The sequence below is a fragment of the Calonectris borealis genome, chromosome 3, assembly GCF_964195595.1.
Source record: "Calonectris borealis chromosome 3, bCalBor7.hap1.2, whole genome shotgun sequence".
Classification (NCBI taxonomy): domain Eukaryota; kingdom Metazoa; phylum Chordata; class Aves; order Procellariiformes; family Procellariidae; genus Calonectris; species Calonectris borealis.
The window spans coordinates 4,213,099-4,281,703 of record NC_134314.1 but is presented as its reverse complement, the minus strand read 5'-3'; the positions used below and the strand labels follow the sequence as shown (position 1 = coordinate 4,281,703).

Sequence of the window (68,605 nt, the reverse complement as noted above, 5' to 3'; positions counted from 1 at the left end):
ATGGCTGAGCACGGAAAGACCCACCAAAAGGAAACGGTGGTGGTCTTCCAGCCCTCCTCTTCTTGATAGCCCATTGCCAAAAGGTCCCAGGGTCTAATCCTGCTGGGCACCAGAAACTTCAGGCAGAAGAAGGCTTTCCCCTCTTTTCTACCTGAGAGGCACACTGGAAAATCTGCCACGGATTTGTTGAGGCAGAGATTGCTTTCTCCTCGAATCTGGCAATATTACAGAGGTCCAGGAGGCTGTGCTGTAAGACAGCAGGGATGAATTTATCATCTCCTCTAACGAAGGATTGCACAACCTATATATCTGCCCCTGAACTTGTGGCCAAGCTCTGCCTACGGGCATCGCAGAACATGGAAGGTGCATTTACACCACCGTGTCAGAGACACACTTTGGGGTCCCCTGAGGCACCCAAAAACTGCCTTTCCTCTCTTTTGTCCCTCTGTGCCTCAGCCTGGTGACACCATCCTGCTCAAGCACAGATGATAAGCAGCATTGTCCAACCCCTCAAATTAATTGAGGAAAGCTGGCATAGACTTGCAGGTCCTTTCTGGGGAGGAATCAATGCCTGAGAGTACAAGCAGTATCATAGCGTTGGTAAACAAGAAGCCATGGGAAGATGGAAAGTGAAAGAAGCCGTGGGAAAAAGGGAGATAAGAGGTGGCAGTTAACGGTTCTGAGGGCGTGACAAAGATAAGGAAATTAGAGGAAGAGTGTCGAGATGACCTTTGCTTAGGGGATGTACTAGGGAATTCTTTGAAGTGTATACGTGGCATAATGTGAGGTATAAAAAGGCCCTTGTGCTGTATAATAAAGGATTTTTTCGTCTTCGTCTTCGTGCCCACTCAGACGGAGTCCGTGTCCTTACTCGCCACACTTTCCAAGCGTATGGTATTGGGAGCATCCAAGCACATGACAGCCCTTACGCCTAGTCCTTGAAATATGGAAGGTAGCAACTGTTGCTCCAGTGTCTCCTTGAAAAGGTAGACCAACAGCAGCAGAACGTACAGAAGAATAAATGCAAACTCCTGCCCATGTCTGACAACTTCACCCAGCATCGGTTCAGGCTGACCAGGGCTCATACCAAAGAGGAAGGTCCCTGGAAAACCAGCATGAAAATGAAAAAGATTTAAAACATCACGTCATTGGGGTGGTTCTAGTAATGATTTCCATAAATAGATGTGGCTTAAAATGGGTTGCATACAGTGCAGGTAATTAGTACTGAAATTTTTTTAGTGCAAAAGTTAAAAAAAACAAACCTTTTCCTTTTTTGTATTTTACTCATAACTATTAGGTTTCTGGTTTACTTTCTCACTTTTTTCCCTACCATTCCCTCTTGCAGATCTTTTTAATGTTCTTAATCAAAATAAAGAGAACTCTCCAAATTTTCCCTTTCAACAGTAGAAATGATGTAATATTAATGACAGCTCATTAATCCTCTTTCTGAATTTCCAAAGAAGCACTAACTTCCCATTTAATGCAGTTCTTTTTAACCTAATTCCAGCTAATGATGATTTTTCTTTTTATGGTGACATATTTTTCACATTTGTAAGGAATTAATATGAAACCTCTGAAAATAGATGGAGGCAGTGTTTCACCACTAGAGAGTTGTGAGCATTTAAGGAGAAATTCCTGCTGGGATTTATTTGGTAAATGAAATAACTGGCTAGTTCATTAATAACTCTCAGATACACGACTACCCTCATCAAAACCTGAAGCGCTTTGCTGCAGAAGGCAAAATTAATAGAGCTAGAAATCGTTGTATATCCCTCAAATGACTGGATGGCATTATATTAAAATCTACTTTTGTCTTCTCTTTTCTTTTCAAGCTACAAGAGCAAAGGCAAGCTTAGGCCCAACACCTTTCCATAATTTAGCCATAAAGCTGCCCCTGGCACAAGCTTGGCTCTTGCGCTCTCCCTGCAATTTCCAGATGCGGTCTAAAAGCTGGCAGAGACCAGGGACCGTTCCCAGCAGACAATTTAGGTGAAGCCAATCCATGCTGGAGGCTGAGTTTAATAGTACGGACGTGGCTAGACTCTGCCTTTTGGCCTGGAGATAAACCTGGTGCTCTCTAGGAGAGATATGACCATCAAGTAGCAAATACTTCCGTGCTCAGAGAGCAGTTAAATTGAGTAACAACCACTGGTGCTGCTCGTGCTAACCATGAAGCCTACTTGAACCGGGCGACTTCAAGATAGCTTCAGGTTTATGATTTTCTTCCATGCCACAGGGACCAAAAGTTGTGAGTGAGGGGCATGCCTTTGCAAGATACCTGCTCTGTGGACATCTGAGGGGACATCTGCTGGGTAAATCCCACCAGACCCCCTAGGTACCCTTTCCCCGAGGGATCCCATCACACAGCATCAGCTTCCAAACGAGCTGTACAGGATGACCATCGAGGAGCACGGCAGCCTGTTTTTATCATGCTGGAGAGTGACTACCACCAAGTCTCAGCCGGCAAGCACAGGATATACGGCACAGAGACCTCGAGCGAGCTGCTGTGGCCGAACACGTTGCACAAACGGAGGTGGCCCAAGGCGGTTTGCATGCAGCTCAGCAGTGCTGCAATATTTTGAAAGCAATACCTCGGTTCCTCATAGGAGGACGGTAATGGAGAGGATTCATTGGACCTCCCCAATACTCCCCAAAGCTGCAGGGATTGTCTGATTGGCCACCAGAAGACTGTGAAGAGCAGACATCCTTCACAACCCTCCAGAAACAGCATAAAGCCAAGCTCTGCTCCTTCATCTTAATGCATCTGGGTGGCTGACACTGATCCAAGGACTGTTCCAACCTAGAGCCTCCTCTTACCTGGTAATGACCAAAATCTTCTCATTATTCAGCCTCTCTTAAAAGGTTCTGTCCTTCTTAAACGGGCTGGAGACTTTGTATCTTTCATGTATAGTTGCTTTTCACTGTTATAGCCTTACCTGTGCAGTGAATCCAGTCTATCAAGAGTCAGTTCTAGAGATTTCAAATATTGATAAGGGAGAAGAGTTTTTGTTGGCGGGAAGAGAGCTGAGAGGGAACACAAACACTCAGAAATTTATCCTGGAAATCATGTAATTCTTGAGGTGAAGGAAAAGCAACAGCCTCTAAACAAGAATAGGGAGAAGCTGGGTTTTAACTTAACTGTGAAGGAACTTTTTCTACTTTTTTTTTATTAGAAAAGCTTGAGAACGCACTTTGGGGCTTTTTTTAATAAATATCACAAAAATTGTCTTATTTTTCTTTCTAAACTAACAGTTTTAACTTCTATAAGGCAAATTGAATTTATTGCAATGTATTGCAAAGTATCCACCAATCTAGGATAAATATCTGGTTAATTAATATAGTAAGGGGATTTAAAATTGTGTTTTTCTGCACAGAAGTTTCATCCTGTGCCACAATCTATGTATGCTCCAGAGAACCCTTAGGACAATAGGCATTATTATAAAGAAAGTGTGTAATAACTCTCCTAGATAACGCTTGGTCTTGAAGAACATTTCTGTATGGCACTTCTCAGCCCACTATGACTGTGGAGGGACAACCTTCTTATTAATGTCTTGGTGTCATCTCTCTCTAGTGACGGGAGTTCCCAGTCCACCTTCTGCCATGAAAATCCTTTCCTTTCTCTTTGCTCTCTTGGTGATATTTCACGGAGCTGCAGGTAAGGTGTAAATGGAGATGAGGGGCTATATAGAAAGAGATACTGGTGTCATAAAGGTCTCCTCTCCCCTTTGGGAAGTGGCCAAGCTGCTTCCTACAAAGAAACTTCACACATATCAAAACTTGCTGATTACAGTTGATACGTGAAATTAGCAGGCAAACACTTCAACCAGCATTTCAGTGCCTTTCCTACTTCTCTGAAAATCCAGTTTGAGTTGAAAGCAGTAGGGGCAACCCCAAAATTACCATTCAGCACCAGCATTTTCCCCATTAAAGCTTGCAGACTCTTGTACGTAAATCACTTTGTCTCTGGCTCACCCTGCAACAAACCACTTACAATGAAATATTCTTCAGCCACACAGAAGAAAAGGAATCTGGTCCCATGCTCTCCAAATATCCTTTGCTTCAGGACCTCGTCCTTGGGGTGGGGAGGCAGAAGGTCACGAGTTAATATTGAAATGCTTAGTGGTAGCTTCAGCTCGGTGGAGAAACCTGTGCAACCGTAAGTGTTGGTGTTAGGCTGTGCCTGTTGGGGGGATGCAAGGGGGCCTGGAACCCAAACCCCACCTTATTATCCAGAAAAAGGGACTGTGTTTAAACACCATCCCTGAAAATGGCACAATTACAGTGCAGGGCACTGTGTGCACAAACAAGTGCCAGCGGAGGTTTGGGGTTGATCTCTGTGGGAATAGGATGGAAAGTGCCCTCTGGGGAGTAAGGATGGGAAAAGACTGTGATGAATTGCAGAAGACCAGGACCATGGGAGAAGTGTCATATATACTTGCCTGATCTTATTCTTACCTGGGCCTCTACTTATGGCAGTTCTCATAGGCAGGACATTGGGCAAAGTGTTCCTTTGGTCTGGACCAGAATGGTTGTTTCACGTCCTCATGTAACATACAGATACACACGGTGGACATTTGGGCTGTTTTCAGTAGGACCTATCTTCTGGGTATGGCAAAGCAAGGAATTTATCTGTAAGAAAGTGCTTCTGAGAGCTGAGACTGCTCACAACCATCTCTGCAATGTCCCACAGAGAGATAGTTTGGGACCAAAAGTGTTTTATTCAGCCTTCCCAGCACTCCTTTATTGCTGCCTGGGATTTTCTGGGTACTGCTGTGTGTGCATGCACCACAAAACTCACGTGCTGTGAATCTAATACACCCGGGATGCACTGGATCTACTGCACATGTGTAATATTCATGGTCTCTTTGCTGAAACAAGCTCCCTGTTTTCGGGCTATGCTGAACTTAGTGCGGTTGCATGGATGAGCTGTGAAACTGGAATTAATTGGTTCATGTGCAGTCAGTCAGGTGCATCCAGAACGCATCAGCCTGCCAGGCTACATCTCTATTAATCAACCAAACAGGGCCAGGCAACGTGCTGCCTAATTAGTAGTCTGCTCCCTAGCGTAATTTTGACCCCTGACAACTAGCACTTTCACAGATAAAACCTGTTCTGGGAATAGCACAGGCTGGTGGCCATTCCCAAAAGGCAGTTTGAACGTGGAGATCCTATTTTAATGGGGAAGAAAGTTTAGCCATGTAGATAAGAGCAATGCCACACTGCTTGGCCTCAGACCCAGAGGGCAACGCCTGGCGTGCTGCGTTTACCAGCATGGAAGTGGTCGTTCTGCACGCATTGTTGAGTTTATCTGTGTACAAGGGCCATCTATATGGACTGCCAGACACCAGGACCTGTTCTGAGATATGGATGAGATTTATAGGGAGGGAAATAGGCCAAATCTATGGAAATCCAGGCGCACAGAAATACTCATCTTTCTGCCCCTAGAAGTGGCAGCCTCCCAGCTGAGCTAGTGCATCTCTCCTTAATTGTGACCTACAAGACTTTAAGAGCTGGTAAGTGTCCATTTACTGTTTTCTATCAGGTCTCTGGTGTCCATCCCTGAAATCTGAGTTCCTAAGGGAGTCTTGGGCTTGGAGACACAGTTCTTATATCTGAAGAAGGGATTAGAGCATTTGCTTGATTGTTCTGCCCATAGACCTCCTCCTCTGAGGGTTGCATTAGGACTGCCATGACCGGTGTGGCATGGTGGCAGCGCACAGGAATTTAGCAAAATGCAAAACCCTGATAGAAACAACTATCTTCTGCTTTTTTTTTTTTTTTTAATGATACAGGCTTTGCAAAAACTCCAAGACGTTTTATGCGATGTGGATATCGTGGGACTTTCTGCTTCCCTGGGACATGCCCTCATGGCAACGCTTATCTGGGGATGTGTCGTTTGGGGCATTCTTGCTGTAGATGGTAAGTTTAGGATTTAACCGGGGCAAAGATGACTTTCCAAATTTTCAGTTAAGTCCTGTGTAGTGGGATTTTCCCCATCAACATAGGCCTGAAAACCCTGAAATATTCTTTCCTTTCTGTAGGTTGTAGTGTGGCTAATTGCACAGGATCTCCAGGGATCTGGGGATGATCGCTTCTCATATTGTTGGATTCAGGGAACCATTGTACCGGTCATCAAGGATTTGTCATTCTTTTTTCAATAAATGCAAGATCTGGGGAGGTTGTATGGCAGCCGTGTGTGGTGTTGTCATTCTTTTCTCTAGAAGTCTTATTTGCCTTTAGAAATTTGAACAAGAATTCTGAAATCAGGTTAAGCCTACCAGGAATGCTTAGTTTTCCAAAATATTTTCCCCTCTTGGGTTGCTGATTGAATGAGCGCTGGCATGTTCTCCACCCATGCCTGCTAGGAATCCTCTGCTGTGACCAAAACTAGGGTCAGTCACCGTTTCTGTAGGGAGCATGAAAATCTTCTCCAGTGTGATGCTTCATAGCACCTCTGCTCTGAAAACTAGATGGGAACATCTCCTAGTCCAGAGTTTTAAGACCTGGGAACAGCATCCTGCTCGGTGTGGATTGACATCCATCATAGAGATGATGAATGTGGAGCAGGATGTGGAGTTGTGAGCTCAGTCTTACCTCAAAACTAAGCAGGAGACACTGAGGAGAACGAAAGGAGGCAGGTGACCCTATTTTAAGATTTGAAGCTTGGTTTTACCCTTGGTTATTTTGGCTGGTATAAATTTGGAGTAAATCTGCAAAATTCATATCAGCTGCAGTAGCAGATTTGCTACTCCTGATTTGTCATAGGTCTAACATTGCTTGAGACCTACAACATTGCTTGAGACAATTAGACAACATGTATGAAAGGCTACTTCAATCACTCCTTTTGCAAGAGGTTTCTCCTGTCCTGCCCTGAACCCTAACAGAAAACTCAGAAGGTGCAGGTTGCTCAGTGAGCTCCTGTCTCTGCAGCTGCTCTTGCATGGTCAGGAGCATCCTCGTGCAGAGAAGACAGCCTTTGGACTAGCACTTGGTGGCTGCTGGCAGTAGATAGTTTTCTGCCCTGAGACCAGCTGGCCGGGCAGAACTTATGCACGTACAGCCAAACTCAGCCTCCAAAGCAGAGCAACCTCAACCAGTTCACAACCATCCTGTGCTCACGCTGTCTCCTGCCCAACTATTGCCAGGGTCTGAGCCCAGACCAACGAGCGCTGTGCCAGAATAACCCTGGGGCTTAGCACAGACCAAGAACCTTTCTGAAATATCAATCTGGATGTAGCCACCCTTTCCCACAAGCAGAGGGAATTTAATAACAAACATGGCCAGGCTGGGCTAGCTGCTTTTAGGGCACATCTTTGAGGGTAAGGGGAATACACGTATCTCTGAAATACAGTGGGAACTGACCTCAGCTCTCCCATGGCCTGTGTGAAGGGCAGCACTCATGGATGCTCAGCAAAGGTAGGAGCACTTCTGGTTGGCTTTTAAGGGAAACAACCAACCCAAGTGCCTACATGCGAAGGACTGACTCAAGGCTCTGAGCTTGCCATTTGTGGCAAAACATCTGACCTCCCTTCAGAGCAGATGTTTCTGCAAATGACTCTGCCATCAAAACCACAGCCTTGTGAAGGGCAGGAAACTGGGCCAACGGCCACCTCGCAGGGATTCCCCTGGATGGAGACCTGAGGAAGTTGCCAAGTGGAACCAAACCAGCAATTTACAGTTCATGTCCTAAGAAGTTTTGCACAATCCACAGTAGGTGAGTGTTTCTTTCACAAACTGGAATGGCACAAGATGTTTTGCTCAAGGACTGAGGACTTTGCAGAGAGGGTTCGGCCCTTGTTATTTTAGATTCAGCTCTGGAGACGATCCAGCGTCTGTAGCCAGCATCATGCAGAATACTGTATCAAGATGCTTTTAGCTCACCACCACAAATAGCTGCCCTTGTATTTATCGCTGGGGAATGGCTTCGAGAGCCAGCTTAGAGTGAAACACAGGCTGAAACCTCACCCCCTAGGACCCATGCTGCACATCTCCTCCCTGCTTCTTACCCCAATCCCATCTCCCCAGCACTCTGCGCGTGTTTGAATTCATCTCACAGCTCTTCCCAGGAGGTAGAGATGCTGCTGAGGATGGAATAGAAAATACCAGACAGCAGCAGAACTGGTACAGTGGGACTGTCCATGGCCAGATGCAAGGGTATGCAGCACCTAAAGCTCATTTCAGGTACACATCAAGCCCTCAGTGGAATGGCTGGTCTTGCAAAATCACAGTTTGTGCCACTAGGACTCTGCTACATCCCCCAATGGTACTGCTGTCACTCTTTTAGCACAGCCCCTCTCGCTCTGCGCAGGTCTGAGAGAGGACATTGTTTCATGGCACAAAGGCATGAAGAATAGGAGATCTGCTCCCCCCAGCGCCCCAGCAGACCACTTTGCACATGAAGCTTCGCTGGAGAAGACAGATGCTCCCATCACCTCCCTGGAGGCACAGCAGTGCTAGCAGCACTGTCTGGGTCTCTATTTTCCATAGTTTTTTTGCTCAGTCACAGCTGCTCGGTGTGGACTGACATCCATCATAGAGATGATGAATGTGGAGCAGGACGTGGAGTTGTGAGCTCAGTCTTACCTCAAGATGAGCACAGACAAGTGTTCAGGGAGGAGTTGGGTGTGTACGGGGCAGGACCAGTCCACATAAACAGCTTGGATGCAACAATCCAGGAGCAAGACTGAGATGGCTGGCCTCAGGAACAGGCTGGTTTAGTGTTGGTTTGCACGAGTCTGAAATATCATGGGAGGTGACCAACTTTCAGTGTCCTTCTTGTAATCACAGTACACAGAAATAATGTTTCCTTAGAAGTGGGCTGTGGAATTAGCAGTTTTCTTGTTTCAGGAGGGACTGGCGAATAGATGGGAAGTCTATACAGAGAAGCCACTGTCATCTGGGGTGGTTTCATCTGCACTTAACATTAGATGACAAAGATACAGACATCTGTGTCAGAGCTGGTCATGCTAAGTGCCCTTTATAGACCATGGCAGAGAAACAGGAGTTTTTTAAGTGGGATTCGCCAGGTCTGTTTCCATGAGGATGACGTGACTTGTCCTCCATCTGCTGTGGAAGGAGCAGGAGGTGAAGAGCTCAGCCCAACTGCTTCATCATTGCAAAAATCCGCATGTGGCCAGCTGAGTCCTGTCCCTGGTATGTGTTGACAAGTGCTCTTGTTTCAGCTGTGTCACCTCAGTCCCCTTGCACACAACAGCAGGCATTTTCAAGCTGCTCTGCTAAGCAGGATGGTACTTTGGAAGAGCAATGACCAGTGGCCTCCTCCTGGACCCTCCACAGTTCCCAACCTTGTGTCACCAGTGAGTCCTCGCAAGAGGACATCTGTCTCCCGGCAAAGTCCTGGACCAGCCTGCTGGGTCCGTGGCTCCTCTGCTTCTTCCAAACACGCCGCGGCTGTCTTCCACCATTTCTGCAGTGGTTGAATCACACAGGCGCTTGGCATCTTGACAAGGTGGGAGAAGGAAAGGCCCAGCTGCCAACCTCCACTGCTGAAATCCCCAGCCCCTGGTAGCTGGGAAGATCATGAATACTCTTCCAAACATTGGAAGAGGCAACCCAAAACTCGGGCATGCAGGACAGCACCCTCTTGCCAGGCAAGGACTGTCACTCGTCCTGGTGGCATGCTGATCCTACAGCTACAGCCAGAAAAAGGGAAAAGACCTTGGTCCAAATATTTTTTATGTCTGCTGAGCTGTCGTGGCATCAGAGCAAGAGGAGGAGATGGGCTGGGAGCAGCTGCATCTGGCGGTCAGGCTCCTTACAGAATTTTGTTAGGGTGGCAATTAACTACATCTCTGTGTTGTTGCTTTTCAACACATGCACGAGCTTAGTTTTGGGGTGGAGGAGGAAATGAGGAGCTGTCCTGAGTGCCCTGCTCCTGACCACCATGGCAGAGTAGCCTTGGCTGCCGAGAGATCCCCCCAGAGTCAGACCTGCAAATACTTTGTGCAATTTCCCTCGCTGGGGAGAGAAATTGAGGCAGGAAAGAGTGATGAAATAGGATGAGGCATTAGGATAAAAGATATATTCATGTAATTGCTCAGCAAATATACATTAAGCATGAGTATGTTTTTTATATCTATACACACATCCATACATATGCTTGATGAATCTGCAGCAAGGCTGAAAAAGTATTTGAAGGTGGCACCATCAATACATTGAGAATCAATAAAGGGTTACATACAGCAAACTCTTTACACAGCAAACTCTTAACACAGCAAACTCTTAACACAACAAAGTCACAATTGAAGCTTGTCATTCACGGGATTGCCAGTTGGACGGAGATGTCATCCCATGTGGCGTCTTCCTAGTTATTTTCAAGTGAAGCATAGAGAGCACGCTTCACTTCGGGGGAGGAATACAGAGCTCCTTTGTGTTGCGACAGCAGATTGCTTGCCAAGGTCTAACGAACAGGGACGCAGTGTGTCCCAAGACGTGTCCAGCAAACCACAGCTCCCAACGCCCCTTACGCAAGGCGGGATGACACAAGACCCCGGGCTGGAGGCCTGGGAATCCTTCACAGAGGTGTCAGAAGAGCAAAGCGATTCCTCTTATTCTCTGATGGGGCGGGGAGAAGCAGAAAAAGGAGCTTTGGAGCTGGATGTTTTGAAGTGTCAGCAACCCCAGGGGACACTTTGCCACGTGGAGAGACCAGTTGGCTGGGACCAACCTGCTGCTGCTGCTGCCGGGAGCCGAGAGGCTGCGGGAGGCTCCTACCCCCGGGCTGTCGAGCGCGTCCTCCCACCGGTGACTGGTCACATCTCCCAGACGGGCTGTCCCCTCTCCTCCATCCCGTCCCTGTGCAGGTGCTACACAACACGCAGGCAGGGACTCTCCCGTTTATGTCTGCCTCCTTTCTCTTCTTCCCAGAGCTGTGACCCTGCCGGCGACTCCCAGCCATGCGGATCCTGCCTCTCCTCTGTGCTCTCCTCCTCCTGATGCTCCAGGGAGCAGCAGGTAAGAAACGTGTGGGGAAACGTGGAAGGTTTGTCCTTTGTCAATATTTTGTAGGGAGGATTTGCCAGCTGAGATGATGAGTCACGTGTGACTTCTCCTGGTTGCTGTGGCATCCCCCCTTGGGGTCCCTCACACCCCAGACCTTTAAGAAAAGGCTCCTGCTGCAGCTTCTGCAGCTGGGAGAAGAGCTGGGACCTTGTAACAAAGCTCTTGCGCTCCACGGATGAGGATTTGCCACCTTCTCCGTACCTCCTGGCCCTTGCCTTTCTGAGTCAGCATTGCTGGGCACAACAGCCCCGCTGGAGAGGAGGAGGAGGAGGGAGGAAGGCTTCCACCCTTGGATTCTTCCCTTGTGCCAGGAAGGAGCCAGCAGACATGTGGAAAGCCTCTCCTGGAGGCTGCCGAGGGACGGTAGTGAGTGTCTCCCATCCAAGCACCATAAACATCACCTTGATTTCTGCTGCAGACACCTGGCCAGGCATTTGTGGCAGGGGGCAGTCAGGGGTGGGCTAACACTGGCCACGCAGGGACCAGGGGCTGTGCTCATCATCTTGGCAGGGCCCTGCTGAAGGTCTCCTCTTTCTGCACTCTGCAGGGCTGTCCCTTGCTCGAGGATCACCCCAGGACTGTGAGCGCCGCAGGGGCTTCTGCTCTCATGGGTCGTGCCCTCCGGGGATCGGTCGCATTGGCATTTGCTCTGAGCAAGACTTCTGCTGCCGGAGGTAGGTTCAGGGCTGCCTGAAGAGCTGAGGTCGCTGCCTCTTGGGGTTAGAGGTGAGGCTGTTGGAGAAAGAGGGGAGAATATGCAGCCCAAGGGCACAGGGACATCCCTGCGCCCTCACTGCTGCCCTGGTTGGGACAGGCTCTGCCAGACCTTTCCTCCTGCAGGCGATGGTATCCCTGATGGGCTCCTACATCCCCAATGCCAATCTCCGAGCAGCTCTCTGAGACCAGCCCATGCCCTAGCAGCGTGGTCCGGATGATGCTGTGCGGAGGCACCAAGCACCGCTGGGAGCGGCGGCAACCCCAGACAGCCGGACCATGGTCCCACGGGAATCCCTTACCCCAACGTCTCCAATACAAGCTGGTGGTTTGCATTCCCACTGCCGCGGGTTGTGCGTGTGTGTCCTCAGGGAGCGACGTGCGGGCATGCATCTCTTTTCTCTGCGTGCAAGGAAGGGCAGAGAAGTCGGGGTGGATTCCCGATAGGCATGGACCCACAAACACACCCCCCCACCACCCTCACCTACCCTCTCTCCAGGTCGGCCCCAAGCCACAGCAGCATCTCCCCCAGTGTGGGGGGGAACCCACAGGGACCCCAACACCAGCCTTCTCTCTCAGCAAGGGCATCCCTGCACCTCACATCCAGGATCAGGAATGGGGGGGTTGCTATGAACCCCCTAACTTCGGTGGGTGCCTGCTGGTTGTCCACTGGGCCCAAAGCTGGGTCAGAGGAGTCCCCGTGGGGCTGTTTCACAAGTCGCTCTGGTGGCCTTGGGTCCATCCCCAGCTGTGGGGCCTGGGTGCATGGCACCAGGGGGGTGTTGTGGGGTCCAGGGGTAGTTGGGGGGGTGGGGGAAGTCATTCTGCCCCTAAGGAAATAGGGACTGATGGCTGTGCCAGGGGGCCACTCAGGAGATTGGGATTGAGTTGGGGGTCAGTGCTGTGTGGGGGGCTTCAAGATGTGGGGCTGGGTTGGGGGGGGGTATTAGGAGCCCTGGGCCAGGCTGTGGGTCAGAATTGTGGGGGAGCCTTGGGGCAGATTTGATGATGCTCAGCTCAGGGGGGCCATGGGGAGGGCCCTTGCACTGCCGTGGGGCAGTCACCATGGGGGGTGGCAGGGCAGGGGTCATGTCACTACCCCCAGACAGGGAGTGGGGCAGACCAGGGGGCTGGGAGCAGCCTCAGCCTGGGGCATTGGGCACCCCCATGGGCACGGGCCAAGGCCACGTAGGGACATGAGTCGTGGGTGAAGGATGAGGTCTGGATCAGCAGGGCCAAGCTGCAGTTCTGGTGGGGTCCAGCACAAGATCCCCACCTCAAAGCAGCTCCCCTGGGTAGGGGTTGGCCCCAGCCATGGCCTCCCTGCAGTGTGGGCTGGAAACCCTCTCCACATCATAACCAGCAGCCCTTGGCTGTGCTGACCCTGGACTGGTCCTGAGCCTGGTACCAAACCTCCAGGAGTGGGGATGCTCCCAGGACTCTTACACCCACAAAGATACCACCGCGGACACCCAATCTTCCTTCTATGGATTGCTGCTCGGGGAAGATCCCCATCATGCATCTCTCTGGTAGATGGCACCAGACCCTTGGTCTCTGATGTGTGCCACTTCAAGACCTTTCTCCAGGATCCAACTCCCAGAACCATGGTCTCTCTAGGCAATGGACCAGCACTTTTGGTACTCTCTCATACCCAGTACTCCGGCTTGAAGTTTGCTAGAGGACTGCACAACCATGTAGACACACCATAGACAGATTGTTTGTACCAAAATAGTTAGAAATAAAGTTTACTAGTAATATAGGACATACTGTGGTCATCAGATGTAGGGCGTGGCCAGAGAAGCATATTGACCAGCAGCCTCCTCACATGAGCTTGGCCCCTTTCATCCCTTGCTTCTCTCTGCCTCCATGACCCACCTTGATCTTTACCTTTCTGAAGCATCACATAATTCCTATAAACCCACAAACTCTCTTGATCAAGTCCACACCTCCAGGGCCTACTTCACCTTCATTCAATAGTATCCCTTAGTTTGCATAGCTTTACACAGAGACTTTCTTCTATTGAACCACATTTCTGGGTTTTGTACCAGGAACAACAATTTTAGGAGTAGTAAATTCAGACAGAATGAGGTGAGCTGTGCTCTCACCTAATCACTTTTCCTCTATTCACTGTCTGTTTATCTGAGTAGCCATCAGAAAGGTAGCCTTACGCTTGTCGCTTCTTGGCATGTCAAATGCAAATCACCTTGGCAAGGATGAAGCTGTTCATTTAATGTTAAAGGGAGAGAAAAGTAAAATATTTTGTATGATCCTGCATGTCGCACACTACCTGCTTACCAAGTAAACTGAGAGGAAAGGAAGAGACAAATATTTTATCCTTTTATGAGACTGGTTGCTACTGGTGTCTACACCAACCAGCCTGCTTTGTCCAGCCCAGGCAGTTCATGCAGAGTCACTGCAGCCTGTGTGCAGCGGGGTGTCACAAGATGCGTTGCATGAGGATAACGGTGAAAATTGCAACACCCCCAGGAGGCACCTCAGCCTCTCCCATTGCCTCAGAGAGGGATAGGGTGCAACCCCATCATCCCCACACAGATGGGTTGCTTTCTGATTGGCCAGGGGGAGATGTGTCAGCAGGAATAAGCGCATGTCCCACCCACCAGCAATGGTATAAAACCAGGGTGGTTTGGGCAAAACAGTACTCCTTGGATCCAAGGGCAGCTGGACGCGAGCGATTCCTGTTGGGTTTGTTATTGCCTGAACACCAAGACCTTCATCAGGTAGGTAATTGCCGGGTCTTTTTCTGGAAAACTGCCCATTCAGCTTCTCTGTTCAAGTCCCATCACCCTAGAGCCGTCTAAATGATAATGTGTTGGCAGTATCCATGCATATAATTAGGCCATCATAGGAGTCTTAAGAGCCTAGAACACGTGGAAGATGGAACTAAGGGTTCCTAACTACAGGAGGGACTGGAAAGGTGCCTTGATGCTGGTGAAGGGACCCAAGATCTTCCGTTCTGGGAGAATGGGGACTTTCCTCAGCAAAGTAGAGAGATACTTTTCCCACAGCAGTATGGAGATTTCCCATGCTTCCAGGCTTTCAGTTCACTCAAAAGGTTGATTTGTGTTTCTATTTCTGGCCACCAAGACACTTCCCTGTCCTCTTGCTCCTCCCTGGGTCGATGCTGCGCTGGGTAGGGGCAGTAATTGTGGGGCTGGGGAGTGTCTTTGCTGGGAAGCCCAGGAAGGATCTTGAGTTGAGGATGGGCACTTCCTCAAGTCGAGCTGGGAGGATTTTCCTGAGCCCAGGGAAGCAGAGGTGATTGGGCAGGGTGTTTTGGGCAGCCAACTTTGGACTGGCTGAGGTGATGGAGAGCACGAGCTAACCCTTCATATAACATGGCATCTCCAGGCACGTGCATTTCCCTAAATTCCAGAGCCTGGATCCTTTCTTTCCCGTAGCATGACTATGGGCATGGCATTGAGTGTTGACACAAACATCTTCTGATATACAAACCTTCTCTGCTCTGGCCCTTGGTTCAGGAGAGGCAGAATGAGAGAGGAAAGTCACAAGCAGTAATTCTAATCTGCTTGAAATCATGTCATGTTTCATTCCTTGACTGGGGACAACCCTCGAGACAGATCATTTCAGGCCATAGGAATTTAGCACCTTCAGAGAACCCTAGAGATATGGGTCTTTCCAGCAATCAGGGAATATATATGTATTTTGTTAATGAGAGAAGTGTTACATACATGAAGCATGAGGCAGTAAAAGTTAATTAGTTCCGTAACTTTCAAAGGCAAATTTATATCTGCATTTTCCAAATTTCTCTGGAAGTTGTTTTGATTGAATTGGCAACAGTTGGCCCTGAGCTCTGCAGTCTGTGCTTTGGGGAAGGTCTATGGAAGACACAGTTAATGGAAAAGCATCAGCTTAGGTAATCAATTCCCAAGAGATGGAGTCATCATGAAATGCTCCCAAGATATGCAGGGTGGTACAGACCTAAGAATTGTTCTTAAGAGAAAGGTAGAGAAAACATCATCTGCTTTACGTGGAGGTAGCCCCTCTGCAGTTTGGTGTACCACAGTGCCCAGACTTCTACACCACCTGGGGTCCTCCATGTCCTTATCGCCTTGGTGTCCCTCTCTGCAGCGCCGTGAAGACCTGAGACAGGCGTCAGCCATGAAGATCTTGTACCTGCTCTTCCCCTTCTTCCTCCTGTTAATCCAGGGTGCTGCAGGTGAGAGGGAAAGAGGGGAGACGGGTGACATGTGAGCCTCCATCAGTGGGATTTTCCATGTCCCGCAAAGTGACCACATTAGTTGGAGTGATGCAAAGGTTAGGGGGAATAGAGGAAAAGGTGTTTTCTGAGTGCCCTTCCAAGAGGACATGGACTGGGGGTGGAGAGAGCCTCTGGAAATAGAAGCCTGGCTTCTTCTGTGAGTCAGGAAGGGGTTTAGTTTCAGGCTCCAACCCTGCACCCAGCTGTTCCTCTTTGGGTGCCTCTGGATGATCTTTTTCACAGTGCAGGGGTAGGAGAGAGCACCAGGGGGTTGTTGGCTTCGTGGGTTGACTGGGGCACAAAGCTGCCCCTTCTCATCTAGTGGTGTCTCAGCTGAGTGTCCCAAAACCTCCTTACCCCAATCCATGACCCCTGCAGGGGCTGGGCAAGGGTTTTCCATCAGAGGTCACTCAAAGGCAGGACGCAGCCATGACAGGGACGTGGGATGCGAGGAGTGCCCTGCTTGCCAGCTCTGCAGTGGTGGGCACGCAGCTGGGGAGAAAGCATGGCTCTTCCTCGACCTCCTGCTAGTCCTTCCCACTCTCTGTTCTTGTGTGCACCCACTGTGGAGTGAGAGTCCTTCCAGGTGAGACATGTTGCTGTTGGAGATGCGGCTATGGTGAGGTTGAAGACGAGCCCATATATTGGCCTGAAATGCATGGGGAGTGCCAGCCTTTCTGCAACCACACGCTGCTATACCAGATTATCACTTTAATTGCTTTCTGTGTAGCATTCCCCATGGGAAAAGGAAGCTCGTTCGTATGCGCACGAAGAGGGGGATACTGCACTTTTGGGCGTTGTCGCTACCCCGCAATATCTGCTGGAAGATGTTCACGATTCCGCTCATGCTGCAGAAGGTAAGGTCTAGATTCCTGGCTGAGGAAAGAATTTCCTCCTTTGTCCACAGAAATAGCTGTTAAAAATGCCTTTGTAGCCAATGCCTGTAAATACTCTCCTGCATTTATGCTTTGTGGGGGAGGCCCAAGAAGGAAGGGAAAAGCCCTTGTAGATTGGGAGCTGCCTGGTGTGGGGCTGAAGGAGGCCAAGGTCAGCCAGCACCTCCCCACGCTCCTTCAGCCCCATGAGACTCATTCAGGCTTTGCAGAGGGCTCTCCCAAGCTCTCAAAGAGTGAAGCATTCACTGTCCTCGGACAGCATGGAGGACATGATCCTGGTTTTGCTGCATCTGCATAGACGTGGAGTCAGGGCTGCCAACACTGGGATAACAGGGGTCCAAACTGCAGTGAGGACTGAAGCTCACCTCCGTTGAGCCTGCTTCTCTTGCACCATAGACTTGCTTGTCATCGCAGGGGAGGTGGGAGAGTGTGGGAGGAAGCGAAAAGTAAGTCACAACAGGTGACGTGCTTGTCTGCTTTCTTCGTACAGTGTCTGGGGTTGAGACCCTGAACCTTCCAAGCAGGATGTCCCCCTCGCTTCTGGCTCCTGGAACCATCTGCTGATGTCCTCTCCCCTCCCTGCCTCTGCCGTCCCCAGGTGGTGCGACAGCGGGAGTGGAAGCGCTGCTCCTGCTGGGTGCCCGGGTGCTCGTGGGCTGGAGACATCCCGTCACGGACCTGGTGTCGTTTGGGCAGGGGCTGCTTTTCCCGGCTTGAATAAAGACGAGCAGTTTGGCATTGCAGCGGGTGGGACGTGTGGCCGTTTCCTTGTGACGGAGGGTGTGCGGCGCCTGCTCGCTCTGGGGGTGGCGGTGGGTTGGTGGCAGGAGAAATGCCTGCGGATGCTGGGGGTCATCACTGTGATCCCTGGGGATGCTCTTGCCCGGCAGTGGTGTGGGGACACCGATCCCAGCAGTCCCTGCCAGGCCAGGGTGTTTGCTGTGGGTGTGATGGAGCTGCTCTGCGGATGCTCCCTCCTGGGGAGCGGGAGCCTTGTTCTGGTTTTCATAGGCCTGGACTTCTTTCTTTTGCCAGGACTCTACTTCCATGTCAGTCTCTTTTTGTGGTGGGTAACGTTCCTTTCTTGTGATGAGCGCTCAGCCCAAGTGAGGATGAATTCAAGGGAGGCACCGTCCTGTTGCTTGGTGGGAAAGGTGTCTCCTTGGATGCTGTGCAGGAAATGTCTGTGTCCAAATGGACCAGGACATTGCTCCAACTGGAAGGGTCAGACTGCCCACTTTTGTTTGAGCATTTATCTGTGGACACACTGGAAATTCACTCTCAATCTCATTATCGGCTGGGCAAATACGTGACTAGTTGGAGTCCAGGAAAGGCCTCTGCACTCTCTGCAGATGGTGGCTGGGCTGCCAGCAGTGTTGGTGGGAGGTGCTGGAGGATGCTGGGTCACTGCAGCCCCAGCAGCAGCTCCAAGGCTGGGCAGTGCAGTAATGTCAACCCAGGGGTGTCCCCATGTCCCTGGGCTGCATATTCTCCCCTTTCTCCAACAGACAAGGGAAATTTTCCAATGGAAAGCAGAGTGATGTTTGTGGCACTTGCATGGGATGCTCACTACTGTCCCTCAGCAGCCTCCGGGAGAGGCTCTCCAGCATGTCTGCTGGGTTGTTCCTGGCACAAGGGAGGACTCCGAGGGTGGAAGCAGGATCTGCCTTTCTCCCTCCTCCTCCTTTCCCGCTATGACCAGCGCTGCCGACTCAGAAAGGCAAGTCAGAGCGGGAGGTATGGAGATGGTGACAAAACCTCATCCCTGGAGCGCGAGAGCTTTATTACAAGGTCCCAGCTCTGGTCCCAGCTGCAGAACCTGGTAGGAGTCTTTTCTTAAAGATACGGCTGTAAAGGACCCCAGGGAGGATGCCACAGCAACCAGGAGAAGTCACACGTGACTCATGACCTCAATGGAGGAAAAATAAGTATCTGTACCAAAAGGTTTGGCTTCTGTCTTCTTTCATCTGCATTATGTCTATAAGAAAACCTCATTAACTACTGGGCAGCTTCACTGTAGTATCAGATATGTCGTGGTTTAACCTGGCAGGCGGCCAAATACCACGCAGCCGCTCGCTCACTCCCCCCACCCCCCCAGCGGGACGGGGAGAGAATCGAAGGGTAAGAGTGAGAAAAACTCGTGGGTTGAGATAAAGACAGTTTAATAGAACAGAAAAGGGAAAATAATAATAATAATGATAGAATATACAAAATGAGTGATGCACAATGCATTGCTCACCACCCGCGCTGACCGATAACCAAGTAGCGATCGGTACTTCCTGGAATACGCCTACCGTTCATATACTGAGCATGACGTCACATGGTATGGAATACCCCATTGGCCAGCTGGACTGGCTGTCCTGATTATGTTCCCTCCCATCTCGTGTACCTAGCTCAGTCAGTAGGCACGGGAGCTGTCCTTGGACTAGGAGGGCACTTAGCAACAACTGAAAACATCAGTGTGTTATCAACATTCTCCTCATACTAAATCCAAAACACAGCATTAGGAAAAAATTTAACCCTATCCCAGCTGAAACCAGGACAGATAAATCCTCCATTTTTCTATACACTTAATTCATTCATCTCTTACCTGTTGCTCCGTGGAGCATGAGGAGGAGGGCACAGAGGGCAGGCGGGAGTCGGTGGTACCTCAAAACATCCAGCCCAAAAGGTCCTTTTCCTGTTTCTCCTCCCAGCCAGAGAAAAGCAGGCGTTGCTTTCCTCTTCTGACACCTCTGAGAAGGATTCCCAGCCCTCCAGCCCTGGGTCTTGTGTCACCTTGCCTTGCATAAGGGCCGTTCAGCAGTGTGGTTTGCTGGACATCTCTTGGGACACACGCACACACATACACTGCATCCTTGCTCACTAGAAACCAGCACCAAACTGCTGCCGTACCACAAAACGGAACTTTTTCTGCTTCTCTTCAAGAAGCTCTCCCAGTAAAACTCAAGATCAGTCTTCTGGGCAGGTGGCCCTCTGCTTCTGCTAAGCATGCAGAAGCCATCTTCCACCGTTTTCGCGATTGCTATCTTGGCACCGTGACTTGACATCTCAATGGCGTACAGGCAAGGAGAAAAGGCCGAGAGGCCAGGCTCCACTACCAAAATCCCTAGCAGGTACCCACTTGGAGTTGGGGGGGACCAGATTGCTCTTCCAAACACCATGAGAGGCAGTTGCCAAGTCGGGCATGCAGCACAGCCCCCTCCCGCCCAGCAAGGACTGCCATTTCTCCCGATCGCATGAATGGCAACAAACGCATTGGCTTCACAAGCCATGGCTACTTCCATCTTATATTTTTTCACCTTGGATGGCTTTAGGAAGAGATGCAGATTCGTTGGATCACCTGGTTTACAGACCTTAATGTGTATCCTGGTGTTATTCTCACTTTATCTGAAGAGTCACCAGAGAGCGTCATGCTTATCACCTTTGACATGTCAGGTGCACAGACATCTTGCCCCAGAAAAAGGTGTTCTTGCAGTGTCTAGAGGTGGGAGGGTTTTCAATATTCTGCATGTTCTTGCACATCACACATTAGCTGATTATTTAATCAGATGAGAAGAGACAAAGAAGGACTCCCTTCTTCTGGGACTGGGCTGGTGCTGGTGTCTGCACCAACCAGTTACTTTCTCCATCCCAAAGATTTTTCAGCAAGCCACCGCAGCCCGCATGCCCGCTGTGCAGCGGGGTGTCACAAGATGTGTTGCATGAGGATAACGGTGAAGATTGCAACAACCCCCAGGAGGCACCTCAGCCTCTCCCACTGCCGCAGGGAGGGATGAGGTGCAACCCCATCACCCCCACACAGATGGGTCACTTTCTGATTGGCCAAGTGCATGTTCCACCCACCGGCTACAGTGTGTAAAACCAGGGTGTTTTGGGCAAAGTGATACTCCTTGATCCTAACACTTCTGGGTGAAAGTGATTCCTGGTTGGATTGTTACAGCCTGTTGCTGCCTTGGTGCACTCTGAACCAACACCTTCATCAGGTAGGTGACTGTGGAGCCTCTTCCAGGCTCACCCACCCATTCAGCCTCTCTGTGCAAATCCATCTTCCTGGAACCCTCTAAATGACAAACTGTTGGAAGTGTCTCTGAATGTAAACAAGTATCAGAGCTGCCTGGGAAAGAGAATCAAAACCTTCCTATGAGTCTTAAGAGCCCAGGACATGTGGGAGATGGAACCAGATTTTCCTAAGTACGGGAGAGACTGGAAAGGTGCTTTGATGCTGGAGGAGGGACCCGAGATCTTCTGTTCTCAGACTTTCCTCAGCAAAGTAAGGAGATACTTTTCCCACAGCAGTACAGAGATTTCCCATCCTTCCAGGCTTTCAGTTCACTCAAAAGGTTGATTTGTGTTTCCATTTCTGGCCACCAAGACACTTCCCTGTCCTCTTGCTCCTCTCTGGGTCGATGCTGCGCTGGGTAGGGGCAGTAATTGTGGGGCTGGGGAGTGTCTTTGCTGGGAAGCCCAGGAAGGATCTTGAGTTGAGGATGGGCACTTCCTCAAGTCGAGCTGGGAGGATTTTCCTGAGCCCAGGGAAGCAGAGATGAGTGGGCAGGGTGTTTTGGGCAGCCAACTTTGGACTGAGGTGATGGAGAGCACGAGCTAACCCTTCATATAACATGGCATCTCCAGGCACATGCATTTCCCTGAATTCCTGTTGGTTTGGCTATTGACATGGCACTGAGTGTTGGCACAAGCGTCTCCTGATGTGCAAACTTTCTCTGCTCTGGCATTTGATTAAGAAGAGGCAAAAGGGAGAGAGCAAATACTGTAGTGGTAAAAGTGGTCTGCTTACTGTGCTGGGAAGTGTATCTTGTGTCACCCTTGATCCTGTCTCTCTGGAAAATTCTGCTCAGGGGACAAACACATGCCCTGCAAAAGTTGTGAGGGACTATAACTTGTAAAAGTAATTTTTCGTTCCTTATAATCTGAGTTTCAGTGGATGTTGTTTTGAGTATGATGGCAACAACTAGGCATGAATGGCATGAACCCTTCAGTCCATGTTTTGAGGAAAACATCAGGAAGAGCTGTAAAGAACACAATGAAATAAACTCCAGATTGTCCACGACCAAGGCTGGTGTTTCCCAAAATGCTCCCAGGATACCTGTGAAGTTGCAATGCTAAGAATCATTATTATCTCTTTTTGTTGGAGATTGCGCTTCTGCTTTTTGGCTCACCATGTGTGCCCAGCCTTGTCCATGTCCTTTCTTTGTTGTCTTGATCTGTCCCCTCTGCAGCCCCGTGAAGACCCAGGACAGGCGTCAGCCATGCGGATGCTGTACCTGCTCTTGCCCTTCTTCCTCCTGTTGGTGCAGGGTGCTGCAGGTGAGAGGGGAAGAGGGGAGATGGGGTGAGGTGTGAGCCCCCATCAGCGGAGTCCTCCATGTCCTGGGAAGTGATCAGATTTGTAGATATACATAACGTTTGGGAGGGATTGGATCTGATGAATGCCTGGGCAGCTCAGGAGCCAGCACGGCGCTTCCTGGACCTCACACTGGTCTTTCCCTATGACTTTCCCCACGTTCTACAGGAAAGATAACCTCCTACTGGAGAGGTAAAGATGTTGGGTTTGGTGCTCGGTGCATGTGGGAGACTGAGATCCAGGGGTAGTGAGTGTCACCCTCTCTGGAGCCATGCACATTTTTTACAGTTGTCCCATACTCACTTTCTTTGACCTCTTTCACTGTATAGGATCCTCCCGGGCTCCAGGAAATAAGGCAGAATGTCATCGGCAACAAGGCTTCTGCGGATTTCTGCAGTGCTCTTTCCCCTTTGTCATTAGTGGAAAATGTTCAAGGTTTTTCTTTTGCTGCAAAAAGTAAGTTTTGGAATTAGAAACACTACTGTGATGGCAGAAAGAGTGGCTGTTGTGTTTAAGTGCCCATGACTAGCTAACAGCTCAGTGCTATACATGCTCCAAGGCAGAGGCCAGGAGAGGAAAGGAAAGGTACTTGGACCTGCCCTGAGTGGGCTGAAGGAGGCCAAGGTCAGCCAGCACCTCCCCACGCTCCTTCAGCCCCATGAGACTCATTCAGGTTTTGCAGAGGGCTCTCCCAAGCTCTCAAAGAGTGAAGCATTCACTGTCCTCGGACAGCATGGAGGACATGATCTTGGTTTTGCTGCATCTGAATAGACGTGGAGTCAGGGCTGCCAACATTGGGATAACAGGGGTCCAAACTGTCTGCAGTGAGGACTGAAGCTCACCTCCGTTGAGCCTGCTTCTCTTGCACCATAGACTTGCTTGTCATCGCAGGGGAGGTGGGAGAGTGTGGGAGGAAGCGAAAAGTAAGTCACAACAGGTGACGTGCTTGTCTGCTTTCTTCGTACAGAATCTGGGGTTGAGACCCTGAACTTTCCGAGCAGGATGTCCCCCTCGCTTCTGGCTCCTGGAACCATCTGCTGATGTCCTCTCCCCTCCCTGCCTCTGCCGTCCCCAGGTGGTGCGACAGCGGGAGTGGAAGCGCTGCTCCTGCTGGGTGCCCGGGTGCTCGTGGGCTGGAGACATCCCGTCACGGACCTGCTGTCGTTTGGGCAGGGGCTGCTTTTCCCGGCTTGAATAAAGACGAGCAGTTTGGCATTGCAGCGGGTGGGACGTGTGGCCGTTTCCTTGTGACGGAGGGTGTGCGGCGCCTGCTCGCTCTGGGGGTGGCGGTGGGTTGGTGGCAGGAGAAATGCCTGCGGATGCTGGGGGTCATCACTGTGGTCCCCAGGGATGGTCTTGCCCGGCAGAGGCGTGAGGACACCGATCCCAGCAGTCCCTGCCAGGCCAGGGTGTTTGCTGTGGGTGTGATGGAGCTGCTCTGCGGATGCTCCCTCCTGGGGAGCGGGAGCCCTGTCCTGGTCCTTCGGTCACGAGTGTCCCTTGTCCCTGACAGCCACGGCTTCATGCACAGGGCTGTGCTGGGTGGCATGTCCCTTGGGTGGGCATGGCTGGGGCTGCCCACCCAACCCATCCCAGAGGCCCCACCACACAGCGGGATGGGACCTCCATCTCCCTCATCTACAGTGGGGCTGAGGGTTGCAGAGCAGTCCCCGCTCAGCTCCCTCCCTGCTGCCAGCCCCACAGCACCAACCCCTCTACCAGACCCAGAGTCTGTCCCTGCCACATCCCTCCTGGAAGGGCCTAATCACACAGACAGCCCCCAAGGAAACCTTCATAGGCCTTGGAGGGAAGTAGGTGGTCTCCCAGGCTGGCTGTCCAGCTCCTCCTCAAGGTGGCCTCTCCAGTGGGTCTCATGGACCACAACCTAGAAATGTCCAGAAGTGTAGTCCAGCAGGGAGAAAGCAGGGTGTCTTCTCCTCTCTGTCTGCCTCAGACAAACTGGGATTGCAATGCTGTTCTCCGTGAACAACCAGTGACCTCAACCTTTCTGCAAGTGCAGACCTCTGCCCTGTATAGTTAAACACACGTGTGTGTCCATGCCCACGTGAGTATGTCAGCAACCGGTGACCCTGGCTGTTTTACTGAATCCTTTCCATTCCAAGGAAGCAGATCACCCTCAGCATTCCATCCCTGACTTCCCCACCTTCTGCTTCCCCACTGGGCGTGCAACCCTTCCCAGAGCCATGGGGCTGATGCCTGCATTTGCTCCCAGGGCATCTCTGCCCTGGTCCTGAAGCTGAAGGTCCCTGCTGGATTCAGAGTTTCTCAGTCTCCTGTGACATAAATTCCTGTAGGAGGTTTGTAGGAGTGAGTGGAGATGTGCACAATCCCAAGAGCTGTGTCCACATTAGCTAGGGTCTTTCCTCACATCCACCAGCAGCTCCCACCCTGCTGTCCAGTCCCACACCCAGCACAGCATGTTCCCACTGACTTTCCAGGATCATTCATGTATCATTTAACTGAATATTTAGCAGTCACCGTGAACACCCTTTATCTCAGCAGTGCAAAGCTGTTCAACTCTCCCATGGGCCCCTTTGCCCGGAACATCTTGAACAAGACTGATGGTGTTGTAGAAAGTCACACCATGAGTTTAATATAGTAGAGATAGAGGAGAAACAGCAACAAAAGGAGAAAGATCAATGGATAAATGATATTTTCTGTTACCCATGATACGACATGACTTACATGGAAGCAGTGAACTGGAGATGTTGATTTATGTGTGCGTTTGAACGTCAGCTCATAAATGCATGCAGCAATCAATGTGTTATTTCCAAAACAACTGATGAAACCACATAAAAGCAGAGATAAAGCCCTTCTTATAATTTTGAAAGGTAAGAAGGTTTATAATACTCATGTTCTTGCACATCTCACGCTAGCTGATTATTTTGTCAAATTGGAGGAGACAAGGAGGGAAACATTACCTGCTTTTTTGAGACTGGTTGCAGCTGTTTGCACCAGGCAAAGTCCAGGCAGTTCATGCCAAGCCACTGCAGCCCATGTGCCCTCTGTGCAGCGGGGTGTCACAAGATGTGTTGCATGAGGATAATGGTGACGATTGCAACAGCCCCAGGAGGCACCTCAGCCTCTCCCATGGCCCCAGGGAGGGACAAGGTGCAACCCCATCACCCCCGTGAAGATGGGTCACTTTCTGATTGACCAAGGGGAGATGTGGCCATGGGAATAAACATATCTCACCCACCAGCAGTAGTATGAAACCAGGGTGTTTTGGGCAAAGTGGGTATTCCTTGACCCCAAGGGCATCTGGACGCAAGTGATTCCTGGTGCATTTGTGGCTGCCTGAAGACCAAGACCTTCCCTCAGCAGGCACGTAACTCTGGGGTCCCTTTCAGGTTGGCCACCCATTCAGTCTCTCTGTTCAAGTCCCATCACAGTGGAACCGTCTAAATGACAAACCGTTGGATATATCTGTTCACATAATGACGTCATCTGAGATTTATAGGGAAAAAAGTAAATTGAAAATATGAATTCCTTCCCATTAGAGCTGAAGCTGAATCCAGGATTTCCCCAGCACAGGAGAGATGATTGAAAAGTTTCTGTGATGTTTGAAGAGGGACACCAAGATCTTGTATTCTGGGGAAATGGGAACTCTGTAATTTAAAGGGAGGAGCCGCTTTACATGCAGCAATACAGAGAATTGCCATTCTTTCAGCCTTCAGTTAACTTGAAAGGTCACGTTTTCTGGATCTCTTTGGCCACTGAGACACTTCTCTCCCCTCTTTCTCCTAACTGGGGAGCTGCTGCGCAGAATCATTTCGTGATCGTAGCTTTACTATTGCTTTTGCATTCAGCATTGGCACAAGCATCTCTGAAGCGTGCAAACCTTCTCTACTTTGGCCTTTGGTAAGGAGATGCAGAAGCAAGAGGGCACAAGCGCTAGGCATAACCCTTATCTGACAAGCATATCTGAAAGCGTACCTAGTCTATCCCTTTGATTCTGTAATTTTAAATGTCATAAATCAGGTCTTCTAAGGACCTTCTCTGTATAGTTCATTAACACCATTGAACATTGTTTAGTGTAGGAAATCCTACAAGGAACAGCAGGCTAGATATTACATTTTCATCATGTATTTGGGCTAAAAGTGAATATAATATAATTACCCTGCTTACCTGCTGGTTAAGGAATAGTCAACAACTGTGTTCTTTGTAAGCTAATTCCTTTGTACACTTGCATCCCTCAGCAAAACTTACAACTTCTGTCATGATGACAACTAAAAACACCCTCATGTTTTCTAGGCACAGATTTGCACTGTTTTGTCTCTGTTCTGGTGTCTTTTTGCCCCTCTTTATACAGAGTGCTGGAATTGCTTTCAACCATAACGCTCCTATGCATTCTCTTTGCTTTTCTCTTAGCAGTGTCGGTTAGAGAGCAAGTTTACAGTCTACACCAAAGAGAAAAAAAAAAAGAAATAAACACTCAGAATCTTTTTTTTAAGATCTGCCCAATCAGTTTTGAACTGGTTTTTGAGGGTGGACATAATCTAGCTGCTGTAAATACACTGAGAAGAGGCCTGAAGCATGAGATTTTGCCTGAATGCATGGCCGTGTTGCATGTTGGATGCCTCCTCTAGATACATTCCCTCTAGGGGACAACAGTACCCTCTCAGCCCCCTTTGATGTGTGAGCAAGCCCTGCCTACTGTCTCACTGCACCACAGGGCCAAACTGTCAGCTAGCACCAGGCAGAGGGTCTACAACTTGTCCAGCCATGCATTCCTCCAAACACCCATTTTTCAAAGACTTTGAGTTATGTTAACTGTTGCCGTGACTTGAGTATAAGAAATCATGCCACAGAGGATTAGAAGTTGGATGAGATACCTGAGGATAAGTTTGTTCCCTGCTAAGAAGTGCAAAGAAATAGTCATAGGACATATAAATGCTGCAATTTTGGCAGGCAAACAAAATCCCCTCCTGAACAACATTTCAGAAATGTGTGTATCCCAACGGAGAACTGAAGGGAGTGTGCCATATGGTGGAGGGAGGGGGAGAGGAGCTAATGAAGAGAGACCAGTATAAGCTGTTCTCCATCTATTATCTTTTATGCATCCTCTCAGAGGGACAGGTGGGGGAAAAAAAAAGCAAAACTTACATCCATTGCTGTGAAATTACAGGACGAACAACCTCTGGAGAGAAAAGAACTGGCATAAATTGTTGCACTATTTAAAAAAAAAAGAAAATAGATCTACATCTTTCCCGTGATGCTCACAGGCATCTTCCAGAAGCCAGAACATTAAGTCTCACGTGAGGAGGTTTTAATGGATAGTGGATGTCTGGGGTTTTAGCTATTTGTATTTCTCTTTCCCCAAGAAAAGATTTCTGCATAATAAGAAAAAAAGGGTTTTGGCATCTGAACACATTCCCGCAAAGGGAAGCTGACTTCTTCCAGCCAGCCTGTCTCTTGGTACTGGAGGGTAAGGCCTTCAGTCCATGTCTGTCTGGCCCTGGACAGCTGCCATGTCTCAGAAAAGCTCCAATTAAGGAGCAGTTGGCATTGCAAATTGTTGCCTTCCAGGGTCTGTGTGTCAAAACCCAGGTAGGATCATTGCCCTCAGCCCATGCAACAGACACCCATGTTTCAGTGATGTGAATGCAAAGCAGCAAAAATTTATTCAAAAAGAGGGAAAGCAATGGATTTACTCTACATCATAAAGCTTTTAACATTAAAAATGAAAGGTGCAGGAGGCTTTATAGCAGGATCCAGCGGTTTTGGCAGTAAGGGGATTCAAAGCAAATTCCTAGGTTTAAAAGAAATTTTCATCGCTCTTGAATGGAGAGTCCATGAAGTTTTTATAGATCCCATGGGCTGTACAAAGAAAAAAAAAAGCTTCAGATTCTCTTTCTGCTTGTATTCCCTCCCTACTTACTCTCAGTCCATGCATATTTTCCTCTTGGATATAAATACTTTCCAAAATACCTAATGTCATGTGTAGTCATGCTGGGACAGCCATGTGCACTCATCCCTGTGAATAAGAGTGTTTTCCTATTGCTTCAGGAAAAGCAGGGAATTAAATTAATATCCTTTGATACGGGGGTGAATGCATTCATTCCTCAGCGAAAATAGAAGGCTGCCTTTCATATGATTATTTCTTTTTACAACACGGTTGCGCTTTTTGCACACATTTGATGGCACTTAGAGATGCGTGTTCATCCTGCAGCGTAACTGAATTCCCCTCTGTTCCCCATAGAGCACAGCAGCCCAGCTCTGCAAATACCAAACCCTGATATTTTGCTCTGGCATGGGAGCTGTTAAGGGGTCAAACAGAGCTGGGACAGCACAAGGCTGACATCTCCAACGGTACTTTATCCTTCTTGCTGGGGCAGATCATGGTGTACATCTCAGGAGAAAGAGCACCGTGGAGCTCAACCTACTTCAACGCTTGACTGTCCTCATGGCGTCAAGGTTTTTTTTCCTTATATCCAGTCTGAACATTCCATAGCACCTTGGGGTTAAGGACACAAGCAAAATAGATTTGTCTGCAGATAAGTCTTGGTGAATGTCAAACTTACAATTTGCAGCAGGAAAGGAACCCAAAGCAACTTCCAACTCTAACCATCTGGAAAGGACATCTTCCTATGCGACAGGACCCCTTTCTACAGACAAACATGTCCCGGCGGGGTGAAGACAAACCTGCAATAATAAAAAAATTTCTTTCCCTCTCGTTCTGCAGGGCCAGGCAATGCAGCCATAATGCCAGCAGGGTTTCCCATTCGTTGAGCTGCCTTCACCACCAACTTACTTTAAGGACTGTTGCCCAGATTTGTCCATGTTGAAAGGCCATGTAAGAGGTGAGATTACAAAGCAGGTCTACACCTTGTAGAGGTGGGATCCTTAGCTCACAGTGCATCTAAATAGATGGCCTTAAAGCCCAGACGGAGAATGATACAGACCTTCTGACTCATTGTCCTTTACCTTATGGAAAAGGGTCATGGGTCCAGAGGCTTTAATACCGGCTGCTATCTGAAAATAGTTGGCCAGCCTTCATTTTCATCTGCACATGCACTGCTGAGTGTGCTGTTATCCAAAGACCATGGCCACCACAGACACCATCTCAAGCATCTAACACCAGAGCATTTAGTACAATCTTTTTAGGAAGACGACAGAAATGAAAAATCATTTTTCTTCAGAAGTCATAATTTCTCCACCTCTGAAAGAGTTTTCATAGGGGAGTACAGGCACTGAACTATTTGACTAACTCCTGCTCGGTTTCCAGCAATTTCAACCAGCAGTGGTTAAAATGTGCTGGGAAGTTTACTTCAGGTGCACAACAATCCCCTTCTAGCATCTCTTTTCCATCTTACCTGGAGAAACCTGGAGTGCCAAGAAGAGGAGAGAAAAGAGCAGGTAAAGGATCTTCATGACTGTGGATTTGCTGTGTCGCTGTAAGGAAAAGGACCAAGAAAGATGTATGAGAGACAGTTCCTGGGATCTACAGTCTTCTGAACTGTACAAATACTGTGGTAATCAAAATGGCATTTATATTGCCTTTTTCTTCAGACTTTCAAAAATAACCAGTAAGACCCATGTGACATCATGACTGCTGTGTGAGCATTTCTGGGAAAAGTAAATATATATGGGTGACATGCTTTCAGGATATGTGATCATTAAGTTATTTTAATAGTTTGATTGCTCGGATTTCTTTCATATTTTGCAAATAGTCCTTAGCCAAAATGCAATCATGCCTTTATTTTTAGTTAAATGTTTTATCTAATAAATAAACAACACTAAGCAAAATGAGGTGATTGTACAGTCAAACTTGCAAACTTCAGGAAAAAAATGTACATTTTGCAATGTTAAAATTTATAAAGAAATAACAGCTAAAACGAACTTGCTCAAAATCTTCAGTCTTAGTCTACAGGCAGCAGTTCTAGAATGGAAATGTACAACCAAATCAGTTCCCATTTGACAAATGAAATTTGAAAAGCAAAAATGTAATGCCTTCATTGAAAGAGTTAATAATTGAACTAATATCAACAAAATGGGATAAGATAGCCTACAAAGGGGCTTATGGATAAAGAAGAGATAGTTAATGTCATATATCTCGGCATTAGAGAATCTTCTGATCTGTCACAAATTATGTTCTCTTAAGTAAGGAAGGTAAATGAAGTTGTGCTGAAAGGTCATATTTCTGCAAATGGAATGGTAAAGGGTGGCTCAAAACAGCTTTGAAATTCATATTAGAGGTTTTTCTGTATATATGAAAATATCAGGAGAAACAAGTAGGCAAAGTTAACAGCTCTGAAAATGAAATAAAGTTCTTAACATAGAGACATAGATAAAAAATATATACTGGTTTCCATCAAAGAGACCACCAATTTTTCTGGACCACAGACCTCTCTAAAGTAACCTGACCCAGCCAGATATTTTTCCTAGGAGTTAGTAAGCAGAGTATTTTTATCAAAGTATTCTAGGTATTAACACATATTTGAACTATTTGCACTACCTGTGCAATTTCTGGAAAACTTAGACTAACCTTTTTTAGTAACCTACAAATTTAGGTTAATAATGGGGGTTTGTTTTGAGAATTTTTTTTTTTTTGAGGAAAAGACAACAGCAGACATTGAAAGAAAGACTGAAAAGAACTGAGAAGTTACCAGGTATCAGGTGAGCCCAGAAGCCAAACAAGACCTGCTCTTGGTCCTTTCCCTCCAGAGGGCTTTGGCTGTGGGACTGAGACCCTCTTTTATAAGGTGTTTCCAAAGGGGAGTGACAACTGCTTTCTCTTCTCAGCAAGTACACATTGAGCCAATCAAAAAATTACCCATTTTTTGGTGACTTCAAATCCAACCAGAATCAAGTTGCTTTTCATTTCCCAGTGAAAAAGCAGGGTTTCTCTCTGAACCTATTGAAACTTTTCTTCTGGAAGATCCCGGGTTATTCATGCAATACCTCTTATGACACTCCAGTTTGTGTAAGACACGTTAAGCCACCGTGGTATGTGTCAAACATCTTGGGACATACGTTGAACTGTTCCTGCTTAGGAGCAAGATAATTCATTGCAATACAAAACATCTGCATGCCTCTTTGCACTCCCAGTTAATTTTTTGTTCCATAAATACAGAATATAAGAATACACAATATAAGAACACAGAATGGACATAGGAAATTAAAACAAATGTCCATTGGCTTAGTGGCCAGTGGCCACTAGGGATGCCTAAGTAAAAAGCATAAAATGTACAGAAATAGGGTGAGTCCATCATGGTTATGTCCCTGTACACCCTTCCAGCTGGTGGAAAATACATCAGTTTAGGGAAATCCAGTGCCAGAGGCTGTCTCTGGACCCTCAGGCTGCAGAGCTCCTGACCGAGCATTTTTCCATTACTCTGGCTGATCTTCTTGTGCTTCTGGCCTCCACAGGACCTTCAGTTGATAATTCCACAAACATACTATGCCTTAGGTTAGCATTCATTCATTTTTTGCTTATCTGCTCTCAGTCTGCCAGCTGATCGTCTCTGCTTTTTCTGTCATGGGAAGCAGCAAATAAATATTCCATTTTCACCTCTCTGCATCACTACTGATGCTGTGATCTTGTCTGTCTATTTTCCCACAATGAAAAGAGGGATTCTGTCAACCACATCTGTCAAGATAAGTCTTCAAATGGATCCAGCTGTTTCAGTGGATCATTCCTGTGGTACATGTGTCTTATTTTTTCAGTTCTACTGCACCCTTTTGGGAATGGGCTGGTTAGAATTGCATGTAACGTCCAAAATGCATCTTGGATTTGTACAGTGCCGAATCATATTTGTTCTTTTGTTTTCAGCTCCTTTTTTTTCCCTCAATTCCTAACATTTGCCTTGCCTTTTTTGTCCACAGGTGAACACTGACATTTCTAGAGCAGTATCCACAGTGAAGTCTACAATTGCATTAGTGCAGTTTTGAAGCAACCCCTTGATGGTCCCCTGTGACTTCATGCTGGTTCAGTTTGCAGAGGGGTTTTCATGTGTGCAGACTGGATTCCTTCCTAGGAGGAAAGTGAACCAGAAGTTTTGCTTCGAAGGTACTCCAAAGGTACTCTGAAGGTACTCCAATGCCTAGTGGGGCATGAACCACTGGGTGGGCTACACCACCTCAAGATCCTGTAGAGTGTACGTAACATTTCTTTCGTTTGGAAACCTGGAGAGTTTGGACTGGGGGATCAGCCGTTTGAGGAGAGGCTGAAGGACCTATCTTTGTTCAGCTTGGAGAAGACATGGCTAAGGGTCATCTAGTTGCTGTTCACAACTACCTAATGATAGCTATAGAGAAGATGGAGCCACACTCTTCTCAGAGGTGCACAGTGGAAGGATGAGAGGTAACAGACAGAAATTACAATGAGAAAAATTCCAATCAGATATAAGCAAAAAACCCCTCTCACAATGAGGGTCATCAAACACTGGAATGGGGGCCCAGAGAATTTATCGAATCTTGATCCCCATATAGATATTCAAACTCAACTGGAAAAAGCTCTAAACAACCCGGTGTGTCTTTGAAACTGGCTCTGTCTGCAGGCATGGATGGACCAGATGGTCTCCAAACATCTATTCCAACTTACATTGTTTTGCGGTTTATTCAACAGCAAAATCCAAGTCAAACTGAATTCATAAATCCATATAATGAAGAACTGAGGAGCCTCAGCACAATCTCTAGTGATCCTTTCTTATCTACCGATCTTCCATTGCACCAAGTCACTTGCTGACATACCCAATAACTATCCAAAGACATCAATACTAAATACTTTTTCAGATCCTATTTTACTTTACACCTCACTTCAGTCAACAAACAAAAGTTGTTCATGCAGTATTTTAATATGACACCTGAAGTATATGATAACAGGTTTTGATACATTTGCCATTTTAAATGACTAGTGTTTCTAATTGACCAAGATATCTGCAAATGATACAGTGTCTTACAGATCATTTAGTATCAAAACTAAACTGAAATATTTTAATTATTTATTGGTTCCTCAGTTTAGTTACCAATTATGTGATTTTTTCAATACTTCGATATTAATTTCTTAAGTATACAGAAGTGTACACATGCGCATACATGCACACACCCACATAGATACATATGCATGTGAAAATACGCCTACAAATAATTTCCCTTAAAAGCATACCCTGGTAATTCAGATAGCTTTTTATTTTTTATGTATTTTTATAAGTGAACTGTTTTTGCAGTAGGAAAAAATGATAGTTGAATTTCTGGCGTGTTTATGAACTTCTGGCTGTAAAGCAGATAATGGAGGGAATAAAATTGCAAAAGTTGCAGTTACTTCACAACTTGCCAAGAGTTTGTGGTTGGCTTGCCTACCAACTGTTATTGTTACTCAATCTGATTCCTCAAGGAAACAAAGATGCAACATTAATTTTTACCACTTCCAAGGTCCTATGTGCAAGTAACGTCAAGGACTTGGCTTTAACGCTGAGCATTCTTGACACTGATAATTATAAATTCTACATGGTCACTCCCATCGTTACCATCAAAATACCTTTGCCTGGAGATGGGTAAGGGAGAAACAGAGAAGGGATGGAGCATCTTTGGTTGTCCAAAGCTCACAGCGGTGAGGCAGGCCTTATTGATATTTCGGTTTGTGGCCCTCAGGGTGGAAAATCTTTCCATCCCTGCCTGCAGCTCCTGTTTGTATGAGCAGGAGACAGTCAGTCCGTTTCGTACATCAGGAGGGACATATCAATGTTTTGCCCTTCACAATCTCAGCGTTTTTCTCCAGTGCCTTTTGCTGGTAGACCTGATTTACACCAGGATCACAGTAGCACCAACTACACATTCCTTCACTCAGGGTACCTGGGTAGGAAAGTGCATGGGATCCAGTCCAGCTAAGTTGGGCAGCACCTCACAATGGTTTGGCTCTTGACATTAGCTAAGTAATCCTCTCTACCCAAAACACCATCTACTTTCTCACTATTTTCAGTGCAGAGGTAAAGGGAGTCTTCATGGGGAGTTTCCTTCTGCTTAAATAACGTGTTTCTTTTGTCTTCTTTTTTCATCAAAGTTCAGAAGATGATCTAGTTATGCTTCTCTCTATCTCCACAGCAAGTCTTCACTCCAACTTCTTCAAGCTGGAGTTCACCACACTCCCCCACCCATTTCAGGTCCAGACCACCCAGTCCTCTTTGAAGGAGGAGAAATATTATGATGGGGTCAGCATTTTATGTAATAATGAGGTGCTTAGAGCCCTGTCATGAGAACCGATAGATGGCACCTGAAGCGCTGCTCTGCCTGATGCAGGTGGGATACACCATTAAGGGAAGTGTCTTCACAATGAGGCTGCAGAGTGTCGTGAGCAGAAATGGCTTTCACCCTCTTCAAATCAAGATGTTTCGGTAATTGTGCCAAGATCACTTCCCAGAGAGGAAGGAGGATCTTACTTCCATCTTAGGAGTTTGTATCTAGCACAGCAGATGAGGTAATTAGGAGCAAATGGGAGAATGTCAAACTCTGCTTCTAATAGTTTTCTGGTAAAAAAAAAAACCAGCAAATATTAGGGATGCCTTTCAGTAATGTCACCCCTATTTAAAACGCCACTACACAAAATACCTGTCTGCTGTTCCATCCCTTGCCTCCAGAGGACAGTTTGTTCATGGTGATGAAGGCTCTCGGCATCTGGAAGTCATTGTATGCAGGCATAGCTAGAACATCACGACCAACAAAAGGCTGAGCCCTAGCAGCTTGCCAAAGAGCAGATGTTTTAGTGTGCTCCAAAGAGGAGCTAGGTTGAACAACAGTGATGGTTGGTGGCCTAGCTAACCACAGACTGCTCCTCAGTCATACGGTAACATCATCCCTTAGCCTCCTTCATGTGCACTGAACTGAATTCTAGCCATAAGGCATAATCGACGCGCAGGAGATCAAGGTATTTTGATGCCACTGTGGAGTGTATAGTACAGAAATTCAGACTCCTCTAGATTAGCTGCAAAAGCTGTTAGCAGCAGTTGCACTGCCAAAGTAGATCCACCAAAAGGAGGATAACCAGTATTTAGATGTTGTTCTATAGTCGTAACTGAATTTGCGAGGCATGTACTACATCATAGTTAACAGATAAAGTTTTGACCCAAGTATAGATCATCTGAATCAATAACGAATGGATACACAGTCAAACTTCAAACAGCACACACAAAGTATTTAATCAAGCTCAAGACTTTAATGATTACGTAGTTATCTTGAGTAACCAGGGAGAAATGATAAGATTAACATCTGTATGAACAAATCCACCCTCCACCTTATTTTTGACTTGGCAGCTAATTGAAGGTATCAGGGTACCAGTGCAGAGTCCAACCTCTTGGTGTAACTGCTGTGACTGGCAGGCAGGCAGTGTGTGTTCCAAGTTCCTTGGCACAGGCCATGTAGCCTCAACTTTCTAAAACCCAAAGAATCTCTGTAAACTGAATCATATTTTCTAGAGACAAATGGCAGGAATGATCTCATCAAACTTTAAATGTCCTAAAGGTAAACATCAAAGTCCGAGCTATTTTCACTGCTCTTCCTTTATAGTTAATGGAGAGAAATTGTTCTAAAGATTTTTAACTGAAGTATAAACATTTACAATAAGAGTGCTAGAATAAATGCAAAAGTAACAGTAAAGAAATAAAGAAACCCAGAAACCTTGCATTAGGAGATGTTGTGCTACAGCGTCTCCTGCAAGCTGAAGAGCCATAAGCGCTCATTCTGCAGAACAGTATAAATTGGAACTGTGTCTCTAACAAAGCCAGCATTTCACCTTCAGAGGGTTTTTTACATATGTGGGCACCTCTCCAAACCCACCCAGCAAGGCATTAGGAATCAAAACCATCTCAGTTTGGTAATGTATTTGACTGGGCACTGTTCTGTGCACATTCAGCAACTGCTTCTGCGAAGATAAAGGCCAAATCATTATGTTGCACATCCATAACTTTTGGAAATGTATTTGCTGGCCTCTTTCTCTTTCCTTCTTTGTAGCTTTTTTCTGGTTTGTGTCAGTGTCAAGGGTCTGATGTTATGCAAAATGTTCCTGTTTTCCCTTGCATGAGGTCCCCTCAAAAGTGAAATTTCTCACATGCCTCCAGGTCCTCTGAAGGAAGCATCGGGAGATATCTTAGCATTTTCTACCCTGCTAGGCCATGATGGCAGGGAAATAGAGACAGAAAGCATGGATTCTGTCTCTGACATCTCAGTCAAAAATACCCTAATACCTTCAAAAAGCAACCTGGAAACTACTAGAATGTGTACCTGCTGGACACAAACACCCATGAAATCATCACAGAGAGAAGCTAGGTTTCACCCCTGACAAAGATACCATGGTCACTGCAAGAGTGTTCCAGGAACATGATCATTGGGAAGCGGGGGTGCAATGACCTCCCTTTTCCCTGGGGGGTGCAGTGGGGTGCAAGTGGAGAAATGTCAAGCTGTAAAGGCCACCAGCCTATCTGTGCGTTACTGCCCATGGTGCGAGCAGTTCTACGAAATATCCCCTCCTTCCGTACAAAAACCACTCAAGGTTCAACCATAGGAATGCCATCGTGACTGATTTTATTAAAGCGGGGGAAACAAATCATTTCCACAGTGCTGCCTGGTTCATATTCATGTTTTTGCAGATGTTTGCTCCACTGCAAAAGAAGATTTTGAGAGCTGTTCATTGCAGCAAGAACTGGTGCCACCAGAAGTGATGGGATCAGGGTGATCCAGAGGCCATTTGGTAGAAGCAGAAAGGATTTTCAAAGAGAATCCAGGGAGTCTTCAGGCATACCACCCCCTGCATGATGAAGAAGAGAGTCTCAGGTTACCCACCAGTAGGCTTTCTGCAGTGACATTCTCTTTATTTCATGGCACCAGAGCAGAGGCTGCCATGGGATGCGAACACCCTCTGAGGACCCTCTATGCCAGCAGGTTTGGCATTGGAGAAGCGAGACAGGATGGTGTCAGGAGCTGTGCCTCTAAGATGTTGCTCTGGAGAAAAGATAAGGAGGATAGTCATTGCCACAGTGATCCCTGCACTTCTACATACCTTTTGCAGCAAGAAAATCCATTAAGACATGTTCCAACCCAGTAATATGGCCGACGACATATCCCTGGGAAGCACCGTCCATTTGGGACTGCACAATGATTGATTGGTCTAGGAAAGTAGGACTGACCTGCACAGTGGAAAGAGAACAGTCATTTACCATGAAAGTGAGCAAAAGTGGATACTCTCTCTCTCTCTCAACTCTAATTCCTCTCTCTGCCTCCCTCACCCCTTACCTGCAGCCCCTTGGAGCATCATGAAGAGGACAACCAGGAGCTGGTAAAGGATCCTCATGGCCACAGCTGGGATGTGAATTCTTTACCTGTAATGAGCAGAGACCGCAAGACCGAAAGACACTGACAGTCAGGTCCCTCCTGACTGGGAGACAAGGAACTGCTTAAAATACATCCTGAGCCACCAAAGCCAAAATCTTATAAAATACAATATACTTGAATGAAGATCAGAGTGAAAACTGCATCCCTGGAGATGTTCAAAATGTCAGTGAACATATCTCTAAGCCCTGCGTTGGGCATGGATTCAGACTCCCTTCTAACCGAAATTATTCTGGGATTCTATGGTGGTTTGGTGGTGGTTTTTTAAAAAATATTGGTCTCATTGCATTGAAAAATAGTATTCCAGACCTGTACAACACCAGGCAGCTTACTCTGGTACCCACACAGAGCCACAAAGTATTCACCTTCAACCGGCTGTAGTTCACAAAGTGTTCAGAGACCAAACCACCATCGTCCTTAGGAAAGTCTAAAAAAGACATCTGTCTCTCTTGAATATCACTTAAGGTGACAACTCACTCAAAATGTTACTGGAATTCAGGCAAGATATGTAGCTCAAAATGCAACTCTGAACTGCTGTGCGGGCTAGATGCCTGTTTCTGTAGGAAGCTAGGCATTTCTTAACCAGCAAGCCCTCTCTCTCTGATGTCTCGAGGGAAGGTTTCTGGGTCTCTGTCTCCACTTCTCTTGGAGGTCAGCAAACACGGTTCCCTCCTGCCAGCCCTGCAACCAACCCGTGGTCCTGCAGGACATGTACAGACCAGACGCACTCACTGGACTAATGAGAAGGAAGGGGTAAATGGAAGCAGAATCCTCACTAGACTTGAGATTAATGAGAGGAAAAGAAGTGTATAAATATGAAGAGGTGCCTGTCCAGAACCAGGCAGAAAGTTACCAGTGGAGGAGGTGGAGGATCACCGCTGCTGTCCGTCTCTCTTCTCCAGCGGGTGCCCCAAACCCAAACATGCCTCTTTATATAAGGTTTGGGGATGCTGTCACGAGCCAATGAAAAAAGCCTTTTCCAGCCAAATTTGTCCTGTATTTTGGTGTCTTCCAATGAGAAAGGAGGGTCTGCTTTGAGACTGCTTCCACCGCAAAGCCTCTCATCTTTATGCAACCCATTTTAGACCATCCAAGATACGTTAGGCCACAGGGTTACGTAAAATACCTGGGAACATGCAATGACTGTTCCTTTTGGTCCTGCAGGCTCCTTATTCTGCCTTTGGTACGCAGCTAAATTGTCTAATTTGCAGCCGTAGCATGGTCGTTGTTTTCCTTCATAACATTTTGTCCTTGACATCTAACCCTCTGGTTGTCTTTTCTCCGTGTCAGTAAAAGAATAAGCATTGCGTACTTTTCAACTTATTAATTACAAAGTTAATAGTTTAGTGCATAATGAAATTATGAGGTATGAAATTATAACATAAAGACAGTCTTTCCTATAAAATTTTATAATAGATCACATTTTCATTTCTACTACGTCCTCTCTGGATTACTCTTGGTTTTTTTCCTGCTGTTTCAGTATCCTTCCTGATATCAACTTTTACTCAATCTTTCTCAGGCTGCCCAGCCTCTGGCAGGAAAACCAGCACACCTGCCAACCTCATATATATTTCTCAAATTCTCTATAGAAGATGAGGATTTTTTTAAGAAGCAATTTCTTTTCTAATCCCTCCAGTTCTGAACAGCAGTCAGAAGTCACACATTCTCCTATAGACATGTACATGTGTGTTTTTATATACATATCATACATGGATCAGTGTATATACAGGTATTCAAACAGTAAGTATTTACTTCAAAGGTTGTCAAGATTTTGCAGTTTCTGAACCATGAGCACGTTTGCTGTTACTCAGCCTAAGTCCTTTCTGGGACACAGAAGTAGCAATTCCTATTGCTAAAGCCCTTCTGCTCTAAGTCTAAACCATAAGAAGAACTCCATCCTCTGTCAGGACATCTTTATTGACAATTTATTCCATATAATCTGGCAAATAGCACCCTGGCCTGTATCAGAAATAGTGTGGCCAGCAGGACTAGGGAGGTGATCGTGCCCCTGTACTGGGCACTGGTGAGGCCGCACCTCGAATCCTGTGTTCAGTTTTGGGCCCCTCACGACAAGAAGGACATGGAGGTGCTGGAGCGTGTCCAGAGGAGGGCAACGAAGCTGGTGAAGGGCCTGGAGCACAAGTCTGATGAGGAGTGGCTGAGGGAACTGGGGTTGTTTAGCCTGGAGAAGAGGAGGCTGAGGGGAGACCTCAACGCGCTCTACAACTACCTGAAGGGAGGTTGTAGTGAGGTGGGGGTTGGTCTCTTCTCCCAAGTAACAGCGATAGGATGAGAGGAAATGGCCTCAAGTTGCGCCAAGGGAGGTTTAGATTGGACATTAGGAGAAATTTCTTTACTGCAAGAGTGGTCAGGCCTTGGAACAGGCTGCCCAGGGAAGTGGTTGAGTCACCATCCCTGGAGGTATTTAAAAGACATGTAGATGAGGCGCTTAGGGACATGGTTTAGTGGGCACGGTGGTGTTGGGTTGACAGTTGGACTTGATGATCTCAGAGGTCTTTTCCAATCTTAATGATTCTATGATTCTATGATTCTATAAATATTACTGCTGCTCTGTAGAGGTAAAGCTGAATATCTGCTCTCTGGTTCCCCGAGCAGCACATTTGCCCTCATATTTCAAGGTCTTTGGAAGCAGCTGGCAAGCCCTCTGTTTGCTTGTGCCTTCTCTGCGCTCGGGGGTCTCTGCAGGTGGGAGATGTGCAGCCCAATTGCCGTGGCCGGAGGGAGCAGGGAGCAGCTCACTCTGCACCGCTGCACAAAACCCTCGGCAGCAGCTGTGATTTCCAGGCAGGTTTTGGGCAAATCAGGTCCGGGCAGGTTTCCATGGGGCTGGCCGAGGCCACTGAATGGACAGCAGGGCTGTTCCCCGGCTGGATTTCATGTCATTGTTTGGAAATTGTGGACGTGCCATGAGGACAAATGTTGGGCAATTGTACCAAAGGTCTGTCATCCCTTCCAGTCATTTGCACAGAGGACATAGGAGGAAGAGCATGGCAGAGAGAAGGTGAAGGATCTTTATGGCTTCAAGTTGGCTGAGGACATCCCATCATCAGAGGTAAGCTGCGGCATGACATAGGGTTTAACCCAGTTGCCTTCACACCAGTATTGAGGGCAATTTGCGGTGCTCTGGACTGTCTGAGATCTCCACCTGGGGCTGGTGGACAAGGGTCAGGAGAGAGGAGACCAAGCCTTGCTTGGGCAGCCGCAGAGACCAGGTGGGACCCAGGGGCATCTCAGGTGGCATCTCAGTGGGAGCAAAAGAATTGAGACCTGGATATTCACAGAGGACAGGAGTCTGTGGCATGCTGAGTGATAAAAAGCCAGTTGGGATTTAGAAGAGTCCTTCCACATGTTCCTATTAATAACAACATATATATATAAATATATGTATGTGTTAGTGTGGATTTGCTAGGAGGACTGTAGAGTAATGGGAGAGTAAGAAATGCCATCATTATAGAAAATGCGTAACTTCAAATAACAATTAATTAAATTAATATCCTGACTATTCCTGAATAAATCACAGATGAGAATATCTGGATTATTCTTTTCTATTCGTATGTTCTTCAGCTAAGGTAAAATATAAAGCAGTTTAGAAAATTCAGCCTTCATTTCTCTTAGAATATTTATATAGAATGAATATATACATACATATCCATAAGCATACAAATATATATATATATGTGTGTGTGTGTGCTTGCATATGTTCTCTGTATAAAAGAAGAACATGATTTTTAGGGCTCCACACAGTATCCTTTGCAGTACTGCAGAAAAATAAGACATTCAGCTGTCAAAATGCTTTCAGTATACAATACTAATTGATATGCAATATTCATTCTTCTATTACACATGTTTAATTGCCAAGAAACAGGTTAGGGAAATATATCACTTTTGTGAGTTTGAGTAACCAAAACAATATTTAGAGTCAATAACAGTATACTGTAATTAAAATAACAGATAATTTAATTACCATATTTAAGAAATTTAAAGTAAGTTTACCATCAAGTATAACAACGGATATAATTAATTAGTTGAAGATCTTATTCCAGTCTTGATTGGTAGTTGTGCTTCGATCCGTTTTGTACCACTTTGGGCAGGTGGCACAGGCACAAAGTGGGAAACAGGAGGAAAGAGTCCTTGTACCCGATTTCAAGGTCCTTTTCAGGAGGTGACTGATTGTCAGACCCCAAAAGCTCCGTTCAGAGTTCTGTGCCTCTAGGAACACATTTATGGATTTAATATTCACAGTGTTTATTTCTGCCTCTTTACATTTCATCATTTGATTGTTTAGGTAATTATTTTTAAAAAGAAAAAAAAAAACACACTCTAACAATAGAAACAAATGCTCCTGCCTACTGTAAAGCACATATTCAGGTTCCATCAATTAAATTATACAGGAATGGGACTTAAAATAGCGGTCTCTTTCTGGGCAGTTAAAGCACCTGTTTGGATTTTTCCTATCATATCACTTGGGCCTAAATAAAGACGATTGCAGGTTCCTGTGACACAGAGACCGATGATTTCTAAAGGAAGCAAGTGTGTCCCACCTCCCCAGGCGCTCGTCGTTGGCTCTCTCCAGCTGCCGAGGCAAAAGAAATCCCATACTCCTTCTCCCTGGACCTGCCTCTGTTACCTGTTAGGTTCAAGATGATTTTCAGAGCAAGGACTGTCTTCTTGTCCATTGCAGGACCCCACAGCAGATTGCAAAACACTGAGGGCTTTGAGGTTGGACTGTCAGAAAACATAATTCACTAACATATCAACACTGGGAATCAGAAGACATCAGTATAATTAAGAAGAAAATCCATAAAACCCTGCTGTCAGAATAATTTAGGTACTCTTGACTGAAGAAGGCTGCTGGAGAGAAGTTTCAGTATTAGCTCTTCATTGCCCTCTTCTGGGAGGCAGGTGACCTGGGCAGATGGATGCTGTTTAGATGGCTGTTTGGACTTTGGATTTTTTTCTAGACTCTTAGTAGTATGACAATCAAAACACAACATCTTTTTCTGGGCTCACTGGGGTGCCTTCGGGGTCCAGGAGATAACAGTGCTGCCATCAGTCTTTCTGCTCCAAGCCTTCTGGGAGCACAGGGGAACAGTTTGACCCAAACACGTTTTGGCCACCTCGCAAGTGGGTGCGTGGAAGTGGGTGCCTCCCTGAAACTTTGATTATTCAAACAATAGTTATTTCCTCTGCAACGAGTAGAATGCAGACGTGGTAAATGCGTGAAAATGAAAATATTCTTGGTGCACGGATAAGCGTGCTCTTCTGCGTGATTGTGCTGCTGCAAAAGGATTGCTCGAACTAGGCTCAACTCCTCTCTGCTCTCAAGACATTGTCTACAGCCCACAAGACCTATCAGGAGCTTTTTTTTTTTTTTTTGAAAGTCTTGTGCAAAAACTGAGCTTGCCTAATGTTGGTGGTTAGGTGCTGTGGTAGATATCTCCAGGCTTCAGAGAGGACCTTTCTGCAGTCAGCACCAGGCACCGTGGCCATGGGACAGCCCTGTAGAATTAGGTCCCCGCTGGAGCCAAACCAGCAGTTTTCAGTGTATGTCCCAGGATGCTTTTTTCACAGCCCATGATGGATCGATATGTTGTACACAATCCGGGGTGGTGTAAGGTGCTTTTCGGAAGAGCCAACTCATGTGCCAGAGAAAGGGGAGGGAGTTCACGAGCGGTCACCATTTCTCTTCAGCTGCTGGGAAGTGACATTTCAGCTGCTGGGAATCGCTGTGAGAAGCCCACGTCCTTGGCCAGCTGGTCTGTGGCAGCTGTGTCATCAACAGGAATATATAAAGACATGTTTTGGGGCAAGACATCACTCTGGGAAGCTTCCCGTTGAAAGGAACCAGGTAGGACAGACTGGCCACCGTGCCGCCTCTCTACCTGCTACCTACTGATGTCTGAAGACCTCCAAGGTGAGCTGAAGGTGTAGCTTCCACACCAGTCTTAATTGATAAGGATAAAAATACATATCTTTTTGATAATATTCTTTACTTCTCTAGAAACAAATTCATCATTCCAAGACGTATAATTTTGCAGTTTAATTAAATCCTCATAAACAACCGAAATGTAAAATGTTTGGTATTTCAGGAATGCATTTGGCTGATTATTATAGTCAGTAATGGTGACTCTGAATGATTATAGTAGTTTGTATTATTTTCAAAAGTTAATTGGAATCTGCAGCAAGAAATAATGGCGGAGAGATGCTTTGAGGCTTTCAGCTGGCACACATTATAGAGGTAGATGGCTTCCTAGACTTTTCTGTGAAGACATTTTCAAGGAATTACTACTGGCTTTTAAGCTACAAAAATTACTATTATTCAAATAATTAAAGTTTCTGAGTGTTTATTATCCAGAGAAATTAGAATGGCTTGAGTAATTATCTACACATATCTGAAGCAAAATATGTGATAATTAAAAAAAATGGACATTCTAATCATTAAGTGACTTGCTACAAACATGAAGCACTGCACCATATGGGCTGCCATGAAGAAAGTTAACTCCATCCCAGCCAGATCCAGTATGGCTGCTCAAATAAAAATGGATAAAACTCTAAAGTATCGATGATTTTGTGCATGTAGCAGCATTGCCTGTAAGTTATAAAAGGGACTTAGGAAAATCTTGCTTATTTTATAAGACTTGGATAAAAGTTAGAGGAAATTAATTACATTTCTTACTTTTGTTTAAGTTCTAACATCCAGGATGTATGGGATTCAAATATAGGAGTCTTTACTGGAGCTGATATAGGCTATCTTTCCAGCTGATGGAAAGAAAATCACAATATTCATCTCATTCTTTCATATTTTATAGGCATAAATACATTTTCTTGATCTTATGCAATGTGCTTTCAAAGATAACTTTCCTCAAAAAGTGGCATTTCACTAGATTTATTCTAGAACATTTACTCTATTGCATAAATGACAATTTTTATCAACAAATTGCAGCTTGTATGTCATAAATAGTGTTTGGATCGGGTAATCACAAATGCTTGACCTCTTTGTTTTTTTCTTAGTGGCTGTTGTATTTGGTGGCACTGAATTTGGACATGAAGGTCTTTTCCCTTTTCTTTGCTGTTCTCCTCTTAATGCTCCAAGGCACTTTAGGTAAGAGTTACATAAAATCAAAGGAAATGCAGAGGGAAGATTGTGAGTATGGAGTACCGAAAATAGAAATAGAAATAAAATGGGGTTTAGTCCCTTTTGCTCAAGGCCAGCTAGAGCTGCCAGCGTGTTGGGCAGGCTTTAGCGGTGAACCGACACCAGCTGGGCCCATTGGATGCACTGAACCCTCCCATTTTGGAAAATAAGGGAATTTAATGGCATGGATGTGGCCAGCCTGAAGGCAGACTAGAATATTGCTGTCATGCTATAACCCTAACCTGTTCTTAGTCTTCTTTGGCAAGGAAAATCAAGACTCTGGGGTTTTTTTGTGCAGGTTTCATGCGTGCACCTAATAATGATGTGCAATGCAAGCAGGCTGGGGGTACCTGTTCCACCGACCACTGTCCTCTACCCAATATGAGATCCTTCGGACGTTGCCAGCAAGGGGTCCCTTGCTGTCGGACTGTGGTGAGTTTCCCTCATGGGAAAGATCATGGTCAAATCTCTTTGACAGAGATCAGTAATTAGCTAGAAATGAACTCTTTTCTCTGCTGTTCCCATTAGCTGGTTCAAACTGCTCATGATGAGTAATACTGGCCTCAAAGGACACGTCTCTCAATGTGCACACTGTCTGGGAGGCCTGGGACGTTTGGGTCAGGTTCATAGGAAACCTGCATGTTCCACATTGCAAAGTCTGCCAGGCCTCACAGTCAGAAAAACAACCTGAAAGTCATGTTGTTCTCCTAGATGTTTTCTCCAGTTCCATAATTCTCCCCTTTTAGACAAAAACAAAACATAAAATCTTATTTTTTCTTGAATTCCTTGCTAGAATCCTAAAGTTCAGCCTGTATCTTTACTCCAACCTGAAACTGCAGAAACAAATATCCACAATGATTCTAATATTTCATTTTCTGTTCCTTTTTGCTGTAAGATGCTGTAGCTAGCCTCATTTTTGGAGGCTCTTATTTGAACTTTGTTCAATATTAATAGCAGAGATGTTAAAAACAAAGCATGAGCAGCAGATGTATATAGAAAAATTCCTCTCCGCACCAGAGATTTTAAGATGAGAATGAAGCTTCAGGTTCAGAGACCTGGCAATTCATTATTAAATAAAATAGAAAGACAATTAATGTTTAAAAATCATCAGCAGCAAGACTATGAATATCCTACTAAGAATTGATGAGTTATCCAGGAATATCAGCTCTTGGTGCTCATTCAATCCCTTCTGTGCTTCTTATTCAAATCTTTTCCTGGTTATAAGTACAAGATCTGAAAGTTTCTTTCTTTTTTTTGCAGTATGATTAGTGACCATTGACATCTCAGACTGGCTAAGCAGAGCTTCTGGCGATTTAGGACATGCATCATCCCATCAGAAAATCTGGAATTTTGAGCTGAAAATATGCATTTAAAACAGACACATGCACACATCAAAACATGAACAACTACTGAAAGAAAGCAAACTCATCCACAAACAAGTTTAATGCCCTGAAGAAGCTTCAAAGCAATTCTTGAACCACCCAGAAAAGACCAATATTTCTCATTTTTCTAAAATGTTTTTCTGTTGAAACTATATTGCGGCCTCCAACATCTATCCCAGAGAGGAGATCACCAACATGCAGAAGTCTGTCCTCACGAGAAGATCCAGAGCAGGTTCTTCCTTTGTCCCTGAGAACAGATACTCATTATTTTCTTTTCCTTTAGTGTTAGCAATAATGTGATTAGCACTAGAAGATGAAGTCTCCAGGAGACACTGAATGCTGAGGTGTTCATATTTCATAGTCTACATATCTCCATGAATTTTAATAAACTTGCTCCAGAAGACCGTGTGTCTGATCCTTATACCTGTGAGGAATTGTCTTGGTGTGTGTTTTTCCTGGAAGATCTGGCTCTCGTCTCATCCGGGGTCAGTGTGACATGTGCTTTGCGATAAACTTCTCCAAGAAGAGGAGAAGAAACCAAACCCACGTACGGACAGGAATATGGCCTGGTCCTATTCATTATTAGGTTGACCAATAACAGTCAAGAATAACTCCTCCAAACCCACTGTGATTAGGCAAACAGAAAGCTGGCACAAAGTGACCATGTTCAGTCCTAAAACCATCCATAGCAGCTGGTGGCATGGAGAGCATGGATACTTTTAGTCATCCCTTATCTCAAATCCTTTTGGCCTTTGCATTAGCACTCTGGGATGTTAGGGATGGGGAAGGGAAGCAGGGGATGAGTCTATACCTTCTAACAGCAGGTGCTGAGACTCCAGGCTGATGGACATGTAACCCACTGCCTCCAGACAGCATAGTTTTACCAGTTTAGGATCCAGAGAAGTAAACCCCATTGACATGATGCTGGTCTAGACTAAACAGGGGCAGCAGGAGCAGAATGATGTGACTGTGGCAACGAGGTTTCAAGACCTAAAGAAGTTGGCCTTCTGCCACCCTGGGGTTTCTCTACATTGCCATTCCCAGAACTTCAGGTTGGGCTAGCAGATGCAACCCTGTAGAAGAGCGGCGGAGTGAGCCTGTCTTCTGAAGCCCAGCCTAGTGCCCTGGACCAGGATGGCAGAGGGAATGGGCTCTAGGGCTTCTTGATTTATTAATAAAAAAGTTGCCACACAAATGGCTGCAACCCAGACACTCTGCAGGACGATTTAACAGGACTCAATGACACATGCACTTAAATTAACTTAATTTAGTTAAATAAACTGCATTTACAGGTTGATTTTTATAGACAATAAGAACAGCAAAAACCATCCTGACATACATGAGCAAATGTCAGCAATGCGGTTTCACAGTGACTTGCTTTTATTAGAATTGAAGCTGCAAATCTTTTTATCGGGGTACAAGAACTCCTCCTCACATTTTCTTGTGCTCCTAAGGGTTTTCACCCCCGTGGGAAGGGCTCCCCAGGCTTGCACCGAGGCTGGGATCCATTGATGTCAAAAAGGGAGATGTCTCAGACGCCCAGAGCTCTTGTCTATGTGGTCAGCGAGGTGTCAGCTTTAGGAACTGGGTGTCCTGTAAAGAAAAACCAGGTGCTTAGCTAGTCCACCTACCTCCACCCAAAAAGTCAATTATTACTGTAGTCATAAGGTAAGACGTAGGGTTAAAGACTACACCAGAGATCCTTGTGATCTGGACTGCTGACCTGTGTTTCTGGCCATAAGAAAATCCAGATAAAATGGAGGATGTGGATGTTACCCCTCAGCACACACTACAGTTATTAGGCTGCAGCTGCTGAGGACCCAGAATGCCTGCCAGGATATAGTTTAAGAATAAAACTAGTTTAGGAATAAAGAGGCTGATCCTCTCACTTTCCTTCATGCCCTCCATGACTTTTTCGTATGAAAAAGGTGACAAAGCTTCTCCCTTTTTTTACATCCTTCAGCATAATGTTTCATAGAAATCCAATTAGGTTAAGTATAAATGCAAATAAGAAGAGAAGAGAAGAGAAGAGAAGAGAAGAGAAGAGAAGAGAAGAGAAGAGAAGAGAAGAGAAGAGAAGAGAAGAGAAGAGAAGAGAAGAGAAGAGAAGAGAAGAGAAGAGAAGAGAAGAGAAGAGAAGAGAAGAGAAGAGAAGAGAAGAGAAGAAAAAAAAAAGAAAAGAAAAGAAAAGAAAAGAAAAGAAAAGAAGAAAAGAAAAGAAAAGAAAAGAAAAGAAAAGAAAAGAAGAAAAGAAAAGAAAAGAAAAGAAAAGAAAAGAAAAGAAAAGAAAAGAAAAGAAAAGAAAAGAAAAGAAAAGAAAAGAAAAGAAAAGAAAAGAAAAGAAAAGAAAAGAAAAGAAAAGAAAAGAAAAGAAAAGAAAAGAAAAGATAAGATGTATGGGATCCAAAAAGATAAGATGTATGGGATCTGTCCAAAAGATAGATCTGTTACAGCTCCTTTGGTATGAAACGTCACCAACTACAGAGCTGGACTGTAGCGTATTACAGCATCACTCCACATGGGGTATCTCCTATAGATGCAGATGCTTTCTCAGTGGTGCTGATGAAAAAATGCTTTATTCCTAGAGGGTGGAAAATGTCCTGTGGCACTTTGGTCTAATATCTGGCATTTTGCACAAGATAAAGTAACCCAGATGGAGAACTGCATCCCTGGTATGAGTCCTGGCTTGCTTAATGGTTATTCTGTGCTGATAAGCTTTTTTTTCGGTAGTGCAAGTCTCCACGCTGCTCCAGTCAGTGGGTGGTGAGCAATTGCATTGTGCATCACTCGTTTTGTATATTCTATCATCATCATCATCATCATCATCATCATCATCATCATCATCATCATCATCTCTTCCTTTTCTGTTCTATTAAACTGTCTTTATCTCAACCCACTCTTACCCTTCCGATTCTCTCCCTGTCCCACTGTGGGGGGGTGGGGGAGTGAGCGAGCGGCTGCGTGGTGTTTGGCTGCCTGCTGGGTTAAACCACGACAAGGGGAAAAGCCCAGTAAGTCTATTTGTTCTCAGTGCAGTGGCATTTCTCTGGAGGACTTAATCTTACCATTTGCAGCATTTCAGCTTCCCACCGCGGCAGGTCCCAATGTCAACCATAGGAGCAGAGCATGCAACAAATGAGCAGTAGCCCCGGTTTTGCCGGCATTCTAAGGTGTCAGCAGCTTCTTGGCTGTAAGCTGCAAAAAAAACCCAAGGGAAAATTCACATTCATTTGTCAAGGCAAAGGATTAGAGAGTTGTGGCATTGGACTAAATGGTGTGGTATGTGGCTTCCTGCCAGAGTGCCTGGTTTGTGATTGGGGTAACCTGATCACACCGTCTTAAGGTCTTTACATCCATATGATATGCAAACTAACCAGAAGAGCAGGCTGTAATGCTAGCATGGAGAGACAGTCTGCCTGATTAATAGTGACCCAAAGATAACTGTCTGCTTCCTTAGCATCTCTCCTGGAGACGTGTGCTTGTCATTCCAGTTACACACAGAAATACTATGTCATGTAAAAAAGCCATAGAAACACAGAAAAATGTATTTTTAAAATTAATCTCACATTACTCTCCAGAAAAAAGTGATGATAGTCAAATATAAATATCTTAACTAAACTTCTTCAAGCTTTCAGTTCAAGTTTCAGCAAATGTGAGGCATATTTATGGCTCATAACCTTTATATCCTACTTTGAATAGCTTCCTCGCAGGAAGCATTGAGCATTGTGAGCATGAATAGCATGCTCACAGGAAACCTGTGCACCGCGTTACCGTGTCAAATATGGTGAGGCTAACACAGATGGCATAAAACTTCACAAAAGAGAAATCTTAATCACAGCCAAATCAATGGGACTAACACTTGCCCAACTAAAATATTTTATCCACTGCTGTATACACTACAAAAAGTCAGCGATTGCTGTCACTAGTACTGGTTTAGCTAGGTGCTATGCTGGTTTTAGCATGCCGGTATATTCAGAACTGAAGGGCCAAATGCTCAGGTGGTGGCAAAGACTGCGGCTCCATCATCATCAGAGGAACTTCCCAGGTTTAGCCCAGCTGAAAAGCCAGCCCCAAGTCTGGGTCCAGAGTATTTCCAGGCTAAACATTACTCGTTCCCACTGGGATATTCAGCCTGAGATTCAAATTTTTGTCTGATTTAAATGGATCTCTTATATCACCTGGAGCCTTGTATACTTGTGTACTTAAAAGGCAGAAGAGACCCTTATCAGCTGCACCAACTTCTTGCTAAGCACAAACCTGATCATTTCACCCAGTGCTTTCTGTGCCTAGCTCAGTCCACACCTGTCATCAAATTGGATCCTTAATTTGAAAGGCATGCAAGCTTTATTCAAAATTAGATCTACCACATTTCAACCAATTTATTCTAGTGGTTCTCAACTCTTTTCTCTTAATCACATGTTATTCAAGGATTTTATGTTGCTGATTTCATTCAGCTGATTTTAAAGACATCATTAGACCTTGGTTTCCCTTCTCTCCTAAATTAAAAAGCCCTACAGTGTTATGGGTCTTTTCTATGTATAAGTCTTTATGAAGAGATATAAAATAACTTATCGCCCTTTCCCAAAGACTCTACCAGAGTTGTACCATCCTTACAGCCATCTCAGAGGTCACAGTTTGCTTTGAAATTGAGAATATTTTTTGTAATGCATGAAATAGGAAAAGTCCAAGAAAGCAAACCAGAAGCATGCAGTACAGGCTTTGCTTAGCGCTCCTACAGGTGCCTGCTTTTGGCCTAGGTAGTTCTACATTTCTTCATTGAGTGGACAGTCATCTGCTCATCTAGGAACGTAAGTACAAATTTGAGTCTACTGCAAACCAAAGCAGGGATGGAGATAGCTTAAACTTCTCCAAAGTCCCCCAGAGAGCCTGGAATGATGCATATGCTCCAATGCACATGGACAGTATAGAGTTCAGGCAAAGCCCCACAGTCATAACTACTTTTTTCCAAAAATATAGGAGGTTTACTAATCTAGAATACACAGTCAGGAGATAGGGGTGCAAATGTGAGAAGAGAAAGCTCTCACATTGCAAGATGGTGTCTTAAGTATCAGCCTAAGAATTGCCTGAATGCACAGGAGCATCTTTTTTCCATCATGTCATCATGCGACTGGAACGCAAGATGCATAGGGCTGGAAAGAGACCATCAGTAAGTCTATCAAGGACCTTGACTCAATAGCTTAAAGATCAGGACTATGACTGGGAAGGGGACTTCTAATGTGAAAGTCACGGAGTCTGAGAGCACAGAGGTAATCTGAACCTCAGCACTAGGCTATAATGGACTTCTCTGCACCCTTTTAGCCTCCATCTTATCTATTTTCTGTCTTACCTGGAGCAGCCTGGAAGAGGAAGAAGAGAACAGCAACGAGGAAGAAGAGGATTCTCATGACTGCCAGTTGGTAGTGGGATGCTCTTTGCAGGTCTGAAGATACTTGAAGATGGACAGAAGCTGATGTCCGAGGCAGAAGACGGCCAGTCCCTGTACTTATAAAGGCTCTGGGATGGAGCAGGGCGGACAACCAGGGGGGCGGAGGAGTGGTTGTCTGAAGAACAGCAAGTTCATTGCCCTATTACTATAGAGACTGGTGATGTATGAAGATGTTGCAACCTAACACATCTGAAGATGCCTGACCTGAGCAATGACCAAATCATACTAGCTGACCTGAGCAGCCAAATCGCTGTGCTCGCATGCCCTGTGCCAGCTGGTGGGTTGCACCCGGGGAGGACACGGGATTGGAGGAGGAAGGAGGTGGGTTCCTATGATCTGCAATACTGTAAACCACGCAGATCTGCTGATGCCCCATGGCTCTTGGCCATGGTCTTGTGACAGGCTGTCCTCCCCCCAGCCACCAGGCACAGTGAGCACAGCAAAGGCTGGGCAGCTGGCCTGCAAGGCTGTGTGAAACAAGGAGGCAACAGACCCTCCTCCTTGGGTGCAGGAATGGATCAGAGCTTCAGTCCTTGCTGGGATCAGAGCTGTAGGGCTGCAGCTGAAGAAGGCAGGGTAGGTCTGAACGGGTTGTGGACCTTCCCCCTCCCAGCTACGAAATCTGCAGACATGGGAGTAGCTCCTTCTCCCAAATGTTCTTCTAACATGGTTCAGAGCTCAATTACTCTCTGCATCTTATATTTGGGAATTTAGCCATGGATTTGTACCAAAACTTGAAGAAGAAGTCAGTAGACAGAAAGGACTGGGCACGACTGTGTGTTGTGCCACACTATCATAGGAGACTGCATCCCAAATCCCTTTCAGCAATCAGCTAAGCTCTGTCCTGACAGCAGTGACACCGTGTGCCTCACTGCTGCTGCAGGCACTGAATTCCCTTACCCCACTCTGGCGGTTTGAACTTTCTTCCAATGTCCAGCCTTTGTGGAGAGTCTAAACCTACTCATTCTCTGCCCAAAATGACCTCAGTTTAATAACATTTTCCCTTGCTGCTAGTCATCTCCCTGATGTGGTTATGAAGAGAATCACATCTCTCTTTCTGATTTCTTAGATTCAACATGCCAAAGCTACTTCGGTGTGATGTCTCGGCATCTCTTATCACCTTGTAATCTTTTCCTGTATCTGAAAAAAATGTGAAGGACCAGCCATATATATGTGAAGGACCTTCATGCATGTGAAGTACCAGCCATATATAAGATGGACTAGAGGCAGTGTCACCAGAGCTTTGATACTCTTAATACTTGTGCTTGTCTCCAAGAAATGCCACTCCTGAGACATATGAGAACTGCAAGTGCGGGATTTTTTGCAGACAAACCGTATAAGCCAAGAATCATTAACAAAATCAAGTCATGAGGGTGCTTTTTTTTTACTGCTTCAGTTGGAGCAGCAAACTGAAGTGATGGAGAATAACAGCAGGAGGTGAGCTATGTCTGGGCGCAGAGGGCAGATAGGTCTGCGTCTGGTAAACCGGCTGCAACAAATTGGGTGTAGGGCATGAAGTGTGTGCTTCAGTTTGTGAAAAAAACACATTAGCTCACTCTGTCAGGACTAGGATTTTAGAAACAAGCAAAAATCTTCTTTACAGTGAAGGACAGATGAGGAGGTTGAGAAGGGGCAAGAGGAGGCAGGTGGCAAAGCAGAAAAATTCCCCTCCTTGCTTCATGAATCAGCAGTTCTCCCTAATCGGGTTGGGACAACCCTAATCAGCAAGTTGGGAAACTATGCAATGCTGGCAGGACAGATAGAACTGGCAGCATTGCCATGGCCCCCTGAGGTCCAAAGGAAGGAAGGGAAGCCTCATATCTGTTTGTCTGATGTGATGGGCACAACATCCAGGAGATGCTTGGGGCTATCAAGCCCACATCTCCTTCCCTTTGCACCTTCCAGACTGCCAGTGTTGAGTTGACCCAATATGTGATGAAGTTCTTGGGGAACGTGGTGAGAAAACGGAGCTTCAGACCTCTGCTGGGGATCTGTGAGAACTGGGGTGGGCGGTGGTGGTCTAGGGAAAGGCCATGTATTTTTGTACACTTTCTCCAAAGCACTGGCTGAGGCAGAGACACAGGTTCTTAAACAGGCTGATGTCTTCACCAACCCCGTCCATGGAGATGAGGGATACGTGAGGTGAAATCATTTGCACCCCGTTGTGTTCCGTACTGTGTTGCCTCCTTCTTTTGCTTCAGGCAGGGGATGAGGAAGGAATCCTCTGTCATCTCTTCTCTGTTTTCCTCCTGAACATGGGAAAAGAAGTTTTGAGGAGTCAGCCTTTTATGTTAAAACACCATGTGTGTGTGTGGGGGGTGCTGGATTGTTTTTTTTAAGCAAGTCATAGGGAACATTGACCAGCTCTCTGATTTCTGACCTGTGAGCTAGGATGTAGATGCAACCCCACAACCGAAAACACTCTGTGCACCTGCTCAAGGTTTCAGACAGGCACCCCATCCACATGCACCCTCATCTTCATTTCTGAAAACAGAGCATGGCCAGAAAGAAGGTAAGAAAGGGGCAGTCCATGGTCATAAAACATGGCCAGCATTAGGCAAGCCGTTAAGGGTGAAGCTGTTTGCTAAAATAACAGGATTTAATGGAGATGGAAAATGCGCTTCTCTACTCCTTGCATAATTCTCCTCCTGCCTGTCCCAGGTGGCACGAGGGGCAGGGGTGTTTATTTTGGGGAGTGAGGCTGCTGAGCAAACCTTGCCGGGGTCTGCTCACAGTGTCACACGTTGTTCAGTGCTCTTTGGAACCAAACAATGTCAGGGAGAGGGAAGGAAAGAGGGAGCAGCTCCATCCCCCTCACTTCCCTCCCCCAGCTCCAGCTGGAGAGCAGCAGCAATGCTTGTCCTGGGTCTAGGATCCCTCCATGGAAAAGTAAATATACCTGGGGTGATAACAGCCCCCATGAAGACTGGTTGGCACTGGGGAACGGGAGCCTGGACAAGGTGCCCCACTTCTTCCTTCTCCTTGAGCACCAGGAGAAGATGCTGGCAAACAATTGCCAGCACGCAGGGAAAGCAGGAGGGTTGTTACTGGTGGGAAGCTGTTGATCTTGAGGTGTCTGTTAGAGTTAATGTTTGACCTGATAGCAAGGGAGTGGGTGAGGGATTTTGTATGGGACCTGTCCTTGTGAAGAAAAGGCAGTTCGTCACCTAGAAAGAGTAAATTCATCTCTTTGGCTCACTGTTCCTTCAGGGGGCTTGTTGGTTTGTTGTTTGCCTTTTCAGCTTGGGAAATTGCCACTTGTGGTCTGTTTTCTGGGCTGCAGGGCAAGGAGTGCAAATGTCTTTGGACCTGAAGGAGAGTCCCTGCTTTTAATTACAACTGATGGGCAACTAATCTTCCAGAACAGAAGGGGAGAATTAATTTAGTGAAAATCTCCTATGGTCTAGGAGTAAATGAACAGGTGGCAGCAAGCAGTGATGTTGAGTTCCCCTGTCCCAAAGTTAAGTGCAAGGAAAAAACGACGGTGAGGGGTGCAGATGTTTACAGACACAGTGGGCAGAAGGTACACGGTGTTCATTCCCCTTGATGGAGCACTTGATAGAAGCTGCTTGTTCTTGAAATTAAGTTTCAGTGGGGGAACTCCAGTCCTGGTGACTGAAGTGCCTGTCCAAGATCAGCCATCGGACCATGTCCAATCTGGGTCCCTGCCGTGGAAGAGAGCTGTGGGGGGAAGAAGTCACTGATCAGCAAATTTTTGGAAAGTGCCTATCCCTATAATTTTGAAAACTGTTTCATTCATCAGGTGATCAAGGAGGAGATTTTCTGAGGACCTGTATTGGCTTTGGAAAGTGTGCATCAGTCAAGAGATCTCTTTTCTACCACCTGGCTTGTACCATAGCTTGAGCTGCACTATCAAAGAGTTTGGGTCCAGCTGCCTTCTTGCCAGCTCTCCAAGGGAAAAAGCATAGGTTTCCTAGGAGGGAAGTTCTCAATAGACATGGGATGAGGAACTTCTTAGGAAGAACTCTCAGTGGTCAGTGCATGAGAGACAAAAGCCAGCAAACTGGTGTGGAAGAAGCAGGTCTCTGTAGGGCGAGCAACACAGGAGAGCTGTGTGACCCATCCCACATGAGGCCAACCTCAGGCTCCACTCAGGGGACATGGGGAGCGCAGGGGTGAGGAAGAGACTCAAAGGGCTCCATGAAAATTGGGCAAAAAGGGGAAAGGGAGCCTGAAGTTACCCATGTATGGCAGTGAGAGCGGCTGCTGGGGTGAAACAAAAGACCTTGATGGACATATGGTACAGCATCTAGAGACAGAAGTGGAGACCACCCTGTTTGGAATAACACCTCTTTGACTTAAACACTAGAGATGTGTTTTGTTGGGACAGGAGGGAAATCTGAGGCTCAGTCTGTCCTGAATTTATCCAGACTTAATACAGAGACTTTTTTCAGGAGAAACTTGAGGGATGGGGAACAGATCATCCATGTTTGTAGCAGTAAGTTGAATGGGACCAGGTTATGGGCAGTGAGACAATGAGACTTGCTTGCTAAATGGTCAGCTTGATGTTTAAATGTTATCAGGACCTTTGTTTGGGTCAGCTAGCCATCTCCTGAACAAATCTTGGGCATGGTTCAGGGGTTAGCATAGACCAGGGACAGTTCTTGGTACACATCTTGAATGCAACAGTCTTATTTTGGAGGCAAAGAGATCTGGTGGGTAGTATTCCACTTCACCAGAAAACTGTCCGTGGACTTTTTGGTTGTTAATATAAATGTAAGATTACTCCAGTCAGGCAGATTACTTGAGAGAGCTTCAAACATGGGTTACTGCTAAATCCTCAAGCCTTTTCTGTCGAAGAAGCCGCTGAAGTAGGTGGAATATGTAGCCCTCAGGTGTCATTTAATACTTACAGAGTATGGTCCTGTCGTAGATGTTGATTCAGAAGAAAGTGATCTAGCCCCTTTTGACAGATCCAAAGTTGCAGAAGTCAAGAGATTTTTTTTCTTGCACAAATACAGTTTATAAAAATCTTTTGCAAAATCTTTGCAAAATAACAAGCAAATGTTGGACATGTTGTTCTCAGACTAACAGGACAAGAGTGTTGTCAATGGGGAAGTTAAGATAAGAGGAAGGAAATAAAATGCTGCACAATCTCTCTGTTAATTTGACCTTTTTTGATTTCTGCATTTCCTTCATGTTTCTGATTGGAGTTCTTTTTAGACTCTTTAGATGTAAAAAAAGGCTACAGTTGTGGGGAAGGAACATCTCTTTCTTTGGCTTGATACAGCTCCAGATTCGGAGACATGAGGATCAATTAAATTGCTTAAAAATAGGCGCCAGTGCCATGGTGAAACCCCTAGTTTTTTTGTGATGCACCTGGATGAAATCAGCCCTGTGTTGCCCTAAGATCCTTTCAAGACAGATGTAGGAAATTTACTCCAAAAAAAATGGGCTTCTTGCCTCCATGACTAGTTGTGATAGGAGAAAAGAAATTGATTGTGCATCTGTAACTATGGGAGGAAACAATGAAAAACACCTTGGTTTTGCATTTTTAGCACTATAGAACTCATGGCTATATCAGTACGACTGAATAAAACAGGACATTAAATTTACTTTTATGACTGCTATTGAACACAGGTCTGATGTTTTCAAAAACAGTCTATATATCACCCCAAATCTTGTTTCTGGGTAGAGATAGTTCAGACCCCAACACTCTGTTTATGAAGTCAGGAATATATACATGTATATATGTATATAAAGTTTGCAATACTGGAGGTGTTCCTTGACTGCCATTTTGTCATCCACTCACTCGCTACCAAGAGTTGTTTCTACAGTTCTTCACACCCAATTTTCAGTCTTGTCATCCTGAATACTTTAGTATCATCATCAAACCTGGTTGCTGTTGTACCCATCCCCTTTTTCATATCACTTGGGAATATGTGAGACTGCATGGACTTATTTGTTTACAAAGATTGCATTACTCAATAAGCCTTGAGTTAAAACCACAGGGAAAATTACCCTTAATAACATAAGACATCACAGTTGTTGGTTTAAGAAGACATTTATTTTTGTGTGTGAATAAAATAATAATATATATATTGCTTCACATCCTCCAAGAGCTGCATGAACCTGAACTGATTGAACATCCAAACATCCCCGTGAGGTAGGCTGGAATAGGTGGCCAAGGTGCCAAAGTGGCTTGCATGTTAAAAGCAAAAAAGGGAGTGACTTCAGCGAGGAAAAACCTGGATCTCCAGAAGCGGTGTGCTAACAGGACGTGCCCTCTGGAAGCTTCTTTTAATGCTCATTTGCAGGAGGGTTTAGATAGAGGAGGAATCCATCAAAATAATCTCCCCAAGGCTGTGGAAATGTTGCTGGTACAAGGGCACTGACCCAGGAAAGCCTTCTCTTACTCTGCCAAAATCCTGTAAGTATACAAAGGGTCTCATTATTTTGCTGAAGTGTAGTCTAAGCTCACTCTCTAAAAGCCTTAATACCTGCTAATTACCTTTCAGAATAAATGTACAGGGTGGGTTCAGCCTGCAGGTTTCAAAACCTGTATTTAGATGCCTACATGCATGCTGGGTATCTAGGTCTGTGGATATCCAGTCCACATGAACTATGGTCCCTGGCAAACTAGGTGTATTACCACTAGTAATAAAATTTTGATTCCGCTCACTCCAAAATAAAGATCAAAGATTTGATTTAATTTCTTAATCACACAAGTGCCATTTCAAGAGCTCTGGGGTATCTGCTTGGACTCCAGCCATCTTTTCTGAAAAGCAATGTTTTCCCATAGGTCATGAGCTATCTCAACCAGACCTGTATATATGTTTTAAATACTCCACGGCACCTCAAATGCCACTAAACATCTCAATGTAGCTTACTGAATTAAACTCTCTATGTCCAATTTCAAAGATTTCTTTTCAAGCAGCTCAGTAGGTTGAATCCTCAGCTGGAAAAAAAATTATATTGTGTCTCAGAATACCCTGTTGGTTTCAACTTCTGCTGTTGTATTTATCAACCCAGCTGAAAATCTAACAGCCCAATAGGAGGAGTTTTAATCCTGAACATTAGCATCCATCAATATCATATATGGGTACATTCTTCTGAGAAAAAGTATTTCTGTAGAAAAACTAACACCTGGAACCAAACTCAAGAGGTCTTGTTCTTTTCCCATCCCCAATTCTCCTTGGCTCAGGCCCAACAGATGTTCTTACAGAAGTTTGATGTTGGAGATCTGCCATCTGCTCCTACCAGTCTATTCGCTATCAGTAGAAATTGCTTCCTAAAGAGAATGATCATTCACAGAGACTGAGGGACAGAGTCATCCCTTTATAAAATCATCTAATACCAGGTCGCTTCTCTACCATTTACTCTCCTGAGTTCCTAAGTGGATGCTTCCTCAGCATCTTAATCTCCTGACAATAAACATATCCTAATATTGGTATGACTTGAGTTTCCTGAAACCACTGTCTGACAGAGGATCCCCAGGTGCTGAACAAATGCTATGAAACCTCTTCCCTAGAGCCATCTCATCACACTTCCTTCAGATTCTGGGAACCTTTAAACCCTGGCAAGTCTATAAGTAACAGAATAAGGAGTTCTGGAAAATTTAGAAAATACAGATCTGAATCCATCCTTTATTTTGAACCGGGCTCTGTCTGGTCACATCAATGGCTGAGGATCTGCCTGAACATCTCCTGTTGGGATGAGTTATGTCATCACACCTGTCCTTTTCATTAAAAGACACAGGAACCTCTCCTAATTTGCCACCAAATTCAGTGTATGTGATAGACCGTTGCTGCAGATGGCAATGATCGTCACATGGTAATCAGTTAAACAAAACAGTTGTAAGAATTAAATGCCTGAGGAGTATGTGTTATCCTAACCTAAAGTGCATTCCCCTAAAACATATTCAACACTTTAAGGAAAGAAGAAGTGTTGCTATCAGGGAAACTCCAGACATTATTAGAAAATAGTCTCCAAAGTCAAAAGTGAAATGCACACCCAGTTGTCTCCAGTCACTAACAAATTCACTCTTCACCTTTCTACAAGCTCTACAGTGGTGAGAGGAAGAAGAGATGGGACGAGAATGAGAAGCAGAGTTCTGTGAACATTTTTCCTCCTTTAAAATTTAATTTTCTAGGTCATTTTAGAAATGAAAAGAACAGAGGAAGGAAGGAGACATTGTTTCCCTTGATGGGTGAAAATACTGTGAGATATTTTCCTAATAATTTCTTGAAAAAACATTTTTTTTTTCCCCATAAAAATTCAAAATAAAGGGAAATTTTGACCCTCCTGAACTTTTGCTCTCACACATAACTTCCATCAAAATGAATTGTCTCCTTAAACACGCATCTACGATGTATACACGTTCATCCTCCCTCTGGACTTTCTCACAAATGGCTGCCCTGCAAGCCCCATGGAGCTGTGCATATTATTCAAAGAAAAAGTAGATAAAAAGGCAGAATAAAAATGCCCTCTGATGCCCTTCAGTCCTGTGGCACTTACTTTGAACAGCATTTCAGCAGCCCCCCGTGGCACGACCCCGAGGCAGCGAAGGTGGGTGGGCATGTCCCAGCACGGCAGAAATTTCCCTGGCTCCTGCACTCTGCGGTGTCAGCAAAAAGAGGATCTGCAGAACCTGTAGGAAAGGGAAGACATTAAAATATCAGTTTTAAGCCTCAAATTATGATGGATAAATATGCAATAAATCATGTGTTGCATTTTTAGGAAGACAGCCGTTATGAGCACAGATATTCTTGCCATCCACCGCATAGCACCATCCCGATAGCATCAGATTTTGCCTGTCAGTTGATGGTTGCTTTTTTCCTCCTATGCACATACTTCTGCTTGCAAGCCCTTTCGTTCTTTGTAGGATTTACTTTGCTTCTCACCTGGAGCAGCCTGGAAGAGGAGGAGGAGAACAGCAAAGAGCAGGTACAGGATCCTCATGGTTGCTAGTCGGTTGTCGACCGTGTGCCCCTGCAAAGCGCTTGAAAGATCGACGGAGGATGAAGTTTGTTTGAGGAAGAGGCTAGGAAAGGCACCTGGTATTTATAGAGCCTGCGGGATTGTGCAAGTTTGACGGCTGAGTGCTTTGTCAATAAGTAACTGCAAGCAACCTTCTGGAAAGCAGACCGGTTATCCCCCTTATCGCAGGTGGCGATGAAATGTGCAGTGACCATGTTGCAATCCCCAAGGGTGAATTTCTACGGACCGTGTCAGTTATGTAATGTGACCATCAGCCAAGCCCCACCGAGCCGCACCAATTCACATGGCTTTTGCTGACCTGTTTCCAATGCAGGCAGGGGGATGGGTCAGGCAAAGGGCTTGGGAGTCAACCACCGTTGGAGTCTGGTCCCAGTGTTGACCCTGGATCCGTCACGCACTGACAAGTCACATAACATTTTGTCTCCGTCTCCCCATCCCTGTCACCAGGCAGATGATGTCAAAAGCAGAGGAAAGCATTGGCAAACACTTGAGTCGATGAAACTTTGCTTTGTCACTTTTTAAACAGGTTTCAGGACATCCTCACCCACTGCAGAGGGCTGACACAAAGCTCTCTCCCTCCTTTAATTCTCACTTATATGCCCCTTTGAGTGCTTTGCATTTTTAGCAGCTTTTGACATCCCCTTTTTGTTTCCCCTCATATTGCCCCAATTGGGAGAATTGGGTTGGGAGAATGAGCTGATTCCATAAGAATTTATGAAGTTGCATCGTGATTATGGGTGTGGTGGCTCTCCTTGCAGCGAAGGCAAGGTGATTTCCAGATTCAAAGTAAAATGGTAGCAACTGATTGAACCAGTGACCGATTCTGAGTTCCTGGAGGACCTTTCAGTGGCTAATTTTAGCCCTGGCAGAGTTGAGTTTGCAGTATGTGAGGTGCAGACCTGTGATATTGATTTTTAAAAGACTGAGTTCAGCTGAAATGGCTGGGCAGACATAATACCTCGAAGTGCAACGTCTTCTTGGGCTCCACTTCAAAGCATGATCCCCATGGCTGTAAATTTTCTGGGAAGCATTGGTTAGGGGATCAAAACACTGAAGGTTCTTCTTCATGAAATCCTGGGTTTGTAAATGTCAAAGGACTGCCACAGCTTTGCATCCATGGGAATCCTCCCTTTGCCCAAATACTGTCACACATAATAAACAGGTTAATCTCTGTCAAAGCCCAGATGTTTCTGCAGTTCCTAGCTCTGGCATTCTGGTTCAGTGGTTTGCTTCCTTATTACCTCGTTTATTATACTTAGCTGGGAGTTAATGGTATTTTTGTTCTAAGAATTATTAGTAGGATGAAAACATTACTGATGTTTATGTTTAATCTACCTACTAACAGGCAAGCTTAAGCAGCTGGGAAAGTAGTCATATAGTGGGACACCCTGACAGAGAGACAGACAGCTGACCTGCAACATGAATGTGAAGAAACCAGGAAACGAAACCCTTTTGTTTTTATGAAGACCCATTGAAATACGAATTTCTCCCATCTGACTTTCATTTAGACAGGACAACAGTGTTGTGACCTTCTGCACACAGAAGTGTGTTTTTTGAGCACTCATGGCTCCCTAAAGAAGTTCATGTTAAGGAGGAATCATGTTTTCCCCAAATAAAATCAGAATGTGGCATTGGGGAAAATGGTGACTACCCTTTGCTATCATGTGCAGTGTTTGAACAAGCTCCGCTTGCTTTCAGGGCTGTACTGTTTCCCACCTGTGCAACACTATAAATCTATTATCAGATTCAAATTATTTAAATTTCAGTGACACAAATTGCCACAGCATTCATAGATCTTGTGCCAAGGGAGGTTTAGGCTGGACGTTAGGAGAAATTTCTTTACTGAAAGAGTGGTCAGGCCTTGGAACAGGCTGCCCAGGGAAGTGGTGGAGTCCCCATCCCTGGAGGTATTTAAAAGACATGTAGATGAGGTGCTTAGGGACATGGTGTAGTGGGTATGGTGGTGTTGGGTTGATGGTTGGACTCGATGATCTTAGAGGTCTTTTCCAACCTTAATGATTCTATGATTCTATGATTCTATGCTGAACAACCTTATTTCTTGCAGAAGGAAAGCAGCCCTCGAGGAAAGTGAGCAACATTTTAAACCCTGCTAGCACAGGCAGCCTGAAAATGTCATTCAGAGCAATAGGAAAATTCCATGACTTTGGCTCTTAGTAAAAACAGACAGGGGCAAGCTGGCTGCTTAAAACCAGGTCAAACTTGTATAAAATGCCTGAAGGGCAGAGCAATTTGTTCAGCACAGCAGTGACCTGGGGCTGGAACATGACAGTGTGTGCATCGAGCTGTGTCCCATGGCAGTCAAGGCCAGAAGGAGTCCTGGAGATCTCTGTTGAACGTTCATTTCCAGACATGAGGTGGGAACTCAAGGAGTTGGAGGTACCTACTCCAGAGAAATCAAGCTCTCTAAGCAAACAGGTGTTGGGGGGACTTTACTTAAAATCTTACGCAAGAATACTGCAATGCAAATAAGACATAAAAGATTCCATGAGAATATTGGTAGCAGACAAGAGAAAGGGAAGCCACACATGACACTGAAAAGATATTTAATCTTGCCTTTAAGATCAGGAAGAGATGGCCAGCTTATAATAGCAGAAGCTCCCTTACCTGTGCTCCAACAGCTGTTTCCAGAGAAGAACTTGGTACATCAGCAAACGGAGATCTCTGGATGATCATGAAGGACACAATATCTCAGAATGGTGCTTCCCTTATTTCTCTCTATTTTGTAAATCTGTAAGGTATGAGTAGATATTTATGTTTTGATGTTTGCAATCCAATTTTGCTGAATTTTGCCTTAGCAGCACAGCTTTCCAAAGGTGATATTGCTAGCAAAATCTGCAGTGCTGATTCGGGCTAGCCCTTGCAAACATCACCTCCTTCTGATTGATAAAGGAGCACACAATGACTGAGTAGATTTCTCGGTGTTCTGCAAGGCAGGCATTTTTCTTCTCTTCTTCCCTTCTTGGTTGACAAACTGTTTCCCATAAAAGTTCATAATAAGAGTCGTATACGGTGTTGATTGCTTTTGGCATCAACATTTTCTCAATGAAGTTCTCTTAAGCACAACTTCACAGCTAATGGCTAATAAAATGTTGAGACGAGGGTTTTTTAGAGTCTAAAAACTATTATACTTTTGAGAATGGTTATTTATAACGGGATACATGTATTTGGACACTGGTAAGACTTGATTTTGCCATTTTAACTATAAGTATGCCTCTAAAACCGCATAGGCACATGGTTATTTATGAAAGCATATGCTAACGTCCCAGTAAAACCACGTTCACTGCCATGTCCATTTATTAACTTGCCATTCCACAGGGTACCCTTTGGTATTGTCTTGCTCAGGGCACAATAAGAACGGGAACATGAAGGCTTATGTTGTTTCATCCATGGAGCTATATTAGTGGAAATCCTCTAATAGATACAGTTTGCTCTTGTGCAAAATATTCCCACAAGTGACTTGTCAGTAGAGTGTTTTTATGCTGTTTCACATGGGCTAAATGGGTGCACAAGGCTCAAAGCAAAGACCGTCAGGCACATTTTACCTCTGTTCTTCCATCATCTTGGGTGCCATCACGCGGCACGTACAGGACAACCAGGTGATCAGGCCCAGTCAGCATGGATTTCTGAAAGGCAGGTCCTGCTTGACTGAGCTGATCTCCTTCTATGACAAGGTGACCCATCTAGTGGATGAGGGAAAGGCTGTGGATATTATCCACCTAGACTTTAGTAAAGCCTTTGACACCGTTTCCCACAGCATTCTCCTGGAGAAACTGGCTGCTCATGGCTTGGTCTGGCGTACTCTTTGCTTGGTAAAAAGTTCACTGGATGGCTGGGCCCAGAGTTGTGGTGAGTGGAGTTCAATCCAGTTGGTGGCCGGTCACAAGTGGTGTTCCACAGGAATCAGTTTTGGGGCCAGTTCTGTTTCATATCTTGATCAATGATCTGGACGAGGGGATCGAGTGCTCAGTAAGTTTGCAGATGACACCAAGTTGGGCAGGAGCGTTGATCTGCTCGAGGGTAGGAAGGCTCTGCAGAGGGACCTGGACAGGCTGGATCAATGGGCTGAGGCCAACTGTATGAGATTCAACTGAATATTGTGTTCAGTTTTGGGCCCCTCACGACAAGAAGGACATTGAGGTGCTGGAGCGTGTCCAGAGGAGGGCAACGAAGCTGGTGAAGGGCCTGGAGCACAAGTCTGATGGGGAGCGGCTGAGGGAACTGGGGTTGTTCAGCCTGGAGAAGAGGAGGCTGAGGGGAGACCTCATCGCGCTCTACAACTACCTGAAAGGAGGTTGTAGCGAGATGGGGGTTGGTCTCTTCTCCCAAGTAACAAGCGATAGGATGAGAGGAAATGGCCTCAAGTTGCACCAAGGGAGGTTTAGATTGGACATTAGGAGAAATTTCTTTACTGAAAGATGGTCAGGCCTTGGAACAGGCTGCCCAGGGCAGTGGCTGAGTCACCATCCCTGGAAGTATTTAAAAGACGTGTAGATGTGGTGCTTAGGGACATGGTTTAGTGGTGGACTTGGCAGTGCTGGGTTAACGGTTGGACTTGATGATCTTAAAGGTCTTTTCCAACCTAAACGATTCTATGATTCTATGATCCTATGATCAGTCCTCACTGTGCTTGTGATAGCTAAAACAGTCCTCTATTGGAGAAATTCCTTAAACCTTTTAGAGGAAAAAAAGTACAGCAAAGAGCAGTTAAAGAATCCTGATGTGCAAGAGACTTGCTAGCGTCAGTGAAAAGGCACAAACCTGCGGTGGGCAGAAGAGGTGGCTGCAGAGCCTGTGTGCATGTAAGGTTCAGGGATGCTGCAAGGCTGAGGTCTGGGAACTTAGTCAATTATTACCTACCCTTGGTTGCTTTGATCTCAATTGCATGTGGCCTCATGTTGCAATCCATACAGTGAGTCAACATTAAATAGACCTGTACATGATGACGCTGAAAATCAGCGTAGAGAATGTAATGTCCTCTGCGCCCCTAAAGCCTGTGCAAAAGGAAGATTCCTTTGTAAAGATGAGGGTGAGGAGGAATAATAATCAGTGTTCGAGAGGAAGGCTGGAAGGCAGGATCTGCTGTACGTTATGGAGAAAATACTAGTGCTTCTCCAGTCTTTCGTGATGAGTTTCCTGATCTGTCACACGGCGCTAATGTTGCTGGAGTGATGCTTTTCCTGGAAGGGGCTGAGGCTTCTGTGTGGATGTTATCATATGAAATAGTGCAGAAGCTTTAATTTTTAAGAATTGCTGTGCAGTTGGCTACGAACTAAAACACCAGAAGTGTGTTCATTAGACCGTGAGCAGTGTCTACATGCTTCTCTCTGTGCAGCACCAAAATGGTTACTCCTGTGGTGTATCAGGGGGATTTCTGTTGACTCTGGTACTGTCATCAACAAAACTAAAATCACTGGAGCTCCTTCGGCTCTTGTTAGGTAGGAAGCTGCTAATGCTGCAGCCACAGGAATTGGAGTCATATATATATCACAGGTCAGCATGGCATTGACCTTCACCTGCATACGCATGCTTGTTTTCAGGTGTAATAGACAAGTCCGTTGTGTCTGCTACATCCAAAATCTCATTATAACCTGTTGAGTTGTAGCTAATACAGTTAGTAGAGTCTGAACAGTGATTCAGCTGACCTCTCTGTGTCTGGACAAACAGATTAAAAAATGCCAGGACATCATCACTGAAACTTGATCCTCCATAATATTAAATTATTAGAACAGCCCTGGCAGTTTTGGCCTCTGCTAGCTCTCTGCCAAAAATGCCTGGGCTGTTTCAATGATTAGTCCTGGCTAGGAACTATTCCAGCAGGCAGTCTGATGTGGTAACCTTGTTTTGGAGGCTAAGACAGTTGCGCAATATGGGTATGGTCACATCACGCTGTAGGATCTCAGGACCTAGCGAAAGGCACTATTACTAGTACAGAAGTATAGCTTTCCAGTCTGTATTCACAACTGATCATATTACAGGTATTCATATTTGTTTGGTTTTGCACCAATTGCAAATGAGTCTTTGACCAGGTGCTGGAGCAACTGCCTCCCTTCCCTCTACCCATAGCTCAGCTGTCTTGAACACCTCTTTGCCCTGGTGCTAGCAATCCTTCCTGTGCTATAAACGACTTGGGATTAAGACAACTATCTTCTACACAGATCGGTGTCTTGATTAAGGTTTGGAGTTCCACAGGGTTTTCTCCCTGTGCCTGTCACAGTGATTAGGTGCTTGTGAGCGACATCTAAATCCCACGTGGGAAGTCAACCATTGCAGATCTCTACTTGGACAGATGACACACAATGAGGGATAATACTAAAAGAAAATGCATCTAACAAACAAAATATGCCCATGGAGTTATAAAAGATGACTTGAAATATAATCCTCTGAAGAACAAAGGAAACAAGCCACCTGGAGGACTCCCTTATAATAAACACCTAGTTAGTTCAACTTACTTAGTTACTTCATTTCTAGCCCTCTGGAAAGCAGCTCACGTCTTCTGAGGTCAATATGGCAGGCAAAACCCGGTTATGTAAACCGTGACATAATCAAGTACATAATCAATTTCCAATGAACTCATCAGTGCACTGTGTAATGCACGCAGGGGCTGGAGGTGTATGTGGTATTTGCTTTCTACCACCCGGTGGGCAGCACCTGGCTGGGAACCAAAAGCTCTTTCCTTGCACCTTCATCACCAAAATGTTTGCTTCCCAATCTCTAGTTTAAGACAAGTTTCAGTTAATTTTCTTGCTGGGTTGGAAATACCTCAATATGTGACTATGCCATTTCTTAGAGGTCAGAGACAGGACCCTAAGTGTCTTCTTGATATCTGCTGTCTCTGTCCCTTAAATATCTCCTTGAGGATAAGCATCTGTCAGGTGAGCCTCTGGGAGCACCATGTAAATCTGCTCTCTGCCTCTCTCCTTATTTCATCTCCCCATCCGTGGATGGTGTTTCCCTACCACTCTGGCCCCTATACTGGGGAATGAGGCTTGATCCAATCTTAACTGGGAGCAGGACTGATACTGCAGCATCTGCAGAGGCCAGCCTGAAAGAGTCCCTCAAAAGGAAAGGGAAGCCGCTGAGTTGTTAATTTTTGAACTCCCTTGTTCACAGACACACTGATAGGGCATAAGCCAATCTGATTTTCATCTGCTGAAGTTGACAAAATGCTCAAGGCCATTTGCAGGGATCCAACCCCACAGCAGCTAAGAGGGTCACTTCCAGCCTTCTGCATAAAGGTCTCCACAGAGCCACCCACGGCTAATAGCTCCCGCTCCCCTGTGCATGACTTTGCTGGGAAACGATGCCTTTAATGGCAGCACCTCAACCGCCCCCTCCTAGGATGGGATTCCTCCTGGGTAATGAGCCAGACACTGCCGGTCAAATGACCTTTGGAAAGGCCAAGACTTGCTAGCAGCATTATGGGCTGCCTTTCTCGAGAGTCCTCTGTACAGATTTCACACCCACGGCTTTGCTGGGGATGTAAAACACAGTTTCACCCGCCCTTCACCTTCATCTCCAGCCATTCAGAGGGGCACTGTGTATGGTTTTGTGGGTGTTGGTACAAAGAGCACGCGTAAAGGTTTAGCCTTGGTAAAGACTTAGAAAAATCTAGCAAAAAGCCTAACTCCTTATCAATGCAAAAATGTGTCACCTCTTCACAGGCAAGACCCACGGATCACTGCTCTTTAGGTAGGACCTGCAAGGCAGAGTCCTCTGGGCTACCTGGTCAGATCATCTGAAGCTGATTGTGAATAGGTGCATATTTAGCCTCAAAATCTGGGTTTTCTTTTCTGTCTAATGCCTTCCATTGGGTTGGGGCAGAAGGATACATAATGAATAGGGAAATTTTGGTACGCCAAAAGTTATTCTGGTATACCTTCCTGTGTGCTGATGGAGTCTTGTGATGGGTGACAGTGGAGCCAGTCCAACAGTGGGTCAGATGGAGGTTGCCAGAGGAAGGATGGGAAGGAGAGTTGTGTCAACGATGCAACTAAACATGACAGGGACCATTCATAAGGCAACTAGGATGGCTGGCCCCATCCATACTCTTTCACCCTCCA

General features: G+C 45.8%; 8 protein-coding genes and 1 long non-coding RNA gene across 10 annotated transcripts; 5 read left to right on the top strand and 4 right to left on the bottom strand.

The window, feature by feature from the left end:
- The first annotated feature begins 2,748 nt into the window (after positions 1–2,748).
- On the top strand, positions 2,749–6,002 carry LOC142081299 (gallinacin-4-like). Its single transcript, XM_075148003.1, has 3 exons — positions 2,749–2,820; positions 3,572–3,655; positions 5,793–6,002. The coding sequence occupies exons 2-3, from the start codon at positions 3,601–3,603 to the stop codon at positions 5,921–5,923; spliced, it is 186 nt and encodes a 61-aa protein (XP_075004104.1). The 5' UTR covers positions 2,749–2,820; positions 3,572–3,600; the 3' UTR covers positions 5,924–6,002.
- A 4,495-nt stretch (positions 6,003–10,497) lies between these two features.
- On the top strand, positions 10,498–11,700 carry LOC142081298 (gallinacin-5-like). Its single transcript, XM_075148001.1, is given in 3 exon segments — positions 10,498–10,542; positions 10,890–10,974; positions 11,570–11,700. Coding segments are annotated over 3 exon segments (261 nt in total).
- Positions 11,701–14,407: 2,707 nt separating this feature from the next.
- Positions 14,408–16,837, top strand: LOC142081296 (spheniscin-1-like). Its single transcript, XM_075147999.1, has 3 exons — positions 14,408–14,474; positions 15,847–15,934; positions 16,707–16,837. Exons 2-3 carry the CDS (start codon positions 15,877–15,879, stop codon positions 16,835–16,837), a joined length of 189 nt encoding a protein of 62 aa, XP_075004100.1. The 5' UTR covers positions 14,408–14,474; positions 15,847–15,876.
- A 3,946-nt stretch (positions 16,838–20,783) lies between these two features.
- On the top strand, positions 20,784–22,697 carry LOC142081297 (ostricacin-2-like). Its single transcript, XM_075148000.1, has 3 exons — positions 20,784–20,858; positions 22,113–22,200; positions 22,567–22,697. Exons 2-3 carry the CDS (start codon positions 22,143–22,145, stop codon positions 22,695–22,697), a joined length of 189 nt encoding a protein of 62 aa, XP_075004101.1. The 5' UTR covers positions 20,784–20,858; positions 22,113–22,142.
- Positions 22,698–27,877: 5,180 nt separating this feature from the next.
- On the bottom strand, positions 27,878–30,942 carry LOC142081295 (antimicrobial peptide THP2-like). The gene is made up of 4 exons (XM_075147998.1): positions 30,868–30,942; positions 29,575–29,653; positions 28,783–28,903; positions 27,878–28,078 (listed from the first exon to the last, which is right to left on the bottom strand). The coding sequence occupies exons 2-4, from the start codon at positions 29,630–29,632 to the stop codon at positions 28,063–28,065; spliced, it is 195 nt and encodes a 64-aa protein (XP_075004099.1). The 5' UTR covers positions 29,633–29,653; positions 30,868–30,942; the 3' UTR covers positions 27,878–28,062.
- A 5,819-nt stretch (positions 30,943–36,761) lies between these two features.
- Positions 36,762–38,477, bottom strand: LOC142081294 (gallinacin-7-like). The gene is made up of 4 exons (XM_075147997.1): positions 38,433–38,477; positions 37,484–37,569; positions 37,251–37,377; positions 36,762–36,998 (listed from the first exon to the last, which is right to left on the bottom strand). Exons 2-4 carry the CDS (start codon positions 37,539–37,541, stop codon positions 36,983–36,985), a joined length of 201 nt encoding a protein of 66 aa, XP_075004098.1. The 5' UTR covers positions 37,542–37,569; positions 38,433–38,477; the 3' UTR covers positions 36,762–36,982.
- A 6,188-nt stretch (positions 38,478–44,665) lies between these two features.
- On the top strand, positions 44,666–46,518 carry LOC142080039 (uncharacterized). Its single transcript, XR_012672846.1, has 2 exons — positions 44,666–44,702; positions 45,996–46,518. It is a non-coding gene; the product is annotated as an uncharacterized LOC142080039 (long non-coding RNA).
- An 851-nt stretch (positions 46,519–47,369) lies between these two features.
- Positions 47,370–51,590, bottom strand: LOC142080038 (gallinacin-9). 2 transcript variants are annotated; one of them, XM_075144849.1, is made up of 3 exons: positions 51,465–51,590; positions 49,183–49,312; positions 47,370–47,710 (listed from the first exon to the last, which is right to left on the bottom strand). In XM_075144849.1, exons 1-3 carry the CDS (start codon positions 51,520–51,522, stop codon positions 47,695–47,697), a joined length of 204 nt encoding a protein of 67 aa, XP_075000950.1. In that variant the 5' UTR covers positions 51,523–51,590; the 3' UTR covers positions 47,370–47,694. The 2 variants fall into 2 exon arrangements, with proteins under 2 accessions (XP_075000950.1, XP_075000952.1); XM_075144851.1 differs by lacking the exon at positions 47,370–47,710 and having other exon boundaries at positions 49,179–49,312; positions 51,465–51,581.
- An 8,447-nt stretch (positions 51,591–60,037) lies between these two features.
- LOC142081293 (gallinacin-10-like) lies at positions 60,038–60,547 on the bottom strand. Its single transcript, XM_075147996.1, has 2 exons — positions 60,428–60,547; positions 60,038–60,174 (listed from the first exon to the last, which is right to left on the bottom strand). The coding sequence occupies exons 1-2, from the start codon at positions 60,483–60,485 to the stop codon at positions 60,038–60,040; spliced, it is 195 nt and encodes a 64-aa protein (XP_075004097.1). The 5' UTR covers positions 60,486–60,547.
- Between the last annotated feature and the right edge of the window lie 8,058 nt (positions 60,548–68,605).

Bases quoted from the DNA above. Each gene is read 5' to 3' on its own strand.
- LOC142081299 (XM_075148003.1), top strand. From the start codon at position 3,601: ATGAAAATCCTTTCCTTTCTCTTTGCTCTCTTGGTGATATTTCACGGA. The intron at 3,656-5,792 runs GTAAGGTGTAAA...TTAATGATACAG, and splicing joins GATATTTCACGGAGCTGCAG to GCTTTGCAAAAACTCCAAGA.
- LOC142081296 (XM_075147999.1), top strand. From the start codon at position 15,877: ATGAAGATCTTGTACCTGCTCTTCCCCTTCTTCCTCCTGTTAATCCAG. The intron at 15,935-16,706 runs GTGAGAGGGAAA...CTTTCTGTGTAG, and splicing joins GTTAATCCAGGGTGCTGCAG to CATTCCCCATGGGAAAAGGA.
- LOC142081297 (XM_075148000.1), top strand. From the start codon at position 22,143: ATGCGGATGCTGTACCTGCTCTTGCCCTTCTTCCTCCTGTTGGTGCAG. The intron at 22,201-22,566 runs GTGAGAGGGGAA...TTCACTGTATAG, and splicing joins GTTGGTGCAGGGTGCTGCAG to GATCCTCCCGGGCTCCAGGA.
- LOC142081295 (XM_075147998.1), bottom strand. From the start codon at position 29,632: ATGAAGATCCTTTACCTGCTCTTTTCTCTCCTCTTCTTGGCACTCCAG. The intron at 28,904-29,574 runs GTAAGATGGAAA...TTATTATTGCAG, and splicing joins GGCACTCCAGGTTTCTCCAG to GTTTGTCTTCACCCCGCCGG.
- LOC142081294 (XM_075147997.1), bottom strand. From the start codon at position 37,541: ATGAGGATCCTTTACCAGCTCCTGGTTGTCCTCTTCATGATGCTCCAA. The intron at 37,378-37,483 runs GTAAGGGGTGAG...TCCACTGTGCAG, and splicing joins GATGCTCCAAGGGGCTGCAG to GTCAGTCCTACTTTCCTAGA.
- LOC142080038 (XM_075144849.1), bottom strand. From the start codon at position 51,522: ATGAGAATCCTCTTCTTCCTCGTTGCTGTTCTCTTCTTCCTCTTCCAG. The intron at 49,313-51,464 runs GTAAGACAGAAA...TTTTTTTTGCAG, and splicing joins CCTCTTCCAGGCTGCTCCAG to CTTACAGCCAAGAAGCTGCT.
- LOC142081293 (XM_075147996.1), bottom strand. From the start codon at position 60,485: ATGAGGATCCTGTACCTGCTCTTTGCTGTTCTCCTCCTCCTCTTCCAG. The intron at 60,175-60,427 runs GTGAGAAGCAAA...CCTTTCCTACAG, and splicing joins CCTCTTCCAGGCTGCTCCAG to GTTCTGCAGATCCTCTTTTT.